The sequence below is a fragment of a genome, unplaced genomic scaffold (genome assembly GCF_019419815.1).
Source record: "Pyrus x bretschneideri cultivar Hongxiangsu unplaced genomic scaffold, Pyrus_bretschneideri_v1 Contig124, whole genome shotgun sequence".
NCBI classification, from domain to species: domain Eukaryota; kingdom Viridiplantae; phylum Streptophyta; class Magnoliopsida; order Rosales; family Rosaceae; genus Pyrus; species Pyrus x bretschneideri.
The window spans coordinates 428119-500207 of NW_025999418.1; the positions used below are offsets into that span (position 1 = coordinate 428119).

At 38.7% G+C, this 72089-nt stretch overlaps 1 protein-coding gene across 1 annotated transcript; it reads right to left on the reverse strand.

Moving 5' to 3' along the window:
* Nucleotides 1–24828: 24828 nt before the first annotated feature.
* LOC125474638 (callose synthase 5-like) lies at nucleotides 24829–41574 on the reverse strand. Its single transcript, XM_048578562.1, has 43 exons — nucleotides 41452–41574; nucleotides 41032–41351; nucleotides 40821–40921; nucleotides 39273–39394; nucleotides 39079–39175; nucleotides 38132–38242; nucleotides 37890–38015; nucleotides 37705–37797; nucleotides 37287–37378; nucleotides 37053–37179; nucleotides 36816–36953; nucleotides 36653–36729; nucleotides 36466–36544; nucleotides 36259–36384; nucleotides 36040–36154; nucleotides 34435–34769; nucleotides 33779–33831; nucleotides 33597–33657; nucleotides 33415–33496; nucleotides 33286–33335; nucleotides 33078–33164; nucleotides 32328–32450; nucleotides 32135–32229; nucleotides 31961–32045; nucleotides 31730–31890; nucleotides 31205–31328; nucleotides 31016–31110; nucleotides 30748–30865; nucleotides 30478–30629; nucleotides 29923–30032; nucleotides 29714–29839; nucleotides 29578–29646; nucleotides 29133–29322; nucleotides 28908–29025; nucleotides 28699–28818; nucleotides 28497–28612; nucleotides 28299–28382; nucleotides 27750–27862; nucleotides 27416–27645; nucleotides 26015–26812; nucleotides 25799–25849; nucleotides 25514–25699; nucleotides 24829–25391 (listed from the first exon to the last, which is right to left on the reverse strand). Exons 2-43 carry the CDS (start codon nucleotides 41225–41227, stop codon nucleotides 25155–25157), a joined length of 5769 nt encoding a protein of 1922 aa, XP_048434519.1. The 5' UTR covers nucleotides 41228–41351; nucleotides 41452–41574; the 3' UTR covers nucleotides 24829–25154.
* Nucleotides 41575–72089: the final 30515 nt, after the last annotated feature.

A 72089-nucleotide genomic window follows, 5' to 3' on the forward strand; every position in this document is an offset into this window, starting at 1 on the left:
ATTAATCCAATTAATTATTTCCTTCATCCATTAGTTACTCACTACAAGAGTGTATCGGTGAACAATCTTTTAGGTTCTAATTAGCAAGGCAGTGAGGTGATTGGCACCAATCCAATTGATTATCCAATCACTTAGTGATTTAAAACTTACTTTTAATTCACCTTCCTTTTAATGACTACATTTAATCATCTAGAAGAACTCACAAGCCATGAGTGACATCTAATCATATATCATGGCTACCCAAGCTAATGTAGAAGTTATTCGGAGAACCTATTCAGTTGGAATTACAATGTAATTCGATCCTTCTCTAAAACAATACTCTCAATCACATTACTAGGGTATGGATTTATAATGTCAAACCCCTAATGTGATTATTCCTTCTTATACGATTCATTTGAGACGTATAGGAACGCTTTCCTTTATTACGCTCGATACTTCGGCCGAAGATTCCCGAATCATATCTTAGAGTATTCATCCTCTCTTATCGAAGATTAGAGATTCCTTGTTGCGCATTCACTTGCCTTCATGGCTAAGTGGCTTAACCCCAACGATGCCTTGGACACTCTCGAATGGAATGACTTTAACATAATCAAAGATTAAGTACTTAACCACAAGACAACGAGATGCCTCAGGTCAAAGGATTACTTACATTATTCCAACCATTAGAGTTACTTGCTTGACATGTGAGTAGACCTCCATGCAAGTACTCTCGTTCGATTGTGTTCAGTGAACTCATTCCCTTAATGAGCACCTACATGCTTGTCTTAGTGTCGCTACACGAATGGGATGAGACTTTCCATCCTTCCAATTGAAGCGGACATAGTATGTACCAGTCTATGGATTGTCAGTATCCCTCCGACAATCCTTATGACCAGGAACCTTTTTGGACATGATGGTTATGAGAAGAAGGTCTCTGTAATCTAACATCATTAGGTTACTTCTTCCATCGATCCATTGTCCATGGATTCACTATTTAGGACATATTTCGTTCATTGAGATAGTCCCAATTAGTATCTTTGCCTTCCGATGTATAAGAGTCATATATACATCAATTCATTGTCCTGAAAGGTTTCTTCCAAAGATTGACTTTCAGGGCATATTTCCAACAATCTCCCACTTGCACTAAAGTCAATCACTAGTGTATCTTATACATCCAACAATCTCCTTCTCTTATGCTCGTAGGTTAACTTGGTTATGTATTTAATCGCCTTTTAATTTAAAAGGGATTTACTTATCAAATGTTTCTAAAACATTTTGATGATGTCTCTTTCTTGTGTTCGAATACTTTGATGAGACCTTGATTCCATGGCTTGAGCTATCGCCCCATTACGTCGTAGTATCCTACTAACGACCTTATGGTTTGGATTCAATCATTGGTTCTAAAAGAACCCCTTCCATTCAAAACACCTTTTGAAGCAGTTTCTAAAACAATATATCGATATATATATTTCGTTTGTATACTTTATACAAACTTTGCTCCAACCTTGAGACCATTGTAGTACGATACTAACAATACATTCATATGATTAGTACTTCATCCATTATGAAGTTCCATTTGTTAAAATGGGTTATTTTCACTTTGGTTCGTAACCTAAGTGAATGCACGCTTCCAAAGTCCCACTTTGATGTTCCTTTCTAAAAGGCAATAATACTCTATCAGTTGCTTTGGTTCTGATCCTGGGATATAGTAATATCTTAAAGTGATAACCCATGGTCTTTCACTTTTGGATATCTACTCACAAGTCCATACATGTGTCCCTTTTGTGATTTTATGACACATATGAAAATGATTTTCTATCATATAAGAAAATTTTATGATTTGAACCATGAGGTGACGGATTTGAATTGTCTTGTTGTTAAACTATATGTTGTGACTCATTTTGAAACTATTCCCTTTTGTTTCATCAACTTGTCCATATGCTTTGTTATTAGCTTGTTCTCATAAAAGAGAATGATGGACAACTTCCAACATATAACCATTTTATGCTAGGTTGACGAAACCAACATTCAAAGACTATTCTTTAGAATGTTACACAACATAGATTTTTAACGTTTTGAAGAGCTTGAGTCTTTTAACAATTTAAAATTTCAAACTCTTAATAATAGTCAAATACTATTATTATTTAGACAACTATAAACCAATCATATTCAAGTTTATATTCATTTTAACACCTCCCACTATTTCTTATGACTTTAATGAGAAATGATTTCATACATTCAAAAATGTATAAACGTGGAATGTACGAGTAGAGGACATTGTGTAGTAGCTTTAAAACCTTTCAAGCTCATCTGTTTCAACCTTCATTAAGTTGATGCCTTGTTATTAAGTGATTAAAATCTTTAAACCTTTTATAGATTTAGACACTTCTTTCTTGGTTTTAATCACTAACACACTTAACATTTTAAAACAATTTTAAGAATGCCCAATTAGTTGTTCAAAACTACTAATTGAATCAAGAGTGACCTTGATTATTGTGTTTTAAGTGATAACCCTAGAAAACGTTTTTCTTATTACTTATATCATTATAATGTGATATAAATCTTGTATCTCAACTAGGATACAACAAGACAATATTCAATTCATAACACTACTTTAAGGAAATAATATATTAGAAGGCATTCATCACATTACATTAATATGATAACACAAACATTCACAATGTTTAACTTAAAAGGAATTAGCTCTAAACATTTAGAGACTTATTTAAGTACCTTCAAACATTTAGGCATTAATAGTGGTCTTCCATCATATGAAGCCACATAATAAGTTCTTAACATAATAAGAAAGTTTAAAGACAATCTTTAAATGCCTAAACAAACTTCCCAAGTAGTAAGCAAAATCATGGTGACCGAACCCTTCTTCACTCTTTTATTTGCTTGTTCCTCTTCTACTTAGCTCCTCCACCTATATACATTTATACAAGTGATTAGCACTTTATATCAAATATAAATATTTAGAAGATCTAACAATTAGAATTGAAGATGAGAACATAAACCATACCTTGTGGCTTGTCCTTAAGAGTTGCAAGGTAAAACTTGCAATTCCTCCTCCAATGCCCCTCCTTTCCACAGTGGTGGCAAGTCCCCTTGGGCTCCATTTCCTTTTTCTTTTTCTTCACTCCTCCTTTTGGCTTAGGAGTGGGAGACTTTATCTCCTTCCCCTTTCCTTTGCCATACGGCTTAGGATTGGAAGAGGATGGCTTGTTGTAGGCTACTGCAACAGTCCCTACAACGTTCTCTTTCATAGTCTTCTCAGCAGTTACTAACATGTTTAGTAACTCAGAGAGAGTACTATCTATTTTATTCATATTGTAGTTCATTACGAACTGTGAGAATGAATCAGAAAGAGAAGCCAATATAAAGTCCTGGGCCAATTCCCCGTCAAGTGGAGTACCTAGGTTCTCCAGTTGTTCAATGAATCCTATCATCTTCAGTGCATGTAGATGCACTGGAGCCCCTTTGACCATCTTGGTCTTCACAAGTTCACAAACAGTGTTAAAGCGACGGTTGCGCGTCCCTTCACCATATAACTCCGTAAGATGGAGTATTATGGAAAATGCACTGTCCATGCCCTCGTGCTGTCTCTGTAGCTCCTCATTCATGGAGGCCAACAGATAGCACTTGGCTTGTGTATCATCCTCAACGTGCTTGTCATACTTAGCACGTTCATCCTCTGTGGCCTCAGGGCCAAGAGGTATGTCAGGAAGAGGCTTATCAAGTACGTAAATAATCTTCTCCAACGTTAGGAGAATCTTGACATTACGATACCATGATGGGAAATTGTGCCCCTCTAGGCAATGTTTGTCGAGTATTTTCGCGAATGTGCTTCCAACCATATCTAAATACATAAACAATAAAATAAATTAGTTTGATTGTTGATTAAGTCACACGATTCGGGTCTTTAAACCGAATGACACCACCCACCATTTTTGGCAAATTCCATATCCCTCAAGATGGAATCCGGGAGATTTCAAAGAAAGCTCCTAGCAGGTTATAGGAGGCTCACTATTACCAAGCCCACCTCACGATGATACGATGTTGGCTAGCAAAAATAATAATGAGAGGGTACACTTACCCATTTACAACTCTTGTAATTACCCATCTAGTTTGGCCTCTAGAGAATGTTGCCTCACGATGATACGATGTTGGCATTATTGCACTTAGTTAAGTTATTCCCACCATGCTTAGTTCATGTAGGGGTTCAAGAATAACCTCACGATGATACGATGTTGGCTATCCTCGTTGCCTACACTTACCTCATCATATGTTCATGGACTCCTCCTGAGTGTAAGCATGCACTTTGTACTCCCCCATGATAGGGTGAAGCCGGTGTACAAGTCACAAACGATTGGAGCCCACCACGGTGGAAGGCCTACGAAGAAATGTTCAAAAACATCTCTCGTTTATCAACTTAATATTCGTTTGTTGAGGGATTTTAAGGTCTCATCAATTTTATTTATTTAAACATATTCAAATAAATTGTCCTATTACAACTACTAGTCCAAAGTTAATGAAATTAGTAGCATATGATATCCCCACTATTCGTTTTCATAAAACAAATCAATATCAAAACATTTTTCAAAATATTGGAGATATATATAACTACTAATTGAAATCATTATAGTTTAGTAGCGTATGATACTCCCACTATTTGTTTTGAGAAAAACAAATCAATATCAAAAACGAATTTTTCAAATATTGGAAGTAACTACTACTACTACGGGTTTTGCAATCCTTTGAAATTGGACTTTATAGTTATCTTAGGCTCTTGGATGACCATGGACTTATTGGGTTATTGCAACAACGAGCCAACATTGTTGAATAAGATCTCGGGGAGGTTGTGTCAATTTAATTACGTGCTTTTCAATCCAATTAAAACATTTTCATTGAGCCATTAGAAATGAAAGACAATCATTCATTGCTTATTAGGGCGTTGGACCCATTTAATCTTGAATCTCATGTCAAAACCCTCTTTTAGTTATGTCTCCTTACCAATAGTTAAAGAAACTCTAGTCTAGCACTAGAGGGAATCAACTAACTAAAAGAGATTAAGAAGTAATAAGAATTACAAACCGATTTGTACAAATTCCTACAAATTACATATACTAAGAGGGAGAGATAGATTAATGTCGAAACGTGACAAGGTCCAATTGAAACAGTAATTAAAACACATTCCCAAGGTTCAAACAATTTGATTTTAGCGCCTTATCTCATAGCTCAATTATCGTTTAAGGCATAAGTCCATAGTCACCCATTTACTAATTACTCAATCATATTAAATAATCAAATGGAATGCAACATATAAACAATTAGATTTAGTGCATATGGGCATAATTCAATGATGAGTTTAAACATTAAATAAAATTAAAATCAAACATTTCAATTTTTAAATAGTAGGGGTCTAAATGCAAATATGAAAAAGTTAGGGGTCAAACCATAAATACTAAAAGTAATACCAAACTTTTCATGATTACAAAAGGACCCTCAAGTGGGTAAACCATTGAGGATGGCCGGCCATATTAAGGGGAAGGTGGGTAGGTCTCACCCACCTTGCATTATTTCAACTTAAAGAAGAAAAAATCTTGTTTGCCACTTAGTTTTGTTTTAAGGACTTTAGGGAAAAGGGTGATGGAAATATATATCTAGACAATTCTAGGTATTAATTTAAATTTTGGTGTAGGCTATGGATGGTATGTACATCATCCATAACCACAAAACAATGCATGTAAAACCATTTTCACCAAAAACCAAACCATGAACACCAAGAACAAAACCATGAACATATTTTCAAGATTTGTATGTTCTTGGTGATTTTTCAAACCCAAAAAACAAAAGTGACAAGATCACTACTTTCTAGCTTCAAAGTGTGTGTGTGAGGTTCAAAACAAAACACAAACACTAACAAAAAATCCCCATTTAGCCGAACCCCCTTTGAAGAACAAAACCCCAAAATTTTTGTTTCTAAACCCTCTTTTCATTCATGCATCCAAAACATTTTTGCATACATATCTTTCTCAACTATTGATACACCTTTTCAACATTTGAAAAGACAAAAGATAAACATATTTTGAATGAAAAACAATTTAAACTCAAACTTCATTCATGCATCAAAAACACTTTTCTTGCATATCCTTTTTCAACTTTTGATTTACAATTTTTCAACAATTTGAAAAAACAAAAGATAAACATATTTTGAATGAAGCAATAATATGACATACATAAAATTAAAACCCATATGCATAAAATCTAAAAGGACACATCATACATAAACCTTTGGCTCTGATACCACTTGAAGGGAAAATATGAGATTTATGTGGGATTTCTAGTGACTAGCATGCATATACAATTCAAAATTTATATACGAAAGCAACGGAAGCATGTCATACATTTTATCAAAGCTATAGTCATGCAAATCCCCTTCAAGATGCATAGGTTTATATAAGATGCATCAAAAACAATTTATTGAAGAACAAAGTTTAGGAGTAGTTTTGTACCTCTTGATCTAGATCTAAGATCGAGGATTGACCACCTCCAAGCTCTTTGCTCCTTGAACTCCTTGAGCCTAGCCTCCCTCCTTGCCTCCTCCACTTTGTTGAGAATGAGTGCTCCTAGGTCCTCTTCAAGTTTCCAAAGATATGAAAACCTCTAAAGATCCTCACCCACTTTGTAATGAGAAAGATGAAGGAATTAACCAAAGGGTGATAAGATGATTAGCTAGAATTCCCTTTGGTGGCCGGCCCTTTGAAGTTTTTAGAGAGAATGATTTTATTTTCTTTTGTGTATTATGAACCACCTAACACACTCACACACACTTTCATTATATTATGTTCCTTTTATTTCTTAAAGAAACAAATCAACAATTGACTTACTTTCTCTCCCTTCTCATATGGCCGGCCTATTGTGTTTAATTTGGGCTTTGGGCTTTTAATTATTTCAAGTCATCCAATGCTTGAATAAAAGCCCAATGGGTTTTGGCCCAATGGGCCCGATTAAACCCGAACGTTTCTTTAAGCCCAAAACGATCTTTATCGCTTTTATGATTTCTTTAGACTTTCTAAATTAATCAAAACACTTAATTAATCCAATTAATTATTTCCTTCATCCATTAGTTACTCACTACAAGAGTGTATCGGTGAACAATCTTTTAGGTTCTAATTAGCAAGGCAGTGAGGTGATTGGCACCAATCCAATTGATTATCCAATCACTTAGTGATTTAAAACTTACTTTTAATTCACCTTCCTTTTAATGACTACATTTAATCATCTAGAAGAACTCACAAGCCATGAGTGACATCTAATCATATATCATGGCTACCCAAGCTAATGTAGAAGTTATTCGGAGAACCTATTCAGTTGGAATTACAATGTAATTCGATCCTTCTCTAAAACAATACTCTCAATCACATTACTAGGGTATGGATTTATAATGTCAAACCCCTAATGTGATTATTCCTTCTTATACGATTCATTTGAGACGTATAGGAACGCTTTCCTTTATTACGCTCGATACTTCGGCCGAAGATTCCCGAATCATATCTTAGAGTATTCATCCTCTCTTATCGAAGATTAGAGATTCCTTGTTGCGCATTCACTTGCCTTCATGGCTAAGTGGCTTAACCCCAACGATGCCTTGGACACTCTCGAATGGAATGACTTTAACATAATCAAAGATTAAGTACTTAACCACAAGACAACGAGATGCCTCAGGTCAAAGGATTACTTACATTATTCCAACCATTAGAGTTACTTGCTTGACATGTGAGTAGACCTCCATGCAAGTACTCTCGTTCGATTGTGTTCAGTGAACTCATTCCCTTAATGAGCACCTACATGCTTGTCTTAGTGTCGCTACACGAATGGGATGAGACTTTCCATCCTTCCAATTGAAGCGGACATAGTATGTACCAGTCTATGGATTGTCAGTATCCCTCCGACAATCCTTATGACCAGGAACCTTTTTGGACATGATGGTTATGAGAAGAAGGTCTCTGTAATCTAACATCATTAGGTTACTTCTTCCATCGATCCATTGTCCATGGATTCACTATTTAGGACATATTTCGTTCATTGAGATAGTCCCAATTAGTATCTTTGCCTTCCGATGTATAAGAGTCATATATACATCAATTCATTGTCCTGAAAGGTTTCTTCCAAAGATTGACTTTCAGGGCATATTTCCAACACCACTGTCTTCGATCGTATTGATTCAAGTCCGAAGTAATAGAAAACTCCAATCATAACTGAGATCTTCACAGATGTCGAGTTGGAGCTAATTCTTTCCCAGCCCTTGAGCTTATGAATTTTGGATGACAAGTTAATTTGGCATTTCAATAAAGGTGGTAAATTCTTGGTGAAAAGCGCATACCATATTGCCTACAACTGGATCTATTTGATCTCCTCAAAAGCCTCTTCCTCTTCCCATTCTAATTCCTACACCTTGCTTTGGAACAAATTAAATATGGCTGATGCGAGAATTATACGCACACAAATTAAACCCTCTTTTTGACAATTGTAGTAAGTATGTAAGTAGGGATCGTTCTTAACCGGGGATTAGGAGGGATTGCAAATCTCTTGGAAACTGACTTAAAAACGTAAAATAAAGTTTAAAACACTAAACTAAACTCAAAGAATGCGAAACTAAACGCTTAAAACACTAAAACAAACCAAAAGACTCAAACATCACCCAAAACACTCAAAACTGCCTTAAAAACACTTTCTGGGCAGTTTTGAGCACTTTGGTGAATTTGGACGAATTTGTATAACAAATTGAATCAAAACACTTATAAACACAAACTAAAACACTTTCTAACTAATTTGGACGTTAAAGTAAGGGGGGATTGAGTTTTGGACGAAATTAAACTAATTGCACAGATTCTAATTAAAACAGATTGTAAGTATGAATGTGATGGATTGCTAGCTAAGGGGTTCATCTCCATACATGTTACACTTGCATAATAAAACGATTTCCAATTGCGTTTCAATAAACCATTAATTCTCAACACCCCAAGTTAACCGTGATGCACTAATTAATCTTCAAATCTTCCTAACGTTATTGAATTGGATGATTGCATACGACAACCCAAAACATTCCCCACAAGTCCCCTACATGATTGCATAATAGAGATACAAGCAAGAATCATTACGCTCTATGAAAATTATAAGTGTTGACGAGGCATTCGTTACTATGATTGCATGAAACTTATGCCAAGAATTCGTTTAACGCGATTGTTTATAAGCAACCTCCACTACTTGTGAATATAAGTTCATAACTATTAGGTGAAACTCACTTATATTCTAGCGTCATATTCATGCATGAAAATTAAGTGTGCACTCTCAATAAACATACATAAATAAGTTATCAATCAAATAGTTAAACAAATTGAATCCACAACTTATGAAACGCAATTAGAAGTAATCAAATCATATTGCAAGCCTAAACATATATTTCGAATCCCCCCTAGCCAAGGGGGGGTTTAGTTCCTCATACGCACAAAACAAAGAGAATTGAAATTAAACATTGAAATCAAGGAAAAGAAACACCTAAAAATTCCAACAACTCAAACTTGAATTGTATGAACGTTTAGGCCCTTCTCCTCCTCTTTGTTGCGGCACAAGGTCTAAGGATAGGTTTTGGGGGTTATGGATGGTGTAGAATGATGTGTTTAGGATAGGGATGGATGTAGGGGACTTCAAGGCTTATTTTTGGGCAGAAAATATGAAGAATGGTGAAGTATGGATGTGTTATAGAGAGGGGATGAATTTCTGGCGTGAATGGTGAATGAATGAATTGTGGCTGCAATGGATGCTTATTTATAGGTGAAAAGGAGGGAATATGACAGCTAGGAACTTGGTGGAAATCTGGAATGGTGATGGGAGATGCATGTGGCTGATTTATGCATGTGATTAAAGGGTGGGAGTGCATGTGGAGTGGCTGGAACAAAGGGGGAAGCATGGCACAAAGGTGGAATGACAGCTAGGTTATGATGATGAATGCATGTGGATTAGGTTGGAATTGCATGTGGAATGGCTTAAAGGATGGAAGTGCATGTGGCTCTAATGTAGCCTTCTAGAAATCAGGTTTTTAGGCCCCCTTGCAACTCCCTAACTGAATTCAAGCCTTTCAAATTCGTCCATCCTCATGCCTCCATGCTTGCACTATCCAATCTTGGCCCAAAAATGCTCTAGAATGCTCCAAATTGCTTCTTTTTGCATACTTTGACACTAAAACCTGAAATTGCACGAAAATAACTTTAAACACTATAATTAACATAGTTTAGCTAATTAAATGCAAGAAAACAAGCTAACTAAGTCGTATAAATATGCTCCTATCAAATTCCCCCACACTTAGCTTTTGCTAGTCCTCGAGCAAAACAAAACAAAAGAAACCAAAAACAAAACAAAACGAACAAAACACAACCTACACCTTCCAACATTTGCCTCAGGGATTTCCAATGCACTTGACATGTTAAAAATCATTATTCCCACAGATTTTAGCCATCTTTACACTTAAGTACATTCTTAATCATAGTCACCACATACTAGTTCACAATTAAGCATTTAAAACACATTTCGAATGTAGTAACATGCCTTAGAGAATTTCCTCAATTCCTTACTAAAATGCACTCTATTTTCACACAGATTTTCTGACTACACACCCTACACTAGTTATATGTGAGAGATTGATGTAAACATGAAAGACTAGTATCTCACATATGTTATAACAAAGAAAGCATTTTCTGGATTTACGATAATGACATGAATATGATCTCATGAATGGAATGCTATTACTTAGAATGAGAACCAGTGATTCCATAAGCTCATATCAATTCCAAACTCCACATTATTGAACACATAACGATCAAGATAGAAGTCAAAGGGGTGTAACGGGGCTAGGGTATTGGTTAACAATGAAAGGTGAAGGATAAACAAACATTCTTAAAGCAACAGTGAGCAAAGTATTGAATTAGGCACTTAGAATTCCCTTTTGAATGAAAACTCAACTTTTGAACAAAAAGGGAGAACAAGCTCTTTTTTTCTTTCTTTCTTTCTTTTCTTGTCTGTTTTTCTTTTTTCATATGTTTTTCACAATTTTTTTTTTCTTTTCTTTTGACTCTCAAAACATACATAAACACTTAAGAACAAAACATTCTCTCCCCCACACTCATTTTCTTTCATAATGTACTCAAAAGGAATTCATTTAAGTCATGCTCACTATCTTTTAAGAACAAGGGTGTGGACTGTCCTACACTAGGCTAGGTGAGGATAATGTGGGTAAACAAAGAATAAAGGCTAAACAAGGCTTAACGGGGTTAAAACTTACAACATATACGAAATATGGGAAGTAAGGCTATTTGGCTATGGTGGCAATTACACAACTTCATCTTGATATATGTTATGCAATTCAATGTCATGCTTTGAATGAAACGGATATAAGTTCTAGCATTTAGTTCTATCATGATACAATTGCATTCTAAGTAGCAACCAAGCAAGGAATAATGAGATCATGCAACAACTTTAGAAAACAAAGAATCACAGATTATAACTCTCCAAAGAAGGTAATGGCTCGAGTCTCACAGGGTTGTAGCGTTTGTTTGAGTTCCTTCCTTCAAGCATGTTACAAAAACGAATTTTTCTTTTATGATTGCATGTGAAGTCATACATTATAACCATAACCAAGCATATACCAAGAGTAAATCAAACTTTTCTCTATGTTCATAACTCTTTTTAACAGTCATACAATTACAAACCAAATCCTTATCATTGTGTTGGAAGGTACCCTAAGACACAAACACACAAAAACGACTCAAAACACTCTTTTTAGGCTTTTCAAAACATGTTTTTCAAATTTTTATGTGATTTTCGGAGTTATAAAAACAAAACATACTAAAACACTCTAAAACATCTTAAAAACACCTTAAAACAACAAAGAACAACATTTGAAGTTATGGGTGATAAAATCCCACGAATTTGCATCAAATATACTTAGTTACCCCCCCACACTTAAATCAAACATTGTCCTCAATGTTTCAAGCATAGACTTACATAAAACATAAGTAAACACACAAACAGCATTTATACATACTAAACATGGCAGAATGTAACTAACAAAGAGAAGAGTTTAGGGACGCAAATCTGGAATTGGAGTGCTTTCTCGGTCTTCCTTTGTTGAATGCATGGGTTGATCTTGGTGATTCCACAGGCTTACTCTTGAACTGGGCTGGAGGATTCTTTTGGTCTCCTCCACTCGTTGATTTTCCTTTGTGCTACTCTTGAACTGGGCAGCAGGATTCTTTTGGTCTCCCCCGAAGGTCTAAGCTTACTCCTTTTATCTGTTTCTTTGTTCAATCTCTCCAATTCGTATTGAAGAGGGTTAGAGGATAGCTCAGCATATGCAGTTGTTGCTTGTCTCCTCATGCTTCAATCTATCATTTTTACTTGCCTTACTTGCTCCCCCTTGCAGAAGTGGTCCCTTCTCTGGAAGTGTATCAACCGTTGAAGATGACTACTCGAGAGCAACGCTAGGTAAGCAACCAGGGAATAGATTCCAGGCAGTCGGAACCAGATCGGAAGACTGACTCCAAGTGCCGGCTGATTGCTTCTTTCACTTTGCCATGCGAGTAAGAACAAGGACAAAGAAAAAGACAGGGAAAGAGCATGATATGAGATACTTTTGCTTTTGACCTTGATGATATGAGATACCTTTGCTTTTGAAGAAGCGGTGAATGAATCAGCACATGTATTTGTTGTGCTTGTCTCCACATGCTTCAATCTACCGTTTCCTCCTGGGTCATCTGTACTCCAGGCATCTGGTATCATCTTTGGGGAAAAAGAAAAAATTGAGTATTTCGAAAGGCTTTGCTGGGAGTGCGCCCTCATAGGAGAGGAAGAGTTGGGCATTTTCTTCAGGTTTGCCTTGCCATAAAAGATGAAGGTCGACATATATAGGGATTTCCCAATAGCAAGTGGTGGTACTGTTCTTTTACCGTTGTCGACAAACGTTTTGATCCCGCAAATCCGGCTTTTTGAAATAGTGACGACTCTTCGATTTCTGAGCAGGCGCCCCTTCGATTTCTGAACGACGCCTCTTTTGACAAAGTTGCACGCGTTTTCTGAAAAGCAGAGAAAGCGTCGCCGAACTTTGCGCTTGTCGGCTAAAGATGTGTAGTTGCGATGATGGCCTCCACGTGTTTTCAACTTTGTCAGAGATCTTTTGACAAAGTTGAACGCGTTTTCTGAAAAGCCGAGAGAAAGTCGCCGAACTTTACGCAGGAAATTCTGGCTTTTTGAATCGGTGGACGCGTCGCCTTGGCTTTTTATAGAGCTATCGATCACCCCCAACATGCACACTTTGAAGACTGCCCATTTGTGAAAATCGTCTCCGGCCCTTTGAAATTTTTCTCCATCCAACCCTTCTCTTTGAACACCTTTGAAAAATGGCTAACTCATCGAACCGTTGCTTAGATTTGAGTCTCAGCAGCGATCCGGTTGCACCCCGTCAAGGTAATGTATGGCGCCCTTCTTTTTTATCTTCTAACGGTCCTTTTACAGGTGAAAACTCCATGATGACGGATGCAACAACAGCTACGATAGTAGCTCGGAACCTCCTCACTCCCAAAGATAGTCAGCTGCTTTCAGGACGGTCCGATGAGTTGGTCGTTCAAGAGTCCCTGGCTCTCAGTGTTCAGTGCGCTGGCTCTGTGTCCAACATGGGCCAACGCCTACTTGCTCGCTCCCGTCAGGTTGAATCGTTGATGGCAGAGGTGGAAAATCTTAAGCAGGAGATCAAACAGCTTAAGTACGAGAATAGAAGTTTGCACGTGCTTGCCAATAACTATTCGTCGGGCATGAAGAGGAAGCTTGATGAGCTGCAAGAATCTCAAGGTCGAATGCAAAGTGATCGTCAAAGGCTTGCGTCTTTCTTCCAGAGGCACCTTTTTCCTGGGTCATCCAGCGTTCCGCCAAGTTTTGAGGCCTCGAATGCTCTATTTCCGATGCCTCTTGCTCCGATGCCTTCTGCTCCGATGCCTCCTGCTCCGAGAGTGTTGCCACGTAGTGGGGCTTCACGTACACAACCTTTGTGAAGGCTACATTTTTTTTTTTTTTTTTTTTTTTTTTTTTTTAAATCAAACGGCATGGAATTGATCTTTGAATGGAAGGTGATACTTGAAATGATCCGGTAATGGTTTAAATTCAAGATTGGATGCCTGAATCATTAACAACATGTTAGTATAAAAGAAAATTGAAATTGGAGGAGGTGGCTTACTTATGTGATCCAATAAGAACTCAAGAATAAACACCCCTTCTTTGAAAGTTTCAGGGACTTTGCACTTGGTCAGATTTGATGTGAGGATTGGTCCTTGTCTTGTGTCATAAAATTCAACTTCTTTGGGGTTGTTTATCTCAAGAACGTCCTCTTTGATGAATTCATGATATTCCCTACTTTTCACCTTTGGAAGGGCTTCCAAGGTGTCTTTTTCACTTTCTTCTTCCTTGGAATTCATGAACCTGCAAGGAATAGGGATATTAGGTGGAATGGGGTTAGAACTAATTAAATTTGGAACAACCTTACTTGAATTAGATGGCGTAGGAGCAATAGGTGCCTCCGGCAAAGGTGTTTCCACTCTTGCCGTGGGTTGGGTGTATTCTTCTTCCTTGTGATTTGATTTTGATGGTTGAGGGTCCGTTCCAACCTCCTTGCTACTTCTCAAGATGATTTCCTTGGCAGTTTCAAATCCTTCCTTCGGATTTGCAATGGTTGAAATAGGGAGTTTGCCTTGGTCTTGAAATTGTCCTACGAACTCCGCGATCTGCCCAATTTGCTTTTCCAAGTAGTCCAACCTTTTGTCTTGATTTTCCCTCTCCTTGTTTTGAGTTTGGATTCCCTGCGTCAAAGTAGTAAGTAATTGAAAACTCGTATCATTATCATTTGAATTACCTTCATTACTTTGGGCAGGTTGTGGTGGCTGTATAGGCGTTGTATAGAACTCCTCATATGGTTGCCAATATTCTCCTTGTTGAGCCTCCTCAAGTTGGTTTTGTGAGCCCTGCACCAAACAAATTAATTCATTAAGCTTTTGATTATAATCTATTGACGAACTTGAGTTTGGTTGGGCATATTGAATATGAGGTGGCTGCCAATATCCTTCTTGTTGAACATTTTGAGGTTCCCACCACATAGAAGTTGAATGATCACTCCAATCCGAATTGTAAGTATTGGAAAACACGTTATTCCTTGATTGAAGATCAAATATATCAACGCTTTGCATTTGGGACCTTTCCATGAGCTGTGACAAAAGAGAAGCATTATCAAGTGCCATGTTGTGCTTCTCTAGTACTTGAAATCAACAAACAAAACACAAATCAAAAACTAAAACTAAAATACATAACAGAAACGAACAATCCAAGAGATTAGCAAATTTGCTAATCCCCGGCAACGGCGCCAAAATTTGATGCGAGAATTATACGCACACAAATTAAACCCTCTTTTTGACAATTGTAGTAAGTATGTAAGTAGGGATCGTTCTTAACCGGGGATTAGGAGGGATTGCAAATCTCTTGGAAACTGACTTAAAAACGTAAAATAAAGTTTAAAACACTAAACTAAACTCAAAGAATGCGAAACTAAACACTTAAAACACTAAAACAAACCAAAAGACTCAAACATCACCCAAAACACTCAAAACTGCCTTAAAAACACTTTCTGGGCAGTTTTGAGCACTTTGGTGAATTTGGACGAATTTGTATAACAAATTGAATCAAAACACTTATAAACACAAACTAAAACACTTTCTAACTAATTTGGACATTAAAGTAAGGGGGGATTGAGTTTTGGACGAAATTAAACTAATTGCACAGATTCTAATTAAAACAGATTGTAAGTATGAATGTGATGGATTGCTAGCTAAGGGGTTCATCTCCATACATGTTACACTTGCATAATAAAACGATTTCCAATTGCGTTTCAATAAACCATTAATTCTCAACACCCCAAGTTAACCGTGATGCACTAATTAACCTTCAAATCTTCCTAACGTTATTGAATTGGATGATTGCATACGACAACCCAAAACATTCCCCACAAGTCCCCTACATGATTGCATAATAGAGATACAAGCAAGAATCATTACGCTCTATGAAAATTATAAGTGTTGACGAGGCATTCGTTACTATGATTGCATGAAACTTATGCCAAGAATTCGTTTAACGCGATTGTTTATAAGCAACCTCCACTACCTGTGAATATAAGTTCATAACTATTAGGTGAAACTCACTTATATTCTAGCGTCATATTCATGGATGAAAATTAAGTGTGCACTCTCAATAAACATACATAAATAAGTTATCAATCAAATAGTTAAACAAATTGAATCCACAACTTATGAAACGCAATTAGAAGTAATCAAATCATATTGCAAGCCTAAACATATATTTCGAATCCCCCCCCTAGCCAAGGGGGGGTTTAGTTCCTCATACGCACAAAACAAAGAGAATTGAAATTAAACATTGAAATCAAGGAAAAGAAACACCTAAAAATTCCAACAACTCAAACTTGAATTGTATGAACGTTTAGGCCCTTCTCCTCCTCTTTGTTGCGGCACAAGGTCTAAGGATAGGTTTTGGGGGTTATGGATGGTGTAGAATGATGTGTTTAGGATAGGGATGGATGTAGGGGACTTCAAGGCTTATTTTTGGGCAGAAAATATGAAGAATGGTGAAGTATGGATGTGTTATAGAGAGGGGATGAATTTCTGGCGTGAATGGTGAATGAATGAATTGTGGCTGCAATGGATGCTTATTTATAGGTGAAAAGGAGGGAATATGACAGCTAGGAACTTGGTGGAAATCTGGAATGGTGATAGGAGATGCATGTGGTTGATTTATGCATGTGATTAAAGGGTGGGAGTGCATGTGGAGTGGCTGGAACAAAGGGGGAAGCATGGCACAAAGGTGGAATGACAGCTAGGTTATGATGATGAATGCATGTGGATTAGGTTGGAATTGCATGTGGAATGGCTTAAAGGATGGAAGTGCATGTGGCTCTAATGTAGCCTTCTAGAAATCAGGTTTTTAGGCCCCCTTGCAACTCCCTAACTGAATTCAAGCCTTTCAAATTCGTCCATCCTCATGCCTCCATGCTTGCACTATCCAATCTTGGCCCAAAAATGCTCTAGAATGCTCCAAATTGCTTCTTTTTGCATACTTTGACACTAAAACCTGAAATTGCACGAAAATAACTTTAAACACTATAATTAACATAGTTTAGCTAATTAAATGCAAGAAAACAAGCTAACTAAGTCGTATAAATATGCTCCTATCAATGGCAAGCGAAAGTGCCACCAAAGACCAAGATGGGGATGTGGAAACTATGTAAGAATTTTATTCCAACGAAGAGTAATCTTGCTAAGCGCTGGGTTACAAATGATTTATTTTGCTGCCTTTACAACTCAAATGAGGAATCCACCACTCACTTATTGTGGGAATGCCACTTTGCCCACTGCATATAGCTATCATCCCCCCTTGGTCGTCTTCCCAGATGTGATACAAGGACTCCCATGAAAGATTGGGCACTATTCTTGGTTGAGCAACTTCCTACTCCCAAATTCGATCTCTTTATGATGCTGTTTTGGGCAATTTGGGGAGCAAGAAATTCAAGGTTGTGGAATAACTTGTTTGAAGTCCCAAACATGCTTGTTTCACGTGTTACTTCTCTATGGCATGAGTTTGTTCGTACTAATTCAAACGGTGCCTAGATTAAGGATCTCATGATGGGAGGTATTGGAATTGTTGTGCGGGACTACTATGGAAATTTTGTCGCAGGGGCTGGGAGGAATTTCGATTTTGTCCCATTTCCCTTTCCCTTTCGCGCGGAGGTTTTAGCTCTTAGGGTGGCTTGGTGTTAGCGTTGACAAGGGGTTTTCATAATGTTACTTTCAGAAGCAACTCTCTTCAGATCATTTCGGCGTTAAGGGATATTGTCACTAATATGTCGTCTATAGGACATATTATTGAGGATTCCAAAGCTATGTAATGCTGGAAAATGTTATTTCCCTGTACTTGGACTGACTTTTTGCCCTCATTTTGTTCTTTCTTTTTGCTATGAAATGCAATACACTACCGTTTTCATAAATAAAAAATAAAATAAAATAAAAAAGAAAAAACCCTAAACATTATTAAACACAAAAAGATCCAGTCTCCCAAACCCTAAGGTACCGTTTGGTACGTGGGACGGGACGAAATGTAGTGGGACGAGGCATTCCGTCCCACGTTTAGTGCGCCAAAAATCGTGGAACGCGCTGTCCCATAGAATGAGTTTTGGCTGATTTTTCGTTCCACCTCACCCTCTGGAACGACTGGTTCCACATTTGTGGAACACAAAATTATAACATTTTAAGACAAAAATGCCTCTTATCTTTTTCAATAGTTACACCATCAACAAACCCTAAAATTCTATCTTCTATTCTATGCCCGTGCCTTTTCATGTAGCCTTCCTCTTCATCCTCTCCCGTAGCAGTTGCATCTCTAGGTTCGATCTTGATATTCTCCCATAGCTGCTTCATCTCTAGGTTTGATCTCGATCTTTTCCCGTAGCCGTTGCATCTCCAGGTTTGATCTTGATCTCTATAGATCTTTAATTTTGCTTTTTTGATTAGGTTTTACTTTTTCGTTTTCTTGATTTTTCCAAGGAAATTTTCAATTTTCTAGGAAAATAGGATGATTATGAGAAAATAAGTTAGTTTTCTTGGTTTCTCTAGTTTAACTTGTGCTTGGGAATTGTATTTGATTAGTGGTATGTTTATGTTTTGGTTGTAAATCTACAGAGTAAATGACCAGAGTAATGTATGTTTATAGTTTGGTTTCTTTGGTTTAACTTCCACCTTTCCTAAGGTAGTAATGAAAAGGTTTGAGTTTAGCTTTGATTCTGCTTTCTCATCTTAAGTTAAGCCACCTCTATCCAAACTAGTTTGAAAGCTTGCTCTTTTTCATCTCTATATTAACTATTCTCCCATCTCTACACCCTCTAGCAATCTAGTGCCAGTCTTAAGATTAATCTCAACCAGTCAACCCTTTGCAGGGCTTCCCTTTTATTAAGAATTTGTGCAGGGGAGACTTGGTTGTTAGGTGAGCTAGTTACTCACTCCATGGCATGATGGTTGAGCGGGTATAGTCATGCATGCCTTTATTCTGTAAACTAGTGTAACAAATGCTAGCCCTTTTTCAAATAATGTTTATGCTTTATTTGGTTTGGGAGATTTGGGGACTTGATTTTAAGGATTTTTATTAAATTTTGGTTTGATGAACTTTAATGTGTAAGTAGTTACATTCAAATGGGAATAGAGAAAATAAGTTAGTTTTCTTGGTTTCACTGGTTTTACTTTTGCTTGGGAATTGATTTGATAAGTGGTCTGTTTGTGTTGGAATTGATCCAGCTTTTATTGTATGAGTTTATTGAAGTTGATTATAGGATAGAGTGTTATAAGAATAAATAAAATACATATTGTCTTTCAGCTTCGAAACATTTGCAGATCGCCGGACTTCATAAAAATATAAACATGATCCTAAATTTGAAATTCTTAAATCAGTTTTTGTGTTTTATTTTGCATCTGGTTTAACACATGAGCTTTTATGTGATGATTTTAACAAGTTGTTTACCTTGTTTGCTTACCAGTCTGCTGTGATTCCAAAGAAACTTGCACCAACCATTGGAATTTCTATTGATCATCGTAGGAAGAATCATTCTCTCGAGGGTCTTCAAGCTATGGGCTGGTGATTCTCCTGCATAGGAAATTGCCAATGTCACCCAGCTCCAAGGCCCCTACCTTCCAATTGCACGTGAGAAGCCCATAGTTGAGCTTGTGAAGGTTACCTTGAAGGAAAAAAATTTGTCCTACCTAAGAACATGTGAGAACATTTGAACACATAAGCAAACTAATAACACTTTAAAGTAGGCATGCATTTAAAAACAATTCTAAAACCCATGACTTTCAAAGCCTAGTGGGTGAACCAAAAGACTCTTTAACAAATTAAAGAGAAGAGAGAGTTTGAGTTTCATTACCCTTGAAGCTCACCCTTGTTTACAGAAGGGATTCACCTAAGTGGAGGGCCTTCAAGTCACCTCCTTTGCTCATTGGATGGTTGCTTCTTTGCTTCTCTTTTGCTCCTTGAGGATTTGAGGAGAGGAACTCCAAGAACACCAAAAGTTTGGTGTCTCCAAGTCTCCACACCAATGATGAGGTGTGAAGATGAAATGGATGATTGAGAGGAAGGAAGATTGCTAGCTATTTTTCTCTAAGTGTGGCCGGCCTCTTTGGAAGACAAAGAGAGAAAGAGTTTTGCTCTTTTGCCTCAAAGAAAACCCTTGATATGGTAAAGCTATAAGGTTCCTTTTATAGCACCTCACATTTGAGTGGCAAATTTGCGACTTTGCCAAGTTCACGACCACTCAGCCTATGGCTAGCCATCCTTTAGTTATTGGGCTATTTGCCCGTTTTGTTTTAGTTGTCATACAACTTAAACATAATGGGCCTTGTGGACCAAAATCCTTTTGGGCCCTGAGACCCGAAACTAACTTGAAAGCCCAATACGAACCTTTTTTATAATTAATTAATCTTGACCATTCTCAATAAAACCATTTAATTGCTTATCCATCTCATTTAGATTTCTCCACTTTCATCCTTATTCAATGTATGATCCATTAGGTTCCAATTGGCGAGGCAGTGGGCGATTGTTACTCTAAACAATCGATTGTGAATTGAAACTACATTTCAATTCTCCATTTGATGAAGATTAATGTTTGCTAATCTTCCGAGCTTCCACAAACCATGAGTGATACCTAGCAGTATGTCATGGCTACCCAAGCTAAGTAGAAGTGGTTGGAGAACCTATCCAGTTACAATTACAATGCAATACGGTCATTCTCTAATACAATACTCTTAATCACATTGTTTGAGTGATAGTTTGTTTCATGTCTACTATCCACTGTGATAATTCTTTATATGATTCAATTGAATATGATTTGGAACAAACTTCCTAAGTCATATTCGTATGGTTTGGCCAAAGACTCCCGAATCATATCTGAGTATTCTCCCTCCACCATGGAAGGTTAGAGATCCCTTGTTGTGCATTCATATGCCTACATGACTAGATAGCTTGACCTCAACAATGTTGTAGACACTCTTGATGGAATGCCTTTTAACATGATCAAAGATCAAGGACCTAACCATTAGACATCTATGATGCCTCAGGTCAAATGACTACTTTGCATATTGCAACTTACGAGTTCTTACATGACATGTATGTTCAAACTCTCTTTTGATCGTAGTTTAGTGTACTCGATTACCATTTTGAGCACTTATGTGTTTGTCTCAGTGTCCAACACTAAATGACTTAAGACTAGTCATACTCACGCTTGAGTCAACTTAACTTATACTAACCTTAGCGGATTGTCAATGCCCAATTGGCAATCCTATGGCTAGGAACGTTTTAGGAATGAACATAAGAGAAAGATCTCGTTAATCTAACTTACTTAGATCACTTCTCTCTTAGATTAAATACATTCCTTGGATTCCCTTATTGCTTAAACACATAATACAATAAATAGTGAATAACAATAAGTTTTTCCCTTTATTAAACATATAATAGTTTAACACAATAAGTATTCCAAAAGCCATTACATCAAATGAGTGGTTTTGTGGGCATACTTCCAACATACCGATGAGTTGAAATCATCCAAGGCATATGACAAACTTTGTGTGGAGAGGATGAACACACACCATATTGGTGCCAAGCTCAAGAAGGTAGCAGAGGCAGAGAAGGAAGAGAAGAAATAGAGAGCTTGATGTGCACCTGGTGTTGGGTTTCATTTTGGAAGGATTTTTGTTTTAGATTTTCATCTGATAACTGCGGGATTTGTTTCTTGAACCCATCAATTTTAGAGTTTGTGAACTTAAGTAATCAAGTGAAAGAGATGCTTCCATTGCTGTTTCTTTCTAATACCATATTGGGGTTTTGTTATTTGTGCTTGCATTTGATTTCAAATGATGTGGATTAAAAGCATATGATTTGGATCCAAGTCCCCTTGAATTGTTTATTCACATCAAGATCAAATGGTTCAACATTCTTAGTAACCTTCAAGCAAGTATCCATGATCCTAAGGTCAGCAAGATGGAGTTCATGGCATAACACATCTTCAGTCACGTGCTAGTGTAAAAAATATATCATAGATAAGCATATATGTGTTCAAATATGAACAAGTTAAAAAAAAAAATTATCCCGTCCCGTCCCGTCCCACGCATAAACATTGTACCAAGCAACAAACAGAACATGGGTAAGTTAGTCATTTAATCTTTTGGTTCTGTTTTGTCATGCGCTTACCAAACACAAAATGGAACAGCCGTCCCGTTCCGTCCTGCGCGTACCAAACATAACACGGAACCTCCGTCCCGTCCCATTTGTGTACCAAACGGTACCTAAAGGACCCAAACGAACATAACACAACCCACTAAACTTCAAGAGCTGGTAAACTTGGTCACTTCTAAAGACCATACATTGAAGAAGATATAGTTTTGTAATCATTTTAGTTAAGAAAGGGCATTGTAGTATTTTCATGTCAAATTTTAGTTAGAATTATAAAATATTATAGGGTGAACTGTTAATTTAGTCCATGATTTATCACCTGAGTGAAAATTAGGTCCTTAAACTATTTTTTTTTTCTTCAGAAAATCAGTCATTGAATTATAAAAATCTGCAAATTACATCCCTAATATTATATTCAAAGCTACTATATTCAATTTTCCGTCAATTTAAGTCACGTTACTTGCATGTGATATACATTATAGGGTAAATTGGTAATTTTACACAAAGAAAGTGTATGAAGTTAACTTTGGAGGGTAAATTAAACGTTAGATTTGCAATCTATATGAAATGTTAAGGGTTTATGGATGAGAAAAGAACGGTATTACACTGTAAAGTGGGTCAAGTGATTTAAGTTGATAAAAAAACTGGATAAAGTAGCTTTGAATATAATTGTAGGGATGAAATTAGCAATTTTTAATGAATTTAGGGACTTATTTTACCCAAAAAATAATTCAGAGGCCTAATTTTCACTGAAGTGATAGTTCAGGGACTAAATTAGCACTTTAACCAATCTTATAATAGTTGGCTAAAATTCTATTCATATTCCAAATTTTGGCTAGTTTTCCAAATTTCGTAAACTTTATGCTACGATTTCGTTTGGAAGCAATTGAATGTTAAAGAAGTATGTGTATGAGTGAGGTGTAAGGATAGTTAAGGCAATTTCTTTTGTTTGTATCGAACCAACCTTTTACACCAACACGTTTCTAATTTTCATTGTTTGTGCTTTAGGCATGAAAAGGGACAAGGGAAGGATCCCGGTGTAAGAAATGTGAAAAGAAAGTTTACCGAATGACACACAAAATGAAAACTAAAAGCCAAAAATTATTTTAAGTTGGTTTCACTTTCAAATTTTTGTTTCATTCTTTTACACTTTTCATTTCTCCCGTCTACTTTTCCTTTGGTTTTAGCAAATACACAAATTAAAATAAAATTTAAGATCTAATATAACCAAAAGCGAAATCACCATCAAACGAACCATACGTTTTCTTTTCACAAAGGTTTCCTTCTATGTATGTCCCTAAACAGTCTATCCTTTTCTTAAACAATGTATTTTTCCTTGCTTTCAAGTACATGTCCCTTTCTTTTCTGCCATAACGTATAACAGAAGTGTTTGGGCCCAAAGTAATATTAGTTGGGCCAAGTGTAGGTTTGTGCTCGGCCCAAAGCCGTGTCAAAAAAACTATGGGTTGTTTGGTGATTTCGGACCATTCAGCAGGGATGATCGAGTCCTATTACAAGAAGGGGTAGTTCAGATAAGCAAAGGGGTCGAGAAAGTCCTAGCGCAATTAGGATTTTCGACCAACAATGAATAAAGCCCCAAAAAGGGGGTGAGTTCAAAGTCCTAATGGGAGTAGGGTTGTTCGAAGCAAAGTTGGAACGAAGCAAGAACTCTCAATCCAGATATGAGTTTTGTTCGATTTCAAGAAGGAGTTGGTGCTATAAATACAAGACATCATGCAACAATTCGGGACCTTTAATTCAACACAATTGCCCTGCGCAAAACCTCTCAAACAGCTTGAGCTTTTTATTTTTTTTTTCTCGCCGACACACCTTCAGTTTAGATAAATAACACTGTGGAGGCAACCGGCGAACACCTTCAGTTTGGATAAACAGCACTGCGTCGAGGCCGACTGGTTACCTATCCAAGTCTCGGTCGAGAAGGGTTTTCGAATCCTTGTTGGTATAGGTCATCTTATTAGCCTTCTCGATGAAGTAAGGTGTTACGAGTAACGACATTCGGCGTACTGGACGCCGAGTGATTTTATGATTGGACGCTTACAAGTGAGTTTCAGAGTTCAGCATTCTGATGGTTGAACCACATTCACCATCAAGACATACATCACTTTTGAATATTTGTGTCCGTATAGTCTGGTGTTGATTCGACGTGCTTATACTCTTACGAATATAATCACGATGATCGAATCGGGCGTCGACAATTTGTAAACTTCGCAGAACTAGCAGCCTTATCTTCAGGCTTGAGAACCTGAAGACCGAGATTTGTTCCTTCCTCGGCCGCAGTCGCAAGATAAAAAAGTCAACAACATGCTCAATGCAACATCAACATATTTTACTCCTTGGCCGAGCTCGACTGACGAGTTGGCACGCCCCGTGTTCAATTAAAGGACGTAGTTAGCTTATTAATTACTCGGCCTGCGCGCTACATAGGTTTTGTAATTTTTAGGGTCGTCAACAAGATTCATCACCTTACTCCAATATCCATTTTATTTTCTACTGCAACAAGAACTTGTACTCAATATACATGGCACTGGCATATGCTTTGACGCGCCCTCGGATATATGCATTGTACATTTCATATATGCGACATACGATGGATTCTAATACTATATTACAGTTTCATGTAATCTACACGTCGCTCGCTTTACATGCCATGGAATGAATTTATGTACTCAGTTTCAGAATCTTCAAGCTCTCTACTGGTTTCCTGACTAAAAAGTGTCTCCAAATTTGTCCGTCGTCTCCTTTTTATCTCTCTAGCTAGGTCGATAAATCTGGTAATGCGTTTAGTTTGACTTGTGCTTCTTCCCACCAGTAAGAATACGTTGGATCTGAAGCCCTCGGCTGAAAGCTTGGTTGAATAGCAGCCTGGTCTGGAACTCCGAGACAAATGGGAACCATGCAAGAACAACTACTGGTGCAAGTATAGTGATCCCCATCACGTACTCGTACCCTCTTGCTAGAGCTTTGACAGATCCCCACATTCCTAGCGCCTTCACCAATGGCTTGCACGCTTGTGATATCTGCTCATGCAATGACACCAGCAGCGTATGCAGAAGTTAACATGTAAAATTGTCGAGGACAACAGCAAATAACGGATATTATAGAAAAGCAAAGTAGGTTTCAAGTTATATGAGGCATGTACCATTAGTAGCGCCCATCCCGTGGGCAAGAAGGCCAATAAGCTCACAAAGATGTCACCAACAGTAAGACTGAGGAAAGCGAAAAGCATTCCAATAGTGACGACAAACCCAATAAACAGGAACAACTTGAGAAGCCTGAACATCAGCTGGAAATCTGCACTGAACCTCTTTCTTCCCAACGACACAACCTAAGATTTCGAGGTGAAAGTTCACCATTCAGTGGAATAAATTTTAGAGATATGAAAACATCACTTTCAACCAGAAAGTATTAGAGCTTGAAAACTAACCTTTAGGATGATCATCACAGCGACAATGACCAGCCATGACAGACCATAAACCTGCAATTTGTATACATAAAGATAATTTCAGTTAAAAAAAGATATTTGGCAAGTAGACAAGGAGTTCTGAACGGCTGGTAAGCTTCGAAGAGTATGGAACTTGTTGCATTTTTTGAGAGAAAAGAAACAAATACAAAAGTAAATAAGAAACAGAATGAAGTTTACCATGATGCTTTTATCACCCCTGGCCACATTTAGATGGTACACAATTCCATACTGGAAGAGAAAGAAGCGCAGAGAAAGAACAATCTCCCAAAATCGTCCCAAAACCCCAGTGTGCTGCAGGTGTTCCTGTTCCTCATCCCACCAAGACTCCCAGCTCTTGGTCGCTGGCACACCAATACCACCATGGCTACTTATCCATTTTGTCCAATCATCCCAATCTTCGACTATCTTTTGCCATTCAAATCCCGAAGGGTTAAACAGGAAGGGAGCAAACAGCCACGAAACCACTAAGAACCACATGGAGAATGTGACGAAGATATATGATATTGTACCAGTTACTGCTGAACCGTATATCTGATAAATTATAAGCAGTACCATAAGTTCAAGGCCTTTCACAAAATGACTCCTTGAGTACATCCTGTAATTCTCGGCAAACTTTTCATGCCGGACAACAAAGCCACGACCAGTTGCTCTGTATTTAGCACCGCCGTGCAGCACAGTTCGACCATAATAATGAACTTTGGTGCCAAGAGAGAAGGTGAAGAAAACGGATGCTAGTTGCAGCTGCATAATTATCATGTCCCCTAACGCAGTTCTGAACCCTCTTTCTAGTCCAATTTCCATGATCATGGGCAAGGAAGTCAAAAGACCTAATTGGAAAATAGATTGGGAAGCCATGGCTGCTTGTAGAACATTATTTCCCCTGGTGGCGGCATAGTTCACAATTGTCTTTTCCATTCCACTTAATGACAAGTAAAGTCTGCCGTATAAGTATGCATAGACTGTAAGGACAACCAACTGGATTACAAGAAAACACTCATGTTAGAAAGAAAATGAAAATGAAGGAACCGAAAAGAGAATGCTCAGTTTCTCCCATTACACAAAGAACAAGGATAAGTAGGACTGCAAAGCATAACATTTAGATAACAGGGATATGATTTCCATGCTTCTTTATCAAATACAACTGAACCAGACAAATGGCAAATCTGTACAGTTTCAACCACCTAGTATTTATGTAACGTAGCCATCTATGCTGCCAAAGGCTCTAAGATATGTATGCTAATTTCTTGTGTTCGTCAAATGGCACAGTTTTTTAAATTAGGGGACAAACCAATGTACGTTATCAATGGAAACTGTAGAGGAAAGGACATGGCATAAAACTTCAGATTCTAAATAGTTTGAAGCATGAGAAGTTCTCGGTAATTTTATTTGATACAGCTCGTCAATTTGAATGAATTGACTTGATGTAGCATGACAAGCAGGATTTAAAGTTCACTGAAATTATTTGTCAACATATTCAAGGATGATTTCACTGAAAAATAGCAAAATGAATAAACAAATACAGTAACAGTCTAAGACTAAAAACAGCAAATAAAACGTCAAATATAAAGACAGGATTACCATTGCGCTGATGTAAAACCCTATTGTCGAAAAATAGAAGGACAACATGCGAAAGAAGTCAAAACGGTGCCCTAAGCGATAGATATCCCTGCTAAGCGTTTGCTCTCCATTACCACAAGCAACTTTAGCTTCAAAGAGAGAGATTTGGTTGAGCCCAACATCTCTACCCTTCCCAACTTGAATGTATTCATGGTGAGTAACATTCCCTCGCCTTAACGTTGAATTAAAACCTACACAGCAAGAACTCATGTCATACATCAGATGTTAGATGTGTTTGCTTTCCCACATGCAAACATTCATGCGTGCGCATGTGTGTTATATTCATGAATGTTACCAGCAAAGATGTCCTCGCTCAGATTGATGCCACGGGAAGCCTTGCTCATGCCACCACGAGTAATGTGGAAGATTCTATCAAAGACATCTGGGTGTCCATAGTGGAAGCGGATCCTGAAACCAATAGGTAATTACTAAGTAAATGACTTAAAAACTTTATTGAACCAAATATATATCATATGAACTTCATTTAGAACACTGAGACACATGAATCTTAGTTTCCATTCCGTCTGTAACTGAGGCCTACATATTCAACATAATCAAAGAAAAAGAAAAACAGTGATCTGAAGATGGAAAAGAAAGGGAAACTAGAAAAAAAGGGTATCATGAGAGGTTAGATAGTTCACCGGAATAAATTGGTTTATAAAAATATGCCCTACAGATGCAACACACCTCCAAAGTATGGCAACATTCATTTATTAATTAAATCTAATCTGAACAAATCCTTCGGGACTAAAAGGTACTGCTCTACTATAAAAATGATTCAGATCTTTCTAAAAATTTGCCTTGGATTACTTAAAAGAGTTTAGTACTGGAAGAGAAAACATACTTCAAAGGTCTTGCAAGAACTCTTTGACCTATGGTCACAAAGCTCATTTCCTGATTTGACATAAACCAGGCCAATGAAGAAACACTGCAGTTCACATAAGATAGGAATCACATTTCGTACGAGTACAGGATACAATGGTAGCAATACAATCTCCAACCGTTAATTAAAAGTAAAAGAAAAAGCTAACACGTAACCAACCTTCCAGTAAAGATATGCTCACGAACACCTAAAATTGAAGGAGGACGTACTCCGTGGTCCTCATTAAATTCTTCAAGAAGGTTTCTCATTTTAAATGCTTCTTCTAAGTAATTGTCCTACAAGAAATTGGAAAACTACATCTCAGTTGGACTGAAAAGTTAAAATAGAACTTATCATAATTCAAGACTCCAATAGGTTTCACCTGGTTCATGTCAATGGCCTGAAGAGCTTCTCCTCGAGTAAAAATTATAGCATGGTTCTGGTTTTCCGGTTTCCCTTCTCCAATCTTCGCCGAACCAGGCAACTTTATACGATATATTTCCTTTAGAGAATTAAGAAAATAATTAGTTTTTTACGTACAAAAGGCCACATGGTGAACATGGTGGTTCTGTTATAAGGTCAAAGGATTACCTGATCATGATTGTCAACAGCTTTGACCAAGACAGAATAGTAAACCTTTTGCACCTTTCCACTAGCAGCGTCACTCTCTTCAACTTCATCGATATATGCAACCCGAAGAGAAGGATAACTATAGGGGAAAAACAAGGAATAAGATTCTTCAAGAAAATGAGGTCGGTAACACTACTTTAAGAAATCAAATTGCAAATATTTTGACTTATCAGACAGATTACATACTTAACCATCAGATTCAAGATGTCTGTTGCGCGTCGATCTCCACTGCGTTTCTGATTGCCATAGTTTTGGCAGGTAGCAACATAGGTGAATTTAAGGTCAGCCACTGCTTCTAATTGAGCATAAAGAGATCTCTGGCTTTTCTTTTCTTCTTCTGGTGGAACCGTGATTGCTTTGTAGCCATCTAGTATCTCTGCTTATAACTCAAAATACTTAGAAACCAACATATTTACCTCCACAATAACAACTTCACTAGACACTCAACTGTGTACCATGAAAAGAGTGAAAAAAATGAAAGTGGAAAAGATTATCCACTCGTTGCATACTTGAGTAAGGTGGAGACCTTAGGCATGATGGCAGTATATTTCACATACGTTGATTTCTTTTTTATTTTGACGATGACTAGTTAAACATTAGGGGACAAAAGGTACCATGCTCTTAGTCTTACCGGTTTCATTGGCCATGTCAAGAAAAGCCTGAAGCTTCAGAGCTCGTCGGTAATACATCATTCCTCTAACTGCAACACCAAAGCAATTAGTACCAGAAATAAAACTTGATAGAGAAGAAGATGATAAATCAAATACCAGTCCTGCAGAGCGTTTGTCCTCGTAAGGAGACCCAATGACGAAGCTGCAAAACGTTCTCTTCATTCTCCCATATTTCACTATCCTTTTTACAATTAAGTCGCTCCATGAAGTTATTCCATTCATCTAGAAAAGTCACAAAATGGCTGTCAAATCATTCACACATTGACTTCAAAAGAGTCAAGCATGTTAAATATAGTTTTACTAACCCGGGAAAATCTTCTGTAAGTAGTATATGATTGATACACCGTCTTCATTTTCCATCTCAAGGTCCGATTTGGAATACAGAGTCTCCTCACTGTAGTATGGCGTCATGATGCTGCCAATGGGAAACAACATAAAATGGAAATTATTTTATGAAAAAGACATTTGAAAGCTGAAAACCTTGGCCTGTTATTCAGGACGTTGGCCCATCAGAAAACCCAAAGGCTTCTTATGTGATACATCTTTAATGATAAAGAAATTACAGTTATTTTCAACTGAAAGTTGAAAGAAAACAAAAATTATGAAACTTGCTGCTCCCACTGATTAAACATCGGAAAGAGAAACCAAATAAAGTAATTGGAACCTTTGGTCATTTCGTAAGTCACAATGCTTTCTAATCCAATAATTTAAGGATGCACACATTCAATTGAAAATAACCGAGCAGATGGAGATTCCACTAGCAAAATGAGACCCAAACAACTTGTTTTAAGGAAGAATTGACTTGATGGAACTCAGATATCACCTAAGCTCAATAGCTCATATATATGAACATAACAAACCTGAATGAAAGCATTTTACGGACGCGGGGAGCACGAGGCATATCCATGAACAATGAATTTGTAAAAAATGCAATCCTTCTACGTGCTTCTAGGTTTGTTGGTACGTCAATGGCAGATTCCTTAACTGTTAGCAGCAGATGGAGGCGTCTGATCTGAAATTGTAATCAGCAAGAGGTGTGTCAGATTTCATAAATTATTTATAACATGAACTATCATAGTATTGTTACTAAAAAAAAATGACTGAAATATTAAGTAGTTTTATACACTTACCTGTTCTTCCCACTGTGCTGTAACTGGAGGAGGGAACAATATTGCAGGTTTTGCATCAGTTCCAGCAAAGAGTTGCCTTCCAGCGTCCTTGCTACTATGACCAACTTCAACCAACTCTCTACGAAATATTACATGAGGAAATGCAAGAATTGTTAAGATTTATATGGGAAGCATTCAATCATTACGATTCTTTAACTTAACAAATTAAATATTTTACAACAAAAATTATTTTACTACTACAAAAATTATTTTACTAAAGTTTACCAACCGGATCTCATTCACCATCATATCACGAGTGACTACTTCCAGCATATCTTGAAGCAACAACACCACTGAAGATCGCTTGAATGCGTCACCATCTTTCTACAACATGAAAGAAAGTGGCAAGTTTGTATTAAGATAATAGCCAAAACGAGCACATACTGCAGAATTAATTATTCTTTCATATATGACTCACCAAGATCCCCACAAGCTCTACAAATTTCTTGCAAAGAGTGGGCAAAGAACCCATTCTAAAATTTACAAGAAATGTATTCTTTGAAATGTTACTTTCAATTTCCTTCACGATGATGCCAATTATCCTGTCAGATAATAACCCAATCAGAATTTTTTGTAATGATCAAAATAAGATGAATTCTCTACTATTCTTGAATAATCGACACTGCTTAACAAAACGAAAATGAAGAAATTGAGCACACTTCCTTTCAAGTGGTAGCCTTGCATTATACTATGAGAACCTCAATTTATAGGAAAGCATCGACGATATAGGACACTACTGATTAGCCACAAAATTATTATCCGTGGGAAAAGAGGATGGGGGGCCAAAGCAGTGAATGGTGGAATGAATTTAGCACACTAAAGGCTCTAAATACTGTTAGCATGCAATTGTAAAGGCCCAAATATCAGTTTAATCCAATGCTTGGGTAGTACCAGAAATTGAACACTAATATTAAAAAACAAAACACTATGTAGCAGTACCAACCTTTTCTCATTGTCTCCAACTACCAGAGTACTAAGGATATGTTTGAAAGATTCATAACATTCAATCACAGCACATTTCATATATTCATCCGCACATATCCGCTTCCAGAGATCGGAGTCCTTCGATTTAAATTGAACTGCCATATCTAATGCTATTGGGATCTGTAAAGGTAGACAAAGTCAACAATAAAACCTCGTAACTAAAACAAGACTTTAAAAGAACTGTACTGACTTTGCTAGCAAGCAAGAAGGGCGGCCACTGAATTATCTTCAGGCTGGGATCTGATGAATACGGAACTAGCAGTAAATCCATCTCCCTGAAGTAAACGAACCCAGTTTAGTTTTTACCTCATGATGAATAAGAGGCTGAAGAAATGAATAATATAATTATGTTGGGGAGCATTTCCTGTCATTTATGAGATCTTCCTCACGGAAGCTACAGATCACTTCATTCCACAACTGAGCAAACTTTGCAGCTTCACTTCTTCTGCTTGCTGTAATCTACAGCCAGGAAATCATGAATGCTAAATATGTGTGCAAATTATAAGTGAGTTTAAAGGTTTTACTTTAATATGAAAGTTGTAAAAACATTAATCAACCTCCACGAAACGCTTTGAGAAAGAGAATCCCCTTTTTGTTGACTTATCTGAAGGCACTAGGTATGTGTTGAATGCACCGGGTAGAGACTGGAACCTTGATCTTAGCATACCCAGTGTTCGAATCTGTAAAAGGAGAAAAAATATATGCATAAAAATCAGAGACAAAGTAAAGATAAGGCGTATAAAGACTACTGTTCAACTAGAATACACCTGTTTGTAAAGAGATCTAAAAAGAAGCATGCATTGAATACAGCCATTGATTGAGTAAACAACATGATTGTCGTCTTAAGCAACACATATTTAGGCAGATAAGTGTAAATTTTATTTGGTTTAGAATATGATCCATGTTAATTTCTCTCAAAAAGTCTGTGCCAAATTAATATGGGAACAATACAACATTTTGTGTTGAAATTTTAGACAAACTTAGATTCAATTCTCAAACCCAAATACGGAAGTATGCTAGAATGGTGCACCACATTTACCTATGACTTTTCTTTTGCAAATTAAAAACATAACTAGATAAATTGGCCAAGGTATCATGTTCAGTAACAAAGAATGACAGAGCAGAAGTCAGACAATTGTATCTCAACGTATGTATAATTTTATGAATGACAGAGAACAGAAGTCAGACAGTTTTATCTTAGCAGATGTATAATTTCATGAATACACAATATGGACGAGAGGTAACAAATAGTTTTGAAATTAGGGAAAAATAATTGGGGAGAGAGACAGAGAAAGTTGAAGGATCACCTCTCCTAGGCGATCAAATGCGCCAACAACACCACCATACAAAGTCTGAAAGATAGCATACCATATTTGAGTGTCCATCAAATAAACCTGCGTTTAAATTCATGAAATAGTATGAGATGGTTTAAAAAAGGTATTGTCAGAAATTTATACCCTGACAAACTCAGAAAACTGTCAAGATATTGATTCAAATATGGGAAAAGATACACACCAAGACTACTGGTGCCCAGAGTGACACAACTGCTCCATAGTTGTTTTGAGCTGCATCAACAAAGGATTACTTAGCATAAAACCGCAAGTTGAAAATCATGCAAAGATTAAAGCAATACAAATGATTTACCGTTAGGGAAAAATTCATGCCATTGATAATCTACACGACGAATGTTCATAATGTCTCTAGTTGGCTTCACCAACGGCCTTATCTGGAAAAAGGATAGGACAGAAAATTAAGAACACAATTATTAAAATATAATTCATAAAAGGAATCTAAAATATCATAACATGTTATATGACAACTCCCACCTGGATAAGATAGCTAACTGTAAACTTGCAAGCCAAAAGCAGCACCCAAAAAATAGTGTACCTGAAAGTTGGATAGGAAATCAAAACAAACGAAAATCGGAAACAACCAACCCCAAAAGAAAACAAGAAGCTAAGGCATATAGTTAGGATGGAATTGGGTGCGTGTTCCTCGTCAAACTCACTTAATAAGGGCAAATTGACTTTCATGCATTCCCCTCCCAATATAGATTCTTGGCTGCAGAAAGATAAAGATTAATCAAAATCTTTTACAGCATAGTCCATAAGCAATTAATTTTTTTATGCCAGAGAAACATAAGGAGTTATTTTTTATTTAAAACAGAGAAAACAAAACAAAAGTTCTGTGGTCTTTCATGCAAAAGTTCCCTTTTTTTCACAGAAAAGAAGTAATCACACCAAAAGTTTCTCAGGAATAATATGAAATAAACTTTGTAAGTACACCAAGTCATGCCTAGTAAGTAACTAATGTCAATATTAAGAGAAGCTAATTTAATCCATCCAAATAGATAGCACCAAGTGCATAAACTCTGCAAGTACATTTGTGCTTAACAGATACAATGCATAGTGTTGACCACGAAAAAACTTATCATTAACTCCAAGATCTCGGCTCCATACTAGGATTAATCATATGGATGAATATGACTAGGTAAATGGATTTTAGATACCACATAGTACTTTTCGTCTCATGCACTGGTATGGTCTAACCATTAGCCAGCATCAATCAAATAATTATTTCATAACAGACTGCTATTCGTTAAGTCAAACACAAGTAAAACATAGTACAAATTTTGCAAGAGAATGATCTAGGAAATAGAAATACCTGTGACCACCACAAAAGGAACCTAATGATATGCCAGTCTGAGTTTTCAATCCAACGTCGGAGCAGCGGGAAAAGGAACAAAACTGCTCCTAATAAATTTGGCAGCAAATATACTGCAACAGCCATGAGGTATAAAGGAGGAACACCATTGATATTCTTAAGGAATGACAGTAAATCCATAACTTGTTTAGGGGCATTCTGGAATGAATGCACATAAAACAGAGGAAGAATGATTGCCCATGCAAGACTAACAATTATCTTGAGAATATTTCGCAGCACATCAGTGAACCTCCACCTATGATATCCCGGGAAGTTCAAAACAATATCCAAAATGCCTACATCAAAATAAGAAGTAGATATGAGAACACATTGATAGAAACCTCGCTCGAAAGAATACATACGAAACAGTGGAAGAATGAGTGAAAAACTCAAAAGAAGTTATGCAAGGAATACTGGGCAACAGCCAACAGTAACATCTGATCTGGACAATGCTTTCCACAATGGGTACAAAACTATTCAGCTTAAGAAAAATCCTTTTCTAATAAGCCTCCATTACGTCTAGTCTCCTTCACATATTTTGCTTCTTAAATATTTTGTTCTCTCGATGGAAAATCATAGCTGCATGATTAGTTCATATTTCTTTCAAAATATTATTTTCTACATGAAAAAAAGAAGTTCATTACGAAAGGAGAAACATGTATAAAAGAATGGAAAAGACATTCACTGGAGCTGAGAATTGGAGAACTCAAACAGCACCAACAACCTTAAAAACAATAGAGAAAAAGGAAAGAAACAAAGGACTAGTAAAAGCTACATTCCAATTTGAAAAAGAAAAAAATTGCAACGAAATAAGTATCCCTGAATTCAGAAGAGGTTAGCCCTTCCATGTGAAATAATCCAAGCTAACAAGCGAACCTCTAGATGTACTTTCGCCTCCAAATTTCACATGGCAGGATGAAAGGAGAAAGAGAAGGGTTGTCCATCGAGTAGGAATGTACGATATACAAGAAAAGGCCCTTGGTGCCACAAAATCATATATTACTGAAACAGGAAGTCATAGTGAATGGGGGGAAACCCCCACCTTGAAACGTAGATGTGAGCCATATTAAGCCAAAAACGTATATCACCTAGAAACTCTGGTTTTGGGATGGTTAATGAGGAGCATTCCAGACAACAAATGTATAGAGACCAGGTGGGGGGATCCTCTTTCTATAATAGTATGGATAAAAAGATGTCCAAAAGACTAAACTGGAAATATTCTACACTCAATTCTGTCCCTAACCATATTTGTGCAAGAGCCGAAGTATTATATCGATCAGCCAGAAAACTAAAGCACGCATGACCTGAGCTTTTCTTTTCCTTCTAGTTTCACCCAAAATAGAAACGAAGTCTGATCTATGCATCTTCATTTATATAGTTAGTGAAAGGCCGTTTGTCACAACATTAGTCCTTTTGGCCCCAACAGCTTACAAGGAATTGTTCTCCACAAAGTATGGTGAAACTTCTAAGAAAATTAATTATTGGCTCAGGCACATAATAGCTCTTATAGCGTACAAACATAGATACAACATTTGAGAACTGCAGTTTTAAGTTAGAATGTCATACTTTGAAGGACGCGAAGAAATGCTGCTGTGATGAAAATACTTGATAGATCTCTTAAGACATTCTTTTGAAAAATATCCAATGGTGAAATCCCTCTAAAAGCAACAATGAGCATAGCCTGTTATCCAATTCCAAATAATATATTATTGAAACAGACAATAATAGTGAACCAAGGGACATGGTGTCATTTTAGAACTTATCCATTGTGTTGTAAATAAATACCTGTAGAGCCAGTATGTAAAAGGTCCAAAACCTGTCAAAACTTCGAAAAATGTGCCAAAATGTCCGAGTTTCAATAAAATACGATTTTCCTGTGCTTCCAGATTTTCTTCTAGAGCCCTTTCTTCCCTGGAGCGAGATTTGTTTTATACAAGTTCGAGAAAACTAACATAAGAAAGGGGGTGGCAATGGTTCAAAATGCAAGAGTACCTGCACCAAGTCACGCGTTGATTTGAAAAAATCACCATCATCACGCATGGGCCAACCAAGAGAGAAGCAATCAGACGACCTGAAAGTAAGTAAATTTAAATCGAAATCATCTCAATTTAAGTAGAATAAGAGGCCCTAGATAGAAATAAAATCCCAGTCTTTAACTCAAAATATTGATAACACAAACCAGAAATATTCATTGAGATCGTCATAGTTGCACCAAGCTATGTGAGGAGCTTTTCCATTTTCGCTCTTCTTGGCTTCCTGGAACATCATAACAAACATCCTCATGTGTATAGCATAAGGGCCTGAAACTTCTTAACAACGCACATGCTTCTGAGGCAACATACCTTTTCAATTACACGGTATAAAGGGGTTATAACTTTCCGTAAAAAAGCCTCATCATCCCCACCATAAGAAGGCTTTATATTTTCCCCAGTAACGATGCTGACATTTCCAGCCAACAGGCCATGGAGTTCATATGCCATCTGAATGTATAGTTGGCATCAATGTGTAAGAAGTCAGCACATAATTTTCATAATTACTCAGAAATAGGCTACCCGAAAAAGAAACCCACAGATCATTACATTATGAAAAATATAGCACAGACATTCTGGCATAAAGCGGACATTCGCTGCTTCACCCCAGATGAGAAGATATAAGCCCATATACAGTATCTTCCTTTGCTGAATTTCTTGCTGACCTTGGGGAAGCCTGCATGGAGATCAAGCATAAGATCCAAAACATATAGCATAAAGCAAAAATAAAAATAATTGAAACATGAACCAATTACAATTGTTGCAGATACCATAGCATCTAACCTCAAACTATGTTTTCTTCCCAAAAATTTGCACCACGTTTTGTAGTTCTTAAAAAGTTTTCCCATAACTTTATCAACAGCTCGATCATCCATCTGCAAAAAAGGATGAGCTTAGTTGAAGGCCAGGAAGAGCTAAAAGGCACACAAAGGGGAATATTTTTCATAAAAAGATAGTGCTTCGAGCACAACAGTGAAATCAACAATAAAAAATTAGGAAGAAATCAGAAAGGAATTCAAAGCATCAAAAGGAGAAACCATACTGGACCATATGCACAGGCATCACATTATCACATGAATAAATCTGAATCTAACAATACAAGCTCTGGCATGCATCGACGTAGTTGATCTGGTCACCATCAACCGATCACATAAAAGTAAAACTTTTGTGATGAAAAATTTAACTGACACAGCCAACATACCTTATTAAGAGGTTCGGGTTTGGGATGAAGCCTTATATGAGGATTTGCGAGTAGGGATATCAAATGCTCCCTCTGGTTCCTGACGTTGTCTTTCTGTAGCCCTCAAAATAGGCAAATGAGTTAATAATTTCTTCAAGGTCATAGAGTGAATCTTAACCATTGAAATCGGTCATTTTTATACATGCCTGGAATCCAAACATGGCCCTCAGCCAATCAAGGAGGTCGAGATCGCCAGCTTTGTGACTGTTCTCCAATGCAGTAGGCCAGTTCAAACCACGAGTGTTCAATAGTGCACCGACTGCAGCCTTAACCTTTAACAAGGAAACAGAAAAAACATTCAATAAGATCCAACCAGGTGCCAAAGAATAAGAATATAAGGTACCAAATTATATGACCACTAACAGGATAAATATCAAGGGTGTAATACCTCTTCAAGTTGCATGATAGACTGTGTAGCACCAGCAGAATCCAAAGGAAGAATGTTATAGGGAGCATAAATTTCTGTCTTTTCTTGGACATCTTTAGCAGCCGCAATAATCTGCTCAAAGCATTAAAATATTTTTATGGCAAACCGAATTGGATATTGGAATCATTATGTAACTGAAATTGCAAAAGTCACTCTCTAGTTTCCGTCATTGATCAATGGATTCTTCTGTACTTTAAGAACAAGGATTAGTGATTAAAAAAGGGCATTGTGCTTATGCTGTCACTCCTCCTGCTTTCGGTAGAATATTCTGTCATAGGATGTTTAGCCGTAATTGCTAAACAGCAATCAAACTGATATATCAATACATGAAAAATTCAAATAATAAGACCGTAGCTCTATTACGTGTTTGATAAACCGCATCAAATGAATTCCCTATCTAAGACTGAATTCCTATGTTATCTCAAGTAAAACATGGGCAGATTTGCAGGTTTTGCCGCAGAGTAACAGAAAAATGTTTACTGTTTCCAGATGTTTGTGAGTAATCATTGCAAACAAGAGGAGCTACCATTGTTCTTAAAATATAGAGAAAATAACCCATTAAGCAATGAAGAATCCTTTTGAGGTACATTACACACAAAAGTAGTCCAAGTCTTTTCCTAGAGTTTTTTCCAAGTCTTTCTAGGTCTTCCTCTACCCCTTTAGCCCTAAACCTCTATCTCGTAATCACATATTCTAACAAGAGCGTTTGTTGATATGTCCAAACCACCTTAACTGATTTTCTCTCATCTTATCTTCAATTTCAGCTACTCCTAATTTATCTCGGATATTCTTGTTCATAATATTGTCCCGACACATTCACATATATAAATAATAATAATAATAATAATAAATAAATAAATAAATAATAATAATAATAATAAGAAATGGAGGTAAAGTTAATTACAAACCTCAGGAGCAACTTCATCAACTTTCTCAGTCTTGTTAACAGCGCAAAGCACTTCAAAAAGGACTCCGGCAGTGCGGTAGGCTTTTCCCAGTTGGGCTCTGTTTTGAGAATTTGGAATTCACTTCAGCATACAATTAATTAATTAATTAAATAATTAGAAGAAGAAGAAGAAGATTATAATTAGGGATTATTCACCTGTCAGCCTGCTCGCCCTGGTCAAGAGCTCTGACATAATGCTTATAATATTGCTGATAGAAGCTTTTAATTTCTCTGTCATCTGTGTTTTTAACCCGAGAATTCAGACTTGATGCATTGTCCTATAAAATCCAACATCCATTCATATTTCATTTCATTCTCTCTCTGTTATTAAATACAATTAAATCCCAATTTCAAATCAACAGACAGCCCAAACTAATCAAACCATCTCCAACCCTTTGTCTAAAACTTAAAATTTTTAATCCAAAAAATTTAGATTTTAACCTAAAAACCATTTTTCTACTCTATCCTTCCAAGTTAAATTTTGAATTCGAAATCATTAAAGAATGAATTTAGAATAATTTTTTTTCCTAAAGTAATATTTTAAAAAAAATTATATATATATATATTATCCTAATTTAATTTTATGAACAATTTTAATATAAAAATATTTAGATTCCGATAAATATTGAAAAATCACTAAATCAACATCATGAAACTCGTGTAACATTACAGAACAATATGAAACACATAAAATATTTTTTTTAATTACTTTAGCCGTTGAATTTAAATTTGGACTGTTAGATATTTTTTTTATAGTTGGATTTGATCAAATTAGATCTTAACTGTTGGATTCAATGAATTTATAAATATAAAACTAAAAAAAATATACATATATGGTGGGTCAGCCCCATTAATCAGGAGGGAATCCTGGCTAAATTTGACCCAAAAATGAGTTGTAAGTTTAAACTCCTATTTGCTTCAAGAGTTGGAGCAAGTTAAGGCAACTTTAGAACCTAAAATTTGAGTTTTACTCCATGGATGAAGTAGGTCTTAAAATGTAAATTGTTCATGCAAATTTTTTTAATAAATCACTATAATTTTCTTCATTTAAATTGAAAAATTAGAAATCCATGGAGGTACCCAGTTAATTTCGTAATTAGATAGTTAACTAATAAGGCATATTTGTCGATTTACCTCCGAATTTGTTTAGAGCTACCAATTTTCCTCATTAAAGTTTAATTTTAGCCGATTATCCCTTGAACTTTTTATAAATAGTCAATTTCCTCTTGACACTAGATTTTAAAAAAATTTATCCAATTTTCCATTCATTTTGGTCATACGAACAACACATGACAATTGTGTAGGGCAAAAAAAATGGAAGATTGGATGGATGAAAGTTGAATGAAAATTTTTAAAATCAAGGGCTAGGAGAGAAATTGGCTATTCATAAAATTTTAGGGATGATTGGTTAAAATTAAAGTTTAGGAAATAAATTGACTAATTATAAATGTTTAGAGGATAATCGGTTAAAATTAAAGTTCATAAGGAAAATTGGTAGGTTTATACAAGTTCGATTGACAAACCGACAAATACGTCAACTAATAATTATTTAATTGATTAATGAAAGTGGTTTTAAATGAGGGAGAAGGAGGGGGCTAGGCCAGAATTGATTAATAATTAAATCCATAATCAATCAATATACGCAGGAATAGGATGAAGCGATTAATGGATGGAAAAAAATGAAGAAATGAAAGAAGTTATTACCCTCTCGAGTCGTTGGAGGAGCGAAGTCTTGAACTGGCGGACGCCACGGCCGCTGGAGCTCGGATCCAGTCGGTGCGCCTTCTCGAACGCATAGAACCGACCTATTCACACACACACGTACACACATTTTCACAAACCCCGTACATGTGCAATGCAATCAAGACCTAATTAAGTACAATATTGGTATTAATTAATCAAGACGACGACGTACAGAGATAGGCGACGCGAGGACGCTCGTTCTCGATCTCGTTGGCCACTCGGAGGATGGGAGCGATGGAGGCGAGAGCGGAAGGGACCACCTCGTTGTCGAACACCTCAGTGGAGAAGGTGGTGGTGGCTGCGCTCCTCGACGGCCTTCTCGTCAGCCCCTGCGGCCCGCTAGGGCCTGGCGGATCCAGGTTTGACATCAATCAATCAATCAATGGTGCCTTGATCGATCAGCACTTCCTCTCTAATTCTGGATCTTCTTCTTCTTCTAATAGTAGTAGCAGACGTAGTGCGACGCTTGGCTTGCCTCCCTAGCTAAGCTAGCTGCGCCAAATTAATTCGCATTAAAATGAAATGAAAAAAATGTGCTTGGTTTCCGAGAAAAGGCATGAAAATAACAGAGAACATGCGATTGCGTACGTACATCTCATTTACCATGCTGCGACGCGATCTCGTAATCGAAGAAAATGTGATCATGCGTACGTACGTAGAGGTCGGCGCAGGTAGAGAATATCATATATGAATTCAAAGAATATCAAACAACACGAAGAGAGAGAGAGAGAGAGAGAGAGAGAGAGAGAGAGAGAGAGAGAGAGAGAGGGGGGGAGTTTGTTTGGTTTGTTGGTGTGAAGGAAGCGAAACGATTCTAATTTCTAACAGACTGGAATGTGCATTGTTTGAGCATTTACAGAGTTTACAGGCGCAGCTAAAGCGAGATATATGACTCCAATGTAAGAGAGAGAGAGAGAGATGGAGATTTAGAAATTAGAAGAAATGGTTTTGGATGGAAGGAAGGACACCGTTTTCGGAGGGAGGGAAAGCAAACAATGGAATAACCAATAATTTTGAATGGTTGGTTGGTTTGGGATGGATGGTTGGCCGTACATGTACCCGTTTCATGTAAGTTCTCCTTGTTTTCTTTACTTGCTGCTTGCTTCCTTTACTGTGGGGTTTCTTTGTACCGATGGCTAGCTTGGTTATGAAAATTCCCAATTCACCAAAAAAAAAAAAAAAAAAAATTCGGTTTTTTCCTCGGCCACAAGTACCTTGCATTACAATCCATAACTAAGCCCTTCACACATAAATTCCAAATCTAGCTAATTATTTAATCTATGTTTACTTCATTTCCTAATTTCAAATGAACCCTAATACCGATGGATACCTTCAAATTAAAGTGAGTTACAATTAACCATTTTTAGGCTCAATTGGTTCGATTGATCTTTCAATAGTATAGCCATCAATTTTATATGATCACTATCAAGTTACTAAAGTTTGATTTTGTCTGGTTCTCAAATTATGCCTCTTTCTTCAATTAGTATTGATTTGTAAATTAAGATCCTTCAAAGTCAAATTAGTAAGGATATTTGGTGACAAGAGACTAATGTAGGAGATGATTTCTCTTTTGTTTACTTTGTGCATAAGTTTGCAGTTGATTAATTCTTATACTCCATATTTTCTTTTTGTCAAATGATAGATTTTTGTCAGATATGTTAGATTAGTCACCGACGGGGTTTAATCTTTCAATAGTTTAGTCATCAATTTTATATGATCACTATCAACGCCGTCATGCAAAAGCTCAACATCTCTCCACCACTATTGTAAAGGGTCATTTGCGTAATTGAAGTGGCAGCTGAGGAATAAGTTGTATATGAACTTCATAGTAATCAAAATAAACCCATCTTAATTACCTGATTAATAATCACCACTAATTGAAGTGTTAGCTGAGGAATCTTAATGTGACTTGGAACAGAAGCTTGGGTCAGTACTAATGCTTTTCCTGCCATGACCCTTATTCAACCACGAAACTTCAAACTTGATGCATATTTTCTTATAAAATAGGAACATCGAGTCATCGATGCCTGGCTTTTGATGGTGATGGGACAGATAATGGAAAATAATTACGAAAATAATAAAAGTGACACACATCAGGAGATGTGTCTTTTAGATTTGAATCTACCTTAGTGCATACTTATCGGATTTACTAAATGACGCAATGAACATGAAATATTAAACTGTTCATCTCCACATTAAGCCAAGACAATAAGCAATACTTTTTTCACACCAGCACATTGCAAGTTCATATGTTTGTTTCATTGGGGTTTTGAACAATTTCTGAATTCATGAGAGCTTTAGAGAATGTACGTGTAATTCTCTTAAATGCAATACCACATTTTCTCCCTCTCTTTTCCGTCCGTAAAATAGGCGTACAACAAAAACATTTTTATTTGGCAAAAAAAAAAAAAAAAGAATAAAAAAAAGAAAAAAAAGTGGTTTTGGAAAATGATCACATGGTTTTCTACGCTGCCACAAACTCAGCACCATCGACAGAGCTTTTGAGGAAAAATTGTGGCGTTATAATCGCCGTTTCTTACTGGCGGCGGATTGGCTGCACTGCCAGGGTGGCTGAAAATAGTTTTAGGGGCTACGGTGGAGAATTCTCGTGTAATCGGCTCAGAATTCTTCTTCTAAATCCACGACCAGACGCAATCTGCAGAATTGACCTTTACAACATGGATTTATGATGAGAGAGAGAGGAGAGAAATGGAGGGCGGTGAAGTGAAGATGTTTGATGAAAGGACATAGTGAGTAAAGAATCAACGGACGACGGTTATGAAAGAAAGAAGGGTTCACTCTCGTAATGTGGTGGAGGGGGAGTAGCAAACTAATAAAGTGGCAAAACGAATCGTTTTGAACTGGGCCAGATACGTAAATAAAAAAGAAAGATGCCTTTCGTACCCCTCTCTCTCTCCCGCCCAAATTCTAATTCTTCCTCATTGCTTTTGTGGAGCCTAAAATAACCTTAAAATTTTTAAAGGCGACACGTGGACTTTTATTTAAGAAGGACAAGATTGTCCTCAATAAATAAGCGACACTTGGACTTTTATCCAAATCCTATCTTTATTACATTCCTAATTAAAGATTGACTCTAATCAAGTAAGTAATCCTAATTTAATTCAATTAAGGATTATTACCCTATTATCTCAAGATATTATCTCCTATTAAATATCTTGGGAATATTTAGAGAATATTTCTCCATTAAACCTTATATGGCCGGCCCTAGCCCAATAAATACCCCACATTCTACCAAATTGAAAGGCTTTTGCAACCCTAAAAAGCCTTAAGCACTTTACTCTCTCAGAGAAACTAACTTTGGCATCGAAGATCCGTTGACCTAACCCCCTACCTCGTGGGTGCGTGAGGCTTAGGTCTTTGATCAAAGGTGTTGATTGTTTTGCAGATGCATTTTCGTCAAGACTAAAAACGACGGAAATTTGCATCCACAAATTGGTGCTTTCATTGAGATCTGATTCAAAATACTCGAAGAAGCTTTTTGCATTAGTTTCTTGAATTTTCTGTTACGTTGAATTTCTCACACGTCGTATCAATTAATTTTCCTAGAAAAGTTTCTTAATCAATCCCTGGAGAAGGGATACAATGGTAGGAAATTCAGAAACCACAACGAACGGAACCCCATACGTGGAAAGATTTGGACCAGAGAGTGGAGACGAGGACATAGCCCTAGAATGAAGATCCTCAAGGCTCAACGCGATGGCAGAAGGAGCCTTACCGCCACGGTACCACTCCCACCAAACCTTAGGCAAAAAGCCCAGGTCCACTTCCAAGCCCCTGGGCAGAAGGCCCCAAACTTGGCAGCTGCCACAGCAAGCCCTAGGCAGGAGGCCTAGCCCAATGTAGTAGCAGGCCTAAATCCGAGCCCAGAATTCGACAGTTGCTGTTAGCCAAGTAGCTCAACGAGCCCAAGCCCAAGCCACTCAACCAGCAGGCCAAGATATGGTAGCCCAACGCCTAGGAGGGCCCACAGCCATGCAGATCTAAAGTAAGCAGGCACTGGTCTAACGCACCTCGAAGTTGCTCTGACGACTCGACCTGCAGCCCAACCCATTTCGAGGCCAGCTTTAATGGTCCAAATTCCGACCACAGGTCATACAGTCGACTCATGGTTACTTACACCCCACTTTTTTGTAGACCTACCCGCTCTGTGCTCAAGTTTTGTACTTGCGGTTCACCATACTTCTACCACGCATGGAGACACCCATTATACAGACTCTTATAATCTAAATGGCGAGCCCCACTGCCTCAACAGGTCGCTGATTTAACGAACGTCATCGCCCAGCAAACCACCTTGGTGAACCAACTCCTCGAGCACATCAAGATGCAGTGTGCCCCAGATGAGGTGTATCGAAGCAGGACAAGGGTGAAAGAATGTGACTTATTCCAACGATGTCCCAGCAAAGAGCCACTCAGCCCGCCAAGAACAGAGCGTTCGGGTAGCGTACACTCTCGTTTGGGCCATCGGGGAAACGCCTTCTCCTGCCTAGATGCTCAGAGAAGCATTTATTCCCTACTTGGCTCGCGAGTTAGTGCGCATTCGAGGTTGGGTCCATACTTCGACGAGCACTCAAAACCTTCCGAGAGAAGCATCCACACGAGGCTAGGCCCACAAAGAGATTCTTTTACGAGGTAATAAAGTAGGTAGTCACATAACGCATGGAGAAGAGCACATAGGCAGTCCATTTTAAGTTCCATTGGTAGCCCCCGCCAGGCGCGACGGTGAGCAGGATAGCTAAAACCACGTGCACCGCGACCGCGGTACAGATGAGCAGGACATGCCGAAGAGCAACATGGACCAACAAGTTAGCACCGGGGGCAACTGGAGGCTCCACTGCCCTACCAGGCGCAAATCCAGGAGGAAGAACAAAGGCTCGTAGCAGAGTGGCTGCGTGGAGTCCAGCGCATTGACACTACTTACGATGCCCTCCGCAGAGATGTGGCTAACCTGAGTAGGTTACCTTTTACAGACGAGATCAAGTGGATGAAGTTACCGCGAAAGTTCAACCCGCCACATTTCACCTGGTTTAGAGGAGATGAAGATCCAGACAGATAGTTGATGCATTACCGAAGTGCCATGATCCTCTACGCCAACAATGATGCTCTTATGTGCAAGATCTTTGCCATTACGCTACAAGACGAGGCGCAAGACTGGTTTCACACACCGCCGCCCCGTTCAATCTAGAACTTCGATAAACTTTCCTTGGTTTTCATTAAGGAATATTCATTTTACCGCTCGATAAAGAAGAGGTCTGACCACCTTTTCAGCATGAAAAAAAGATCCAAATGAGTTACTATGCACCTATGTCAAGAGATTCAAGGCGAAAAAGGCAAAGATCATCGGATGCAATGATAGCATCACATGTTCAGCTTTCCGAAAATGACTCCCAGCAGATCACCCACTTTTCAAAGAATTGATTATGGGCGAGAACCTGTCCTTGGCAAACTCGTATGCTTTGGCAGAAAAGAACTCCCTCTGGGATGAAGAAAAGCGCTCCAAAAAACAGCTTGAGCAGCCGCGTAAAGACGCAGAATCGACTCAAAAGAAGGTGAGCAACAAACTACTCGATAACAAAAGCAAGCCAGGTGACAAATGCAGGGACTAGACCCCAACTATGAGGGGCGCAGCCAGATCCTTCGCGACCTCAAGGATAAGCCATGGTTCAAGCTGTCGCCACCTTTAAAAGGTGACACTTCTAAGATGGACCAGACCAAATACTGCGCATTCCACATAGGTCCTAAGCACACAACCAATGATTGCACCACATGGAGGAGGTACATTAAGCAACTGGTGAAGGAAGGCAAATGCGACCAGTATGTCGACAGACCAGCTACTCAGCCAAGGTGAGAAGCAATTGTCGATGCTTAACCCCCAACCCAGACAATCCGAATCAACGAAATCTTTGCCGAATCTAAGCATCTGGGGGCCACCAATAACTCCATGAAGAGGAAAATCCAGCAGGATAGATTAGTCAATTAGGTTCAAGCCATAGATGCTAAACCTGGACCAATCGTCGACTTCACCGAGCAGGACACTAAAGGAGTAGACTTTCCCCATGACGACGCCCTAGGGATTTCTGTACAACTGGCCCATGCCATCGTTGACAGAGTCATGGTAGATAACGGCAGCTTAGTCAACCTCCTACAACTGCCAGTCATCCAGAAGATGGGCTTGGAAAACACGATCAAACGCAAAGTAGAGGTCTTGACCAGGTTCAACGAACTTACCTCAACTGTCACTGGCACTATCACACTCGATGTAACCAACCCACTGATTGTTTCATCGCAGACCTTCATGATCATCAGTGACCCATCTCCCTATAATGGGATATTGGGCTAACCATGACTAGTGAAGATTGGAGCTGTAACCTCGATCGAGTACCAGAAAATTCAATTTCGCATCCCGGGAGGAACAGTTAGAGAAATCAAAGGCGACTAGGCCATGTCTAAGCGATGCACTATACAAGTTCTCAAGGAGTTGAAGAAGAAGTTTTTCGCTCCAGCAGTAGTAGCTGAAGTGCAGAAAGATGACTCAACCTCTGCCAAATAGCAATTACAGTAGGCAGGTCAAGAAGATGGCATCAAGATCGATAATGCCCTAGAAGATGAATCAGGATGAAAACCCAAAGAAGACGCCGATGACATCATTCTTGACCACCACCAGCTGGAAAAATGGCTAGAATCGGCTCATGTCTGAGCTCAGCAGAGAAGAAAGAGCACACGACTTTCCTTAGGGAAAATCGTGATGTCTTCACATGGTCACCCTCTGACATGCCTAGCATTGATCCGTCACAAGCTGCACGTCGATCCCGCTACCAAACTTGTGATCCAAAAAAGGCGACATTTCACACTCGAGCGAGTAGTGATTATTGAGGAGGAGATCAACAAGTTACTAGAGGTTGGATTTATTGAGGATGTGGCACACTCAACATGGCTGGCTAACTTCATCGTAGTAATGAAAAAAGAAAAGGGAAAATGGAGAGTATACGTGGATTACACCAACCTTAACAAGGCATACCCTAAAGACAACTATCCGGTTCCCTGAATCGACATGCTCGTTAACTCAACATCTAGGAACCAGCTGCTCAGCTTCTTGGACGCATACTCAGGCTATAACCAGATTGCCATGCGTAAGCCTGATAAAGAAAATATCGCATTTGTGATCAAGCGAGGCATATACTATTCTAAGGTCATGCCCTTTGGCCTTAAGAATGCAGAAGCAACCTACCAGCGACTCGTAAACACAATGTTCAAGAAGCAGATTGGAGTCACTATGGAAGTCTACGTTGACAACATCATGGTGAGGGGCAAGCAGCAGTCAGACCATATTAGCAACTGATAGAAGCATATTTATGCGACTTAGTTTGCTTGTTTTCATGCATTTATGTTAGGAGCATATTTTAGTTCTTTAAGCTTCTTTTGTGTGTTTTCAGGTTCATAAGACCTATTTGGCGAAAAGATGCATTTTGGAGCCTTTTGGAGCACTTTTGGGCACCAAATTGGATAGCTTATGCTTAGAACAAAAGGAATGGACGAAATTGAAGAGTTGATGTCACAAGGATTCCTACTACGACAAGGATTCCAATTACGAAAAGGTTTCCAAATTGAAGGAGGTTTCCCACTCACATGAGGATTCCTAATCACACAAGGATTCCTACTTGAAGTAGGAAAGTTAAGCCAAAGTTTCCTATTTTGGTTGACCTTTCCTAAATCAAGAACGCTCTAAGTTTTAGCAACTAAGCTGGCTCCCGAGCACCCTTGGACAACAAACAAAGGTTCTTTGCAACTTTTCCTTCCTTGCCGTGCAAGGAAGGTTGTTTCCCTTTCTTTGTGTAAACTTCCCTATTTTTCATCTATGTTAGGACCTTTCCCTTATTCTAATACCTCTTACTTTGTGTCTTACCTTTCCCTAAACTATGTGCCGCACCCTTCCCTTGTGTTTCCAGATTTCAATTTCCTATTTCCTAGTTTAATTCACTTTCCTAGTTCTAAAACTTTCCCTAAAGTCCTAATTTCTGATTTCTTGCAAGGAATGGACTTTTCCTTCCTTCTTTTGCACCAATTTCGTACCTTACCTTAAATTCCCTTTCTTTGCTGTGCAAGAGGTTTAATTTCTGACTCCTTGCAAGGCAAGGACATTACTTACTTGTTTTAAATTCGTGCATTCCCCTTTTTTGACCTTATTTGGACTTTATTCACTTACCTTTTCTATTTAGACTAGGGAATCTGAATCATAACTCAATTAGGTATGTTATTAACTTCCCAAAACACTTATAATCAGCCCTTGGCCGAACCCTAGAGGGCATTCACCACCAAAACTTGTCCATTCACTCCCACACACACCCATCCATCCCAAAACACCATTCTGCAACCCAGAAACACAACCAGCCATTCCACCTTTTTCCACCATCATTGCCGAGTCCTCCACCACCCTCCAACCATCAAACACTCATCCATACTCAACCTACATCCTTTATCGTGCCTCTAAACACCCCAAATCCATTCTACATCATCAAAACAACCCAGAAACCATCATCACCCAATCTGCCGTAAGCAAGGGAAAGGAGATAGATTCACTTAATTGTTTGGCCCTTCATTCTGAGTTGTTGAAGAATTTTGGATGCATTCTATCTTATATTTCAATGTTTAATTCATGTAATCTTTGTTTTTCTTTAAGTATGATTGGCTAAATTCGTTTTGGCTAAGGGTGTATTCGAAACCATGATTATATATGTGAAACAAGTTGATTACTTCCAGTTATCGTTGCATAAGTCGTGAATACAATTTGCTTAACCATTTGATTTAAAGCTTATTCTTGTATGTTGATTGAGAGTGCACGCTTAATTTGCATGCTTGAATCTGGTGCTAGGGTATAAGTTTGTTTCACCTAATCGTTATGAATTTATATTCGCAAGTAGTGAAGGTCGCTAGTCATGATCGTGTTAAGTAGATTCCTGGCAGGAGTATCATGCTTTTCATAGTTACAAATGCCTTGTCAATGCTTATGATTTCCAAAGAACGTAATGATTCTAACTTGTGTCTTTATCATGCTGTTCGTATAGAGAACTTGTTAGGAATAATTTGGTTGCGATACATATTCATCCAATTCAATGATTCTAGGGAAATCTGAAGGTTAATTTAAGCGGACCTAATTAACTTGGAGTGTCGAGGTTCATAACTTATTGAATTGATAACTGGAAATTGATTTACGTTGCATATATTTCATGTGTGGAGAAGAACCCCTTAGCTATTCCATCATCCATTGGTTCACCACAAATTGTCTTACAATCTGTTTTTCTTTACAATTCGTCCATTAAATTTAATTTCGCTCAAACACAATCCCCCCATATTTTGTTAAGTCTTAGTCATTATAATCTGTCTTATTTTGTGTTTTTAAGTATTTTGAGTCACAAATCAAATTCGTCCAAATCAAGTTTTAGTTTCTGTTTGAGTCAATTTGATTGTTTTAGGCAGTTTTGAGTGTTTCAAATTTGTTTTGAGTCATAGTAGTCTAGTTAGAGTCTTTAAGTTTAGTTTTTGTGTTTTTAAGTCAATTTATATTAGATTAGCACCCCTAGTTAATCCACGGTTAGAACAATCCCTACTTACATCATTACTACAATTGTCACAAATAGGGTTTAATTTGTGTGTCACATTTGTAACGCATCAGCAACTCGCCAGAAACTTTTTCTATTCTCCGAAAATATAACAAAAAGCTCAACCTGGCCAACTGCACATTTGGCGTCTCCTCAGGCCGATTCTTAGGGTACCTTGTAACCCAACGAGGAATCGAGGTTCATCCAAAGCAGATCAAAGTGATCTTGGACATGAAATCACCCACAACTCTGAAAGAGATCTAAGGTCTGACCAGACGAGCTGCCACACTGAATCGCTTCCCTTCGTGATCTACCGACTGATGCAAGCCTTTCTTTAAGGTAATAAAAAAGGTGCAGAAGGACAAGTGAGACGATAAGTGCGAGAAACCATTTCAGGACCTGAAGCAATACCTGACATCACCTCCATTACTATCTAAACTGTAAGCAGCAGAGAGCCTATACATCTATCTGGCGGTATTAGAAGTAGTAGTGAGATTTGCCTTCATACGAGAAGAGTTGAGGGCCCAATTGACTATATTCTACACATCCAAAGCCCTCTTCAATGTGGAAACCAGATACCCGAAGATTGAAAAACTAATTTTGGCGCTAGTTGTTGTAGCTCGGAAGCTCAGACCCTACTTTCAAGGGCATTCGGTCATCGTCATGACCCATTACTGTCATAACCCAGCCCGGGACGGATCACTTCCCGGGCCCGCTCCACCATGGTAGCACTATATTGTCCACTTTGGGCTCCAACCATGCCCTCAAAGTTTTGTTTTTGGGAACTCACACGAGAATTTCCCAATGGGTCACCCATCCTGGGAATGCTCTCACGCGCTACTCGCTTAACTTCGGAGTTCCCATGGAACTCAAAGCCAGTGAGCTCCCAAAAGGCCTTGTGCTAGGTAGAGATGGGAATATACATATAAGGATCACTCCCCTAGGCGATGTGGGATGTTACAATCCACCCCCTTAGGGGCCCGATGTCCTCATCGGCACACGCGCGGCTAGGGTCAGGCTCTGATACCAAATTGTCACATCCCGACCCGGAGGGATCACTTTCCGGGCCCGTTCCACCACCGTAGCACGATATTGTTCGCTTTGGGCCCCGACCACGCCCTCATGGTTTTGTTTCTAGGAACTCACACGAGAACTTCCAGATGGGTCACCCATCTTAGGAATGCTCTCGCACACTACTCGCTTAACTTCGGAGTTCCCATGGAACTCAAAGCCAGTGAGCTCCCAAAAGGCCTCGTGCTAGGTAGAGATGAGAATATACATATAAGGATCACTCCCTTAGGCAATGTGGGATGTTACAATTACCCACTACGATCAGTCTTGCACAACCTAGACGCTTCTCAACGAGTCATGAAATGGGCGTTGGAACTTGGTCAATACGGCCTAGCATACCAACCCTGCATGGCGACAAATGCCCATGCATTGGCGGACTTTATAGCATAATTCACCCCAAGCTTGAAAGATACAACAACACAGCACGAAAGCACCCTAAAGGTAGCCGAGCACACTATAGCTGTACCTGCCCCACCGGATAGAGATTTTTGGCATTTGCTAGTCGATGGATCATCCAACCATCAAGGATCGGGAGCAGGTCTAGTTCTCACTACCCTAGACGACTCGATGCTCGAGTAAGCGATCATTCTGAGCTTCAAAGCATCAAACAATGAAGCGGAGTATGAAGCCCTACTAGCAGGTCTCCGATTAGTTAAAGACCTAGCGATGAAGAAGCTTACGATATATTTCGCTTCTCAGCAGATCACCAACCAAACCTCAAGGGGTACGCAGCAAAGCATCTAAGGATGGCCTGATACCTCGAAAAAGTATGAGAGCAGCTAGCGACGTTCCAGACATATACATTCACTTAGGTTTCATAAGCAGAAAATGCCCTTGTAGATGCACTGGCAAGCCTAGGCTCTGCGCTAGACCATCAGCTCAAGCGCTTCATCCCAGTCGAGTACTTGGAAAAGCCAACCATAGATGAGGAACCAGCAGTTGAGGTAGCACAAATTAGCACAACCCTAAGTTAACAAGATCCTATCATCGACTACGTAGTCAATGGAACACTCCCCGCAGATAGATTGGAGTCTAGGAAGCTCCAAATGAAGGCAGCACGCTACTACATGTGGAATGGCATGCTCATTCGAAGATCCTTTTCAGGACCACATCTTCGTTGCTTATTGCATCCCAACAACCTGAAGATTTTTAGCTCAATCCACGAAGGAGTATGTGGAAACCACTCTGGAAGCCGTTCCTTGGTGCAAAAAGTTCTCAATGCTGGTTATTATTGGCCAACCATGCATTAAGACGCCAAGAAGTATACACAAATGTGAGACAGCTGCCAGCGTTTCAAGCCCGTGCCTGCATTACCTGCCAACGAACTCCACCCGCAGATGAGTCCATGGCCATTTATGCAGTGGGCGATCAGCTTGGTAGAATCAATGTTATCTACTACTGGGGGCAAAGACATTATGATCATAGCAACTGACTCCTTCACAAAATGGGTCGAAGCCGAACCCATGACCACAACTACCCGGACGGACATGCAGCGCTTCATATGGAAGAACATCATCTACCGCTTCGGCATCCCAGACTCCATCGTCACCAACAATGGTCCACAGTTCATGGGCAAAGACTTGGTGAAGTTCTTCAAAAGTATGGCATTAAGCAACACTTGTAACGGGCAGGCCGAGGCATCTAACAACAACATCCTCGATTGCCTTAAGAAGACCAGACAAGAAGGGCAAATGGCCAGACGAGCTCTCAAGTGCTTTATGGGCATATCGCACCACCAAAAGGCGAGCAACTGATGAAATTCCATTCTTTTTGGTGCATGGTTCTGAGGCAATCAGTCCTCCTAACGTCGTAATGCCAAGCATCAGCACTGTACTGCCGAAGCTCAAGAAGAACGAGAAGGAGATGGCCACCAACTTAGACCTAGCAGAGGAGGAGTGCAAGAAGGTTATTACCCGCATTGTGGCCTATTAGCAACATCTGCTCTCTAGCTACAACAAAAGGGAAAAAATCCGGCAGTTCCAGCCAGAAGACTTAGTCCTGAGAAAGGTCTTCATCACTGTCTGATGGGAAGGCTTGATAGGAGCATATTTATGCAACTTAGTTAGCTTGTTTTCTTGCATTTACATAGTTAGTTTTCATTTATTATAGTGTTTTAAGCTATTTTTGTGTGTTTGTAGAACCATAGGCCTTATGAAGCAATAAGGTGCATTTTAGAGCCTTTTGGAGCAAAATTGGGCTTGGAATGTATAGTTTATGCTTGGAACAAAAGGAATGGACGAAATTGAAGACTTAAAGATGTTAGGATTCCTAATCAAAGAAGGATTCCTAGTCAAAGAAGGATTCCTAATCAAAGTAGGAAAGTTAAGCCAAGGTTTCCTATTTTGGTTTGACCTTTCCTAATCCTAAAATGTCCCTAAGTTCCAGCAACATTGAAGGTTTCCTATGCATTCTAAGACACAAACCAAAAGTTCCTTGCACCACTCTAGCCCTTGCCATACCCTACCACTTCCTTTCCCTTCCTTGCCGTGCAAGGAACCATATTTCCCTTTCCTATTTCCTATATTCTATCCATGCTGCAACTTCCCTTCCTTTTCTCTCTTAAGATTCTGATTTGTTACCTTTTTCTTAGAGGATTTGGAGTCTTAAAACCTTCCCAAATTAATTAATTAATGCCTTCACCTTTCTCTCTCTATATATACACAATCTGCCGCACAAAAAGCCTCTCTTGATTCATTCAGCCATCATCCACCCCCTACGACCATCCAACCTATCCATCCATCACCATAATTCATACACAAACACCCTTATGTCATAGCAAAGAAGGAGAAAGAAGAAAGGAGAAGCCTTGGACGTTTTGGCCATTCAAGCTTGGATTGTTGGAGCGTTTCTAGGTGTAATCTATCTTAGTTTTTAATGTTTAATTTATATTCTCTTTGTTTTGCTGTAAACATGAGGAACTAATTTCGTTTTGGCTAGAGGAGACTTTGAAACCATGATTATATTTGCAATATGAATTGATTACTTCCAATTGTGATTTCATAAATCGTGAATGCAATTTGCTTAACTGTTGGGATTAAGAACTTATTCTTGTATGTTGATGAAGGGTGCACACTTAGTTTGCATGTATGAATTTGATGCTAGAATATAAGGGAGTTTCACATAATCGTTATGAACTTATATTCATAAGTAGTGGAGGTTGCTGGTCATAATCGCGTTAAGTAAATTCCTAGCAGGAGTATCATGCTGTTCATAGTTACGAATGCCTTGTCAATGCTTATGGTTTTTACAAAACTTAATGATCTTTGATTGTATCTCTATTATGCTTTTCATGTAGGGATTTGAAGAATAATTTGGGTTGACGATGCGTATCCCATCCAATTCAATGACTTAAGGAAAATCTGAGGGTTAATTAGTGATGTCACGGTTAATATGGGGTGTTGAGGTTCATGGTTTATTGAAAACGCAACTGGAAATCAATTTGTGTTCAAGTGTGTCATGTGTGGAAGAGGACCTTCTATCTAGCTTATCACCCATAGTTTTCCCCAAATTCGTCCAAACTTTGTTTAAGTCTTTAAGTTACTTGTTTTTACTTTCAATTCGTCAAAAACCCAATCCCCTTTACTTTGTTGTGTCAAATTAGTAAGAATCTGTCCTATTGTGTGTTTTTAAGTGTTTTGAGTCAAAACTAATTCAATTTTCGTCCAAAGTAAGTCCTAGAGTCTAGTTTGAGTCTACTTGATTGTTTTGTGCTATTTTGAGTCTCTTTAGTTTGTTTTGAGTCATATAAGTTTAGTTAAGAGTCTTTGAGGTTATTTAAGTGTTTTTAAGCCTAGTTTTGTATTCTTGAGTCAATTTTTATTAGATTAGCAATCGCTCCTCATCCCCAGCCTATAACGATCCCTACTTACATCTTTACTACAATTGTCAATAAGAGGGTTTAATTTGAGTGCTAGAACGATCCCTACTTACATCTTTGCTAATACTCCGTTGTTTCCATTTGTTTTTGTTCATGTATTTTAGTTTTAGTTTCTGATTTGTGTTTTGTTTTGTTTTGTTGATTTTAGGTACTAGAGAAGCAAGACATGGCACTTGCTAATATTCAAGCTCAAATAGTGAATCTTCTCTTTTGTCACAGCACATTGAAAGGTCCCAAATGCAAAGAGTTGGTACATTTGGTGTATCCTCTAGGCAAGAATATCAAACTAATCAACATCCTCAATTAATTGAGAATGGAGGTTGGGATAATGTCAATACTTGGGGTTATCAAGATCATAATCAATCAAGGAACGATGTGTTTTCTAACACTTACAATTCAAATTGGAGTGATCACTCAAACTCTATGTGATGGGAACATCAACATCTTCAACAAGAAGGATATTGGCAGCCATATGAGGAGTTCTATACAACACCTATGCAGCCACCACAGTCTCCCCTACAACAAATCCAACCAAATTCAGGTACGTCTTTGGATAATGATATGCTCATTAAGTTACTCACCAATTTGTCTCAGGGATAAGAAAATCAAAACAAAGCAATGCAAAATCAAGACAGAAGGGTGGACCACTTGGAAAAGCAAATTGGGCAGATAGCGGAGTTCGCAGGACAATTTCGAGACCAAGGCAAACTCCCTAGTTCAACCATTATAAATCCAAAATGAGGATTTGAAACCGCCAATGCTATCACGTTAAGAAGTGGCAAGGAAGTTGGAACCACCCCACAACCACCCAAATCAAGCCACAAGGAGGATGAAAGGCTCATGCACAAAGAGGAGGAACAAGGCCAAGCCACGACAAGGGTAGAACCACCATTGCCGCAGCCACCTCAAGACCCCAATTCGTCCACCATAGGTAAGGTTGTTCCAAAGTTAATTCTTTCTAACCCCATTCCACCAAATGTCCCTATTTCTTGCAGGTTCATGACTTCCAAGGAAGAAGAAAGTGAAAAAGGCATCTTGGAAGGCTTTCCAAAGGTGCAAAGTAGGGAATATCAAGAATTCATCAAAGAGGATGTTTTTGAGACAACCAACACCAAAGAAGTTGAATTTTATGACACAGGACAAGTCACAACCCTCACATCAAATCTGACCGAGTGCAAAGTTCCTGAAACGTTCAAAGAAGTGGTGTTTATCCTTGAATTCTTGTTGGAGCACATAGGTAAGCCACCTCCTCCAATTTCAATTTCGTTTTATAATAACAGGTTGTTGATGATTCAGGTACCCACTCTAGAATTTAAACCACGGATCATTTCAAGTGTGTTTAGTGTGTTTTGAAGTGTTTTAATGTGTCTTAAACAGAAAATACAAAAATTTTGAAAAAAATTCGAAAAAAGTTTTAAAAAACCCAAAAGGAGTTGGTTTTAGAGTTGTTTTTGTGTGTTTGTTTGTGTCTTAGGGTACCTTCCAACACAATGATGAGGATTTGGTTTTTAATTGCATGACTATTAAAGAAAGTTACAAACATGGATGGAAGTTTAATTTGCTTTTTGGTTTATGCTTAGTTGTAGTTGTTGTTTACAAATTCACATGTAATCAGAAAGAAAAAAAATCAGTTTTTGTAACATGCTTGAAGGAAGAAACTCAAACTAACGCTACAACCCTGAGAGACTTGAGCCTAAACTTTGTTTGGAGAGTTATTAATTTGTGATTTCTTGTTTTCTAAAGTCATTGCATGATCTCATTAGTCCTTGCTTGGTTGCTACTTAGAATGCGTTTTCATCATTATAGTTCCAAATACTAGAACTTATGCCCATTTCATTCAAAGCATGATATTGATTGCATAACATACAATAAGATAAAGTTGTTTAGTTAAACCAAAGCCAAAAAGCCTTATTCCTTTGCATATGTATTGTAGGTTTAACCCTTTCGAGCCTATTTAGCCTATTTTCTTTGTCAGCCACATTATCCTTACCTAGTCTAGAATAGGACTATCCATACCCTTGTTCTTAAAGAATAGTGAAACATGACTTAGAGTGAATTCCTTTTGATCAACATATTGCAGAAAACAAGTGTGGGGGAATGTAAAAGGGCACGGCAAAGAAAGAAAGGAAAAAAAAAAACAAAAAAAGAGAAGAAAAGTTGTGAAAAGAAAGAAAAAGAGTTAAGAAATAAGTGAGAATGAACTCACAAGTATTGTTGATTGAAGAAAAGGTCCAAAAGTTTGAATTTGACCCTAAGTGTTGTATAAACTCTTCCCTTGTGTTAAGTTAATTTCTGCTATCAAAAGTGAATTTAAGTGTCAATTTCATTACTTTACTTCCTATTGCTTTAAGAACCTTTGATTATCCTTTACCTTCTTTGATAGCCAATACCTTAGCCTCATTACAACCCCTTGACTTCTATCTTGATGTTATGTGTTCAATATGTAGAGTTTGAAATTGGTATGAGCATATGGAATCCTTGGTTCTCATTCTAAGTAGTAGCATTCCATTCATGAGATCATACACATGTCATTGTAATAATTCCAGAAAATGCTTTCTTTGTTATAACATATGTGAGTGTTAATCTACATGTTTACATCAATCTTCTCACATATACTTAATGTAGGGAGTGTAGTCAGAAAATTTGTGTGAAAATAGAGAGTATATCTAGTGAGGAATTGAGGGAATTCTCTAAGGCATGTTACTACTCTCAAAATGTTGTTTTAATTGATTAAATGCAAACTAGTGAATGGTGACTGTGGTTAAGTGTTTGCTTAAGTGTAAAGAGAGCTAAAATCTATGTGAGTAGTGATTTTTAATATGTCATGTGCATTGGAAATCCCTGAGATAAATGTTGGAAGGCCTAGAGTGTGTTTTGTTTTGTTGTGCTCGAGGGCTAGCAAAAGCTAAGTGTGGGGGAATTTGATAGGAGCATATTTATGACTTAGTCCTCAGAAAGGTCTTCATCACTACCTAACGGGAAGGCTCCAAAAAGATGGCTCCCACCTGGGAAGGTCCGTACAAAATCAGTTGAGTAGGCGGAAGGGGTAGCTACACCTTCACCACTATGAACGACAAAGAAATCGACAAGCAGTGAAATGCCTACAACTTGAGAAGGTACTACATATGACCTCCCGCCATTCCTTGGACCCTGTTCAAGACGAAAAAGTTCAAAGACTCAAGCAGTTCAATGGACAAAGACCTCGCATGTTGAGGATTATCAGTTGTTATGACATTATAGCCTATGAGCAAAGTCAATAAGAGCCTCTATTTTTCAATGAAGATCGAATGAACTATTCGTAAGCCTGGGGCAAATGCATAAACAAACTGACCATCTCCTAGGATAAGCAGAAAACACCTGCTGCCCTACAGACATGTTGTAAGACACCTCCTGTTTGGCAGACATGGTGCAAGACACCTGCTGCCCAGCAGAGATAGTGTAAAATGCCCGCTGCCTGGTGAACATGGCGTGAGAATGCCCGCTGCCCTGCAAACATGGCTTAAGATGCCCTCTGCCCTGCAGACATGGCGTAAGATGCATTTTGCCTTGCAGACATGACATGACCACCCCTATGACAAGCAGAAGACGCCATCTGCATGTTCAGACATGGTGTGTACGGAATATCCACATATGGATGGGTAGTACGACTGCTCAGTTTCCCCTGATGTCAACGACTACCTGAGCCGGACGACTCCCAGAATTGGCCAAAATAGTCCTTCCACGATAATAGACTTAGCCAACTGATGGATTCAATTCCGAGGAACTCGGGTCTCTAACCGGAAGAGACAATTAAGTGCAGGACCCCTGCCCATGTAATATGTCATGTGAACAAGATGGTTTGTCCTCGACATGTAAATCTTCATAAAGTGGCTTGATGTTAAAGTGTTGCAATACTAGTTAAGCAACTTGCGGAATCAAAGCTGCGACTCGGAAGGATATGGTCTTTGAGGAGTGACTTCGCCTACACCTCACACCAAAAAACGCCTTCGAGAGCTAGAGATGACGCCTGAAGTGGTCATGCGGGGCATTTGCTTCTGTATGTAAGATGCCCTGCCGACGACCTTACAGCTACAAGCCTAAGGTAGCCCGTAAGCCGAGACCTACACTTGCTATAACTGCCCTGACTTACTTCCTTACTTGCAAGCAGCACTTCCAGCTAACAATCTATGGTTTAAGTTTTGTTGGGACAAAGTCGAGTGTCACGCCTATAGTAGCTATGTGGACCTCTTATGCTTTCAAAGACAAGCATAAGTTCGACCGATGGCTCTATAAGTAAAAAATCTCGCAACATGCGCCTGGAAGGCCAAGGCTAAAAAAGCCACAAAGTCGAGTGTCACGACTATAGTAACTACGCGGACCTCCTATGCTTCCAAAGAGAAGCACTAGTCTGGCCGACGACTTTATAAGTTAAAAATCTCGCATCGCGCCCTAGGAGGGCCAAGCTCAAGAAGCCACAAAGTCGAGTGTCACGACTATAGTAGCTATGTGGACCTCTTCTGCTTCCAAAGAGAAGCACAAGTCCAGCCGACAACTCTATAAGTCAAAAATCTCGCAACATGCCTTAAAAGGGCCAAGGCTCAATAAGCCACAAAGTTGAGTGTCACAACTATAACAACTACACAGACCTTCTCTGTTTCTAAAGAGAAGCACGAGTTTGGTCGACAGCTCTATAAGTCAAAAATCTCGCAACATGCCACGGGAGGGCCAACGCTTAAAAAGCCATAAAGGCGAGTGTCACGACTATAGTAGCTACGCGGACCTCCTCTGCTTCCTACGAGAAGCATGAGTCCGACCGACAACTCTATAAGTTAAAAATCTAGCATCACGCCTTGGGAGGACCAAAGCTCAAGAAGCCATAAAGTCGAGTGTCACGACTATAGTAGCTACGCAGACCTCCTCTGCTTCCAAAATGAAGCACGAGTCTGACTGACGACTTTATAAGTCAAAAATCTTGCAACATGCCCCGGGAGGGCTAAGGCTCAAGAAGCCACAAAGTTGAGTGTCACAACTATAGCAGCTACGCGGACCTTCTTTGCTTCCAAAGAGAAGCATGAGTCCGGCCGACGACTCTATAAATAAAAAATCTCGCAACATGCCCCGGGAAGGCCAAGGCTTAAGAAGTCACAAAGTTGAGTGTCATGACTATAGCAGTTACGTGGACTTCATCTGCTTCCAAAAAGAAGCACGAGTCCGGCCGACGACTCTATAAGTTAAAAATCTCGCAATATGCCATGGAAAGGCCAAGGCTTAAGAAGCCACAAAGTTGAGTGTCACGATTATAGCAGCTACGTGGACCTCCTCTACTTCCTACGAAAGGCATAAGTCTACCTAGCGGCTCTATAACTCAAAAATCTCGCAACATGCCCCGGGAGGGCTAAAGCTCACGAAGCTACCTAAAGCCGAGATTCACAGCTATAGTAGCTACGCGAACTCGTCTACCTCTTATGGAGACAATGAGTTTGGCCGCCGGCTCTATAAGTTGGAAATCCCACATTTCTTCCTTTTGCAGGTAAAGCTCTAGAAGACCCAAAGCCAAAATTGAAGTTGAAAGTGATCGCGTAAGTCAATTGCTCAATCGGAGTAGCCCACTCGACTTCCCGTCCTATGGCAAAGTTTTGTAAGACACCTCAAGCAGGTAAGGCTGCTGAAGCCCTGAAGCCGAAACTAAAACCTAAGTGACAATGTGGGATGAACTGCTTCATTGAAGTAAGTTCACCCAGTCGCTCGTCCTATGGTAAAGTTTTGCAAAAGACATGGCGAAATGGGAGGATAAAGCAAAAACAAGGAAACTTGTTTATTAAATTTCTAACAAATTGATAAACCAGCTCGAAGGCCAACAAAGTCAAATCAAAACAGAACAAAAAGGAAAATAAGAAAACTCCTAAGTCTAAGCAAAAAGACTACTTTTTGGTAGCATGTGCAAACACTGGTTCCTCGATTGCTACGCCTTCGGCAACCGTGCCATTCCTAGCAGCAAAAACTTTCATCAGCTCATCCTCAGCCGCCCTTGCCTAGACTGCCTGACCTTCAGTTGCTCCACTAAAGGTAGCCTCAAATGAGAAATCAAGCAGATCAACCGGAGAAATGGAGAAAGTCTCGAAGACTTTCTCAGAAAACTCATAATCTGACAGCCTACCCTGAAGATAATCTACATAACCAAGCTTGTAGAAATCGACCTGACAAAAAGCCACTTCGTGACCAACTTTCTCATTCTTCAGCTGCGCATTCTCCTCAACAAGTCCAGTATGAGCACCCTGCAGCTCATCCAGAGCTTTTTTTAGGCTCACGCTAGCAGACAGCGCACCTTGCAAATCCACTTCCTTAAACTCAAGCTTACTGGCAATCTCCTTGAGACGAGACACTTCAACATGCATGAAGATAAACTCTTCGTCCTTGGCAAAACAAGCAAATTGTAGCTCTGAATTGACACGCTCAAGCTTTTCGACCGCCAGAGAAACACGACTGATTTCCTTCTCTGCAACTTTCAACGCGTATAAACTTAGCTGCCAGGATCAAAGTCTTATGCATTGTAGCAATTAGGGATGACCTTCTTGAGTAGGCAGGACGCTTCGCAAAAGAGTTTGAACGGATGATAACTTTCCTAACACTATCAACAAACTTCGCGCATGAAACAACGTCCTCAAGCAAGTCAGCTTTCAGCAGCGCACAAACTTCGGGAGACTCTCCAGCCTTAGACTTAGTGGATCTCTCACAACTGCATGTGCGAGCAGATTTCCTCTTCTCATTAGACAAGTCAGTCACGGCAGAAGGAGAAACAGGCCTAGACGCCATCATAGGAGCAGAATCCACTTTCTCGCTCTTCATAACGGTGAGCCTTTTAGAAGCAGAGCCAGACTTAGCTTCTAACGAACGCTTCGATACAAACCCGGACACCGGAAGCACCTTTGAACTCTTCCGCTGGGCAAGTTTTTCAGCAATGGATGTGATCACCTTCGGAGCAGCAAGTTGCATAGTCTTGGGCTCAATGGTCATCTTTGCCCCCTTGGGGGAAGCTAGGTCAATGACAAGGTTCGGTAGCAGATGAGCTCCCATGAGCAGCAGAATAAGTCATTGGCTTTTTCTCAACCGAAGGCTCACAAGCAGGTGAGGTAAACCTCTTCTTTCCACCACCATTGGCAACAAGCTCTACAGCAGCGATCGGGGGAAGAGGGCAGGCCACCTTTCTCCCAGCAAAAAGGGCTGAGTAGCCAGCGCCACTCAGGGTACTCAACTGGAATGCCCAATGCCATATGCACTTTCTTCATATCTGCCGAAGTCCTTAGAGTTGAGCAAACTCTGAATCTACACAAAGCAGGATAGGAATGAAGCAATTCACTTACCACTAATAAAGGTAGTTGGGACATGCAACTCAGGAGAAAAGTTAGACTTTCATTCTCTACTCACCTCTAAGGTATCTCTCGCCCACTCATGGTCTCCTTTGCTAAACGCATCAAACAGCCTATGGCGAGATCTCAGCTGCCTCACGCCCTCTTTATGGCCGATCTCAAAGAAGTACCAAAACTTATTTATGGTTAAGCCAAGCTCAAAGAACATGCTTAAGTTTGAGAATCCCACCATCGCACGAACTGCATTTGGGGAGCACTGAGCAGGTGTGCATTTCATGGAGCAAATCACCTCTTGGAAAAGACGCGGCATGGGAAAAGTAAATCCCAACACAAAGTAATATGGATGGAATTTGATAGCTCTCTTCCTGGCAAAGGCACCCTCTCCACATGGTTCATGGCCGCTATCATCCTTCACCCACTTGACGTGAACCCCAGACGAAATCGCATGCTTGTACGCTTCAAGAAAATCCCAAAACAGCTCGTTGGAATTAATCTTGACATGCGCAGCCTTGAAGTAACCTACCTTGCCAGAAGAACCACCTTGACGATGCAAAGGTGGAGGATATTCGTCACTTTTGTGGTTGGAAGAAAACATCTCAGAGTCTCTGCAAAAAGCACAAAGAAAAAATATACATTTAGAAGGCAATTCAAAAGGAAAAAAAAAAAAAAAAGATGTATGCATATACATATATAAATATATATATATGTATGCCCAAGACAAGTAGCACGGATGCAGCCCAACAGGAAGGGAGGCCTGCGCCTCCTTCCTTTCCTCTCCTCCACGTGCAAGGTGCCCCAGGAAGAAAACCCATGCCTCACGGCTCAGGTCCTGCGCACAGAAAGGCTGGCCCACACCTGTTCCTCTCCTTCTATTCCCACTGCCCAGGCACCAACATAATAGCCACAGAGACCCAGCCCAAGCCGATCTCCCCACGCTAGCCAACACCTTTGCCACACCACCTGCAGCTCGTGGCCTCCCTGCCACGCTATTCATGCATCCTTGGCACCCACAAAGCCAATTTTTCAAGCCCCAAGGCTCCCAAAAATTCAAGAACAAGAAAAAATTCAATTTTTTCTTACCTTGGTGCGACACGGAAAAGAAGAAGAACAACGAGAAACGACTCTTTGCAAGTGCAAGAAAAGAAGAACGCTAGGGGAGGGGGAAGAAAAAATATCCTCTGGCTTCTCTTCCTTGTTGGAATAATGATTGTTCTACAAATTTATTTAATCCCTTGCTTAAGGCAGAATTAAATAGGCATTGGGGGCAATTATTTTCCTTTTCCTAGAACAAGTCTATCTCCAACTCAAGGAAGAATATCAAGTTCAAATTGGGTAACAACTCTACAAACTCAAGCAGCTTGGGATTTCTACACCTACTGCCATTTCCATGCGAGCAACATAGTAGGCATGGGGGCATTTGCGGAGCCTAAAATAATCTCAAAAATTCTAAAGGCAACACGTGAACTTTTATTCAAGAAGGACAAGATTGCCCTCAATAAATGGGCAGGCTTCTCAAATGCACCCATGTGCAACTCACCTGCCCTTAGCAAGGAATTAAAGATAATGATTAATTATCCAAATCCTATCTTTAATACATTCCTAATTGAAGATTGACTCCAATCAAGTAAGTAATCCTAATTTAATTCAATTAAGGATTATTACCCTCTTATCTCAAGATATTATCTCCTATTAAATATCTTAGGAATATTTAGGGAATATTTCTCCATTAAACCCTATATGGCTGGCCCTAGCCCTATAAATACCCCACATTCTACCAAATTGAAAGGCTTTTGCAACCCTAAAAAGCCTTAAACACTTTACTCTCTCAGAGAAACTAACTTAGGCATCGGAGATCTGTTGACCTAACCTCTTCCATGTCATGGGCACATGACGCTTAGGTCTTTGATCAAAGGTGTTGATTGTTTTGCAGGTGCATTTTTGTCAGGACTGAAGACAGCGGAAATTTGCATCCACAGCCTTCTCTCTCTCCTTCCTCACTTGTCATGTCCATCTTTGAGCTTGGTAACCCTAACTCTCTCTGTATTCAATTATTTTTTGTGATTTTGTTGGTATGTTCTTTCTCTATCTCTCTCACTTGAATAGTTTCCTAAATGGGTCTATATTTTTAGGTTTTTGTTAATTATTTGCCTATGATTTCCTTGAAATTTAGATGCTTTTGTGTTTCTTCAAATGGGTTTTGAGTTTTAGTAGAAACCCGGAACTACTTTGTACATTTGGGTTTCTTTCATTTTTTTTATTTTGCAAAAAAAAAAAGAAAATAATTTTTTTAATTGCTTTATATGCCTCTGTGGGGCACACTCCACATAGTGCCATGATTCTATACAATCATCGTCCAATCAAGCTCCATATCATCATTTAACGGAGGACTTAATGACTAGACTAAACTAAGTATGATTTTGGGAGAAAATGTAACTTTAGGTATAATAGTGAGATGAAAAAAACTAAGGGTAACAAAGTGCGAATTTCACGATATTTATGGTAGTAAAGTGAGAATAACCCTAAAAACAAATTATGGTCAACAATTACAACTTTAACACTGTGAACTAGTAAAATTGAAATTAAGTCTTACCTGGTCTACTAAGTCCCTATACATGGATAACAAGGACAACAAATTACATGTGGCCATTAGCAATAGTATATATTGTCAGGAATCTGATGGACATCTAATATCACCATCCAAAGACTCACATAAGAAAATCATGATCGTGTCCTTTTTGGTTACTGTTGGCCATCTCCAATCGAAATGACTACTAATAATCCCGTTCAGAATTATAATCTTGCAAAAAATTATTTTGAAATAAATAGTGTTAGCTCATACTTAAATATCTTCTCCAACCGAATAAGCTAAACATAGTCTCCTCAATAATTTATTAGTTTTATGTTTATACTTTAAATTTATTGGTTAATTTAATTAAGGAATACTTTGGTTGCAGTCCTTAGCCACTAGCATACATTGATTGAAACCTTATTAGTTTTTAGATTTTTATCCAAGTCCTTTGATTTTATACAGATCAGCATAATAGCATTGATGAATTTCCATGTCAACTATTTAATATTTTAAATTAAACACTATATTAAATAGGGTTTTTATCACAGATCGTCTCTGAAATTGACCCTCACCAACAAGATGGTCCTTGAAATTGAAAATCAATCAATGTAGTCCCTAAAAATAGGTGTTGCAAATCAATGTGGTTTTTCCTTCACAATTCTATTAAAAATTTCGTTAAGTGCTGATGTGACACTTAAATGAGTCCCACAAGATTTATGAGTTTTTATCACAAATGGTCCCTGAAATTGACTCGCACATCAAGATGGTCCCTAAAATTGACCCATACCATCAAGATGGTCCCTAAAATTGAAAATTGATGAATGTAGCCTTTGACAATAGGTGCTGCAAATCAATATGATCTTTTCGCCACAGTTCTGTAAAAAAATTTGTCATGTGCTGAGATGGGTTTAATAATTAATTAAAAAAAGTTGTCTAAATACTTCCATAAATTTTCAAAGGCACCATGTTTAACCAAGGCTTAACAGGGGTTTGGAAATAGTTTTCAACCAATAATAGACACACCTCGATTATAATCGCATTGTCTCAAGGCAGACCTCATCGTTCTTTAAGTCACCAGACCACTAAGGAAGCGCTGAACAAGCTCTCCAATATTAAGGTTGTAAGGATGCTGATCACCTAAATGTTAACGATGATGTCCCAGAAGTCATTGCCAATCAGCCAAGTCGTCACCAAAGGTGATCTCGATCCAGGTTCAAAGTGTGTAAAGATGGATGCATTGAGATTTTTTTTTAGATAATGGCTTTTTATCCAAAATGGTACCTGAGATTTGCATAACACATTACTTTGATCCCTGAGATTGAAAATCAATAGAAATGGTCCTTGAGATTGTCCACCATCCATTATTTTGGTCCTTCCATTATAAACTTCGTTAAGTGTCCCAGAGCTCTTAGCTGGAAGTTTGGGCAATTTCTAAAGCTTTGTAACACAATCATTTCTTAAGCAAATTCGACCTATAATATATCAAAATGAAGATAGGAAAGTGTAGAACAAGATTATGCCCATTTAAAAGTAAAAAATGGTCCCTGAAGTTGAAAATCGATCAATGTAGTCTTGCAAGTAAGTGTCCCAAATTAATGTAGTCATTTCGTCACAATTCTGTCAAAAATTCTGATATGTGCTGATGTGACACATAAATGGATCACGCAAGTCTAATTAAATTTCAAAAATTATAAATAGGTTTAATAATTTAATAGTTAATAAAAAGTTGTGAACCCAAAGACCCAATCCTACAATCACCTCCGACCTCATTGTACATTCCTCTACCTCATTTGTTGTCTATTCTCTAAGGCTTTTTAGCCAAAATGGTCCCTCAGATTTGCATAACACATCACTTTGGTCCCTGAGATTGTCCACCATCCATTATTTTGGTGATTCCATTAGAAAGTCTGTTAAGTGTCCCAGGGCTTTTGGCCGGAAGTTTCGGCAATTTTCAAAGCTTCATAACTCAATTGTTTCTTAACCAAATTTGACCCAAAATATATCAAAATGATGGTAGGAAAGTGTAGAACAAGATTATACCTACTTGGAAGCCTAATGGTTGCTAGAGATGGTCGGAAAACTGAAAGGTGACTGGTCCGTGGGAAAACTGGAAAACTCGCTGGAGACTAGGTAAACTTTAAACGTTCATAACTTCTTCAATACTCAATGAAATCGAGTGATTCAAAAACAAAAATCCTACTTCTCGACGAGACAAAGAGAATAGTACCATTCTTGATGGCTAACTCGCCCTTTTTTGGTTGAAAAACGGCTCAAAAGTGGCTAACTTGACAACCAAGATAACCAATTTCAAGCCATTTTCTAGCCAAACCATGGTGTGTTAGCCTTCGAGAAAGGTACCATTCTCTTCATCTCGTTGATAAGTATGAACATGTAAATACTGAACCAAAACATATCATCAGATCTTCAGCAGATAAGGTAGAATAGTTAATGAAGTCATCGGCACAATAGGAGAATACGAGTCTCAAATTTAAAGAAAGTATGCATTGGTAGTAAAACTTACAAAACCTCACGATGGTAAAACCTAAGGCAGGTGAAAGCCTATAGACTTAGGATAAAAGTGAGAAGTACGCATAATGTCTAATACAAACGTCATACAGGACCAAGTAGTGAACTCAACAGAGTATGATCATCCCAGGATGGGTGCCTCATCAAAACCTCATTAGGTAGCAAAAACCCAGTGGGAAAAATGCTCCTAATTGTAGGAAAAAGAGTACATAAAGATCAAGTGAGTATGCTTCAGGATTCTCCCCTTGAGTTAGACATAACTTCCAAATAAGAGAACTACAAGCAATTGAACTCAAATAATTTATGCATATCGATTCCTTGGACGAGCTTTTGAAAAGTAGACACTTGGTAACGAGATCGGCCAGGTTGTCCTGGGAACATATTTGCTTGACTTCAATGTTTTGATGTTGTTGTTACTGGTGAAAATAAAAGAATTTTGGCGCTATGTGCTTGGTGTTGTCTCCCTTGAAGTATCCATTCTTTAATTGCTCGATATATGCTACATTGTCTTCAAAGATCATCATAGGAAGGTCAACTACGATAATAAGACCACTAGTGCTTCGAATATGTTTCATGACTGCTCTCAACCAAAAGCACTCATGTGATGCTTTATGCAAGGTGAGAATCTCAGCATGGTTCGAAGAAGTCACAACTAGCGTTTGCTTGGTGGACCTCCAAGATATAGTGGTGTCTCTAATGGTAAAGACATAGCCTGTTTGAGAATGTGCCCTATGTGGGTCAGATAGACAACCAGCATCTGCATAACAAATGAGGCGGGAATCAACCAGATGATCGAGGGGGGCGGCGGCTCCTCTCGAGGATTCATGGGTGTAAAACAAGCCCAAATCCGTAGTACCTTGAGGTAGCAGAAAATATCTTTAACACCATTCTAGTGTCTGCGTGTAGGTGCATGGCTGTATCTAGCCAAAAGACTAACAGTAAAGGAGATGTCGGGTCTAGTGCATTGAGCCAAGTATAATAAAGCACCAATTGCACTTAGGTATGGAACTTCAGGCTCCAAAATCTCTTCCTCATACTCCTTGGTACGGAATGGATCTTGTTTAACATCTAGAGTTCAAACAATCACAGGAGTACTCGAAAGCTTTGCTTTATCCTCATTAAAATGTAGCAACACCTTTTAGGTGTAGTTCGATTGATGTACTAGGATTCTATCCGAACAATGCTTAATCTCTAGGTTGAGATAATATTGAGTTTTCCCAAGATTCTTCATTTTAAATTCCGATTTCAAGTAAATGGCAATTTCCTTAAGCTATACGAGAGTTCCGATGAGGTTCATGTCGTCGACATAAACTGCAACAATCGGAAATCCAGAATGTGACTTCTTGATAAACACGCATGGGCATAGTTCGTTGTTCACATAACCCTAACTTGTCAAATATTCAATCAAACAGTAATACCATATCCGCCCAGATTGTTTCAATACATAAAGTTATCTCCTCAATCTAATCTAATCAAGAGAGTGTTCTGTGGTCTAGAACTATTTGAACTAGTCAATGGAAGTCCTTTTGGAACTTTCATATAGATTTCTATATCTAGATCCTCATAGAGATACACGGTTACCATGTCCATAAGCTACATATTCAGTTTTTCAGAAACGACCAAGCTGATAAGGTAGCAAAACATTATGACGTCAATTACGAGAGAATATGTCTCCTCATAATTAATCTCAGGGTGTTGAGAGAAGCCTTGCGCTACGAGGCGTGCTTTGTATTGCACTATTTCATTCTTCTCGTTATGTTTCCTCACAAAAACCAACTTGTAGCCCACAGGCTTCACTTGTGGTGGAGTAGGAGCTAGGGTATAAACACCTTAAGCTTCACAAGCGAATCAAGTTCGAGTTCAACTTGGATTGCTTGTCTCCAGTTTGACCAATCCGTTCTATGTCAACATTCATCAACAGAACGTGGTTCAATGTCATCGCTAAGAATAATGTCAGTAGTTACTGTGTACGCAAATGCATCGTTGACAATCATCTCATTTCGATTCCAAACCTCATCCAATATTGCATAGTGGACCGAAATCTCACGATTCACGGTAGGTTGGTATGTCTCGTCTAAGATATTACCGTAATCTAGAATAACCTCATGGGTTGGAACAGATGAGTAAGCGATGGTCAGATTCAGACTAGGTACACTAGTTTGTGCCATTTTCCTCTTCCGAGGTTATGAATTTGTTGAACCAGAGGGGCTACCATGCTTCAAGGTATGAGCAGATGATTGGCTAGTCGCTAATGTATTGGGCCGCATGGAAGGTACGACTACCCCAACCTCGGGGACGGTTCAACCTTCCTAGGCAATATTACGGCGTGCTTTAGGTATGTGGATTCTTGCAGGTGTGTATGCAGCGGGTATATGTGCTCTTATCACCTTTGCTAGATTAGTAAAAGCATTCGGCATGCTTTAAAGATCTACTATATGACGCATTTGAGTTTCATACTAGCAGTGCGAGGATCTAAATGAGGCATAGTGGGAGCATACCACTACATTTTGCAACGTTCTTCAAGAGCGTTCTTATCTCCATCTAACGACGGGAAGACTATCTCATCAAAGTGACAATCTGCAAAACATGCGGTAAAGAGTTCTTCTGTCAATGGCTCTAAAGAGGGAATAATTGATGGCAAATCATAACAGATATAAATTCTCATTCTTCTCTAAGGACCCATTTTGGTACATAGTGGCGGTGCTATTGGCACATAGACTGCGCACCCAAACACACGTAAATACGAGACGTTAGGCTTGTATCCAGTAACCAACTGTAATGGTGAATGAGGTTGGGTAGCAGTGAGCCTCAGGTAGACCAACATAGCTGCGTGCAATATTGCATAGCCCATGCAAATACCAACATTTTGGTTCACATAACGAAAGTCTAAGCAAGGCGCTTTATGAAAGCTTCTGCCAGGCCGTTTTGGGTGTGACCATGGGATACAGGATGTTCAACTTCAAACCCATCGGACATGAAATAATCGTCAAAAGTCTATGACGTAAACTCTCCAGCATTATCTAGTCGAATCGACTTGATCAAATAATCAGGGTGGTGAGCCATAACCTTAAAAATTTATGCTAGCAGTTTTGCAAAGCGGGAACCTAACAAAGGGAGGTAAATGATGCCTATGTGATGATTTGAGGATACAACGCATTATATCACATCTGAGATGTCTTACACAGTCATGCCAAAACAGTAAAGTGCTTTAGAACCCAGGCTCAGGGTCGGCCACATGGTGGGTCTCTATGCCTCAAATGGTTGTGATGTATAACCCACTCGGGAGACGTTTCAACTTTTCATGAATACACTTTTGGTAATACTCGTAAGAAGTGATACAAAGAAATTCAGAACCATTATCTTTAGTCATTTCAATATGATATTGATTATCTCGAATATTTCTAAAACTCAACAACGTTCTTCTAGAATGTTGAGAATAAAGGGCATCTTTAATGGTTAAAACAATACCATTAGACAACATTATACTGGCCTTTCCATATCCTTCAATCAGGTTGGATGAGCCTGATAAGGTTGTCAAAGGTGCATTCTTAGGTACAAAGTTAATAAAATAGTGCTGCTCACGCAAGATGGTGTGCATAGTAGCACTATCAGCCAGACAACTAACTTCCCCATTAGCTATATCTAGAAATAAATTAATTGAATTAGTCACATGCATAAATATAATTCCATTTATTCAATTAATCAATCGAGAAATAATATCCAAAAATAATTATCCATAATTCAAAACAAACCAAAACCAAACAAATTATTCCAAAGACTTAAAATAATTGTCCAAAAATTAAACCATAAACCCAAAAAATAAAGGGGGGGGGGTTCGGCCACACCTAGTGGGTTCAACCATTAGGGTTAAAAACACCCTAAAAAACATGTTTAGAAGAATAAAACTTATTCGTCCATAGGAGCTAATGCCTCCTGAAAATCTAATATTTTCATGGACATAGTAGCATCTTCGGGACATTCCACATTGGCAAAGTTAGATTCACGATGGGAATGATACCTGGCAATGACTTCGGGGGTAGCTCTGCATATGCGTGACCAATGATCCTTTGTTCCACAGCGGTAGCAAATGTCCATTTCAATGGAAGTCGATTGAATGGTAGATTTTCCCTTGTTCTTGAAGTTTGGGGCCTTAGGGGTAAGGGGTTGGCGTTTCTGGTTTAAATTTATTGATGGGAGCATATTTATGCTACTTAGCTATGTTGTTTC

Bases quoted from the DNA above. Each gene is read 5' to 3' on its own strand.
- LOC125474638 (XM_048578562.1), bottom strand. From the start codon at position 41,227: ATGTCAAACCTGGATCCGCCAGGCCCTAGCGGGCCGCAGGGGCTGACG. The intron at 33,832-34,434 runs GTATTTCTATTT...ATCTTTCTGCAG, and splicing joins TCCTTTTGTGGTGGTCACAG to CCAAGAATCTATATTGGGAG. The intron at 28,613-28,698 runs GTGAAACCTATT...AATTTCTTGTAG, and splicing joins AGGCCATTGACATGAACCAG to GACAATTACTTAGAAGAAGC.